The sequence below is a fragment of the Varanus komodoensis genome, unplaced genomic scaffold (assembly GCF_004798865.1).
Source record: "Varanus komodoensis strain SLA01 unplaced genomic scaffold, ASM479886v1 scaffold63, whole genome shotgun sequence".
Classification (NCBI taxonomy): Eukaryota; Metazoa; Chordata; class Lepidosauria; order Squamata; family Varanidae; genus Varanus; species Varanus komodoensis.
Window position 1 is genome coordinate 2,192,165 of NW_025336259.1, and position 71,358 is coordinate 2,263,522.

The 71,358-nt window shown below is 49.4% G+C and overlaps 1 protein-coding gene across 1 annotated transcript; it reads right to left on the bottom strand.

Moving 5' to 3' along the window:
- Positions 1-12,643: 12,643 nt before the first annotated feature.
- On the bottom strand, positions 12,644-49,517 carry LOC123033537 (retinal guanylyl cyclase 2-like). Its single transcript, XM_044450179.1, has 18 exons — positions 49,475-49,517; positions 47,631-48,317; positions 47,050-47,351; positions 46,574-46,931; positions 44,815-44,899; positions 40,803-40,899; positions 39,577-39,708; positions 32,373-32,453; positions 30,431-30,607; positions 29,397-29,553; positions 28,099-28,248; positions 26,486-26,634; positions 24,874-25,037; positions 22,400-22,592; positions 20,688-20,862; positions 14,731-14,829; positions 13,765-13,859; positions 12,644-12,733 (listed from the first exon to the last, which is right to left on the bottom strand). The coding sequence occupies exons 1-18, from the start codon at positions 49,515-49,517 to the stop codon at positions 12,644-12,646; spliced, it is 3,234 nt and encodes a 1,077-aa protein (XP_044306114.1).
- Between the last annotated feature and the right edge of the window lie 21,841 nt (positions 49,518-71,358).

Genomic DNA, 71,358 nt, shown 5'->3' on the forward strand with positions numbered 1-71,358 from the left:
CTTCTGGGATTTCCACTGCAAAGATTGTTCCATTCGGGGTTCATGTGGACTTTTTGCTTTCCATACAATTGTGCGTGTGTACTTTTCTGTACATTTTTGAATGGTTCTATGTGCTGATGAACAGATAAGTTGCACATAGCAACAGAAAGGAAGGCAAATTTATTCTTTGTAATCATTGCTATTAACATATAAGGACAAGTAATCCATCACAATGCGCAAAGCAGTGCTTAGACTCTGCCATGTGGCCGAGCTTGGGGTTAGGTTTCTCTTTCCTTTTGGGGGCAGGATCTGCCGCCAGAGGCCGGTGTCCATCTTCTGACCCTTCGTTCTGTCTGGGGCTAACGCTCTGACTCCCGCCCTTGAGCATTTCCCAGAGCGTGTCCCTTGCTTTACCTCCGGTGTTGGTCCCTGTCTCATCCTCCCCAGTGAACTTGGTTATGGCCTGACTCCAAGCCTCCAATTCCTGGCAGACTTCGAAATGTAACACCTTCCTGTCCAAACCCTGTATAAGGCAGGCAACAAACGAGCATTCCCATCCCTCGTTCCAGATGTTTCCTGCTGCGGTGTCTGTTGGTCATTGCTATCTCAGAAGCTGTGATATCCCAAGTCCGTGTTGGCTTTCCCATTTACTTCCACGGAAGAAGGTTTTTACCCCGTGTGTCTGTGCACATGTGGAAGAAGGCTGATATCCCCTATTTGCTAGGAATCTCCTGGGCCCAATGCACCAGCTTTCCACATCTTGGTCTTCCCCTATAGTCCCATCATCCCCAACCACCCTGGACATGATGACGCTCATTTTCCAACCCGGTTCAGGAAGCTTAGGAGATTGTGGGAGGCTGGAAAGCAGTGCGTGGATTTAGCTTTGGCCACAGCATGGTTCTTTTGGACTTGGGGCGTCCCAGAACAAGGTCAGCTTTCCCTGCCTGCCTGCCTGCCTGCCGGCCCTGGGAGCAGCACAGGTGAGTCCCACGAGTGCCAGCCGGGGTGGGGCAGTGCTCTTTATCTTGAAAGTAGCCCATCCCACGGCCAAAGGGGATTAATTGCAGCCCTGTTAAATGGCCATCGCATGGATCCTGCTCTTATCTAGGGCAGGCGGCAAAGGTAGGCCAGGGAGAGCTGGTGTGGTCTAACAGCTTCACCGGCTCCCCATCGAAGTCCGGGCTCAATTCAAGGTGCTGGTTATCACCTACAAAGCCCTTAACGACTTGGGACCTGGATACCTAAAGGAGCGTTTACATCCATACGTGCCCTCCCGCCCCTTGAGGTCGGTGGCAGAGGCCCTTCTCCGGGAGCCCTCCGTGAAGGAAATTAGGAGGGTAAGTACTCGGAGGAGGGCCTTCTCTGCAGTGGTGCCCCATCTGTGGAATGCGCTCCCCAGAGAGGTCCGCCTGGCGCCGTCGTTATTTGTTTTTCGGCACCAGGCCAAGACCTTTTTATTCAAGCAATATTTTAATAATTGTTAATGTTATTTATTGGTTTTAATTTTTATAGCCAGGGTGAATCCAGATTTTATATTTTATATGTAAGATGGTTTATTTATTATGTTGGAAGCCATCCCGAGGCTTATGCGACTGGGACGGCATATAAACATTCCAAATAAATAAATAAGTGCTTAAGAGTGCAGGACTGGGACTCAGGTGACCCAGGTTCGAGTCCCTGCTCAGCCATGGAGCTCACTGGGTGACTTTGGGCCAGTCACTGACTGTCACCCCAGGTCCTTGTTCTGAGAATAAGATGGAGAGGATAAGAAGAATCATGTGAGCCGCTTTGAGAAAGAGTTAATCAATCAATCAATCAATCAATTAGATGATTGGGCACTTGCCAGGGACTGAAGGTACCCAGTAGTAAGAACCCCTTGAATCTGCTGCTTCTCTTGGTCATTGCAATCTGTTTCTTCACCCGCCTCCCACTGAGACCCAGACAATGTAGGTGCTGAAGCAAAGGGGCAACAGAGGCCCCGGCCGGCTCGCACCCAGGACCTCGGCCCGTCCATCAAGCACGTGGCAGAGGAGAAGTTGGTGCTGACTGTGAGCAATGATGCGACATTCAAAATGAAAGCACGCCCCTTATCCAATTGATGCCGCAGTCATTCCTGGAAATGTGTGTCCAGCTGTTGTCACTGCAATGTTGCCATGACATTGTACGGCAGGAAAATGCACAGACGAGGACGAGAAAGCGGTCGAGGAGCGGCGGCGGCAAGAGCAGTTACAGCACCTGGGACGCTCAGCTCGGAAAAACAGCAAGAAGGGGAGCCCTGTGAGAGGTGTCCCAGTTCTGCCCGACGCGGTGACTGTCAGTGCCTCTCCCCGTCTGGTAAAAGTCGAACTGGTATGGCCCTGCCAGGAAGCTGATTCAAGTCGAACGGAATGGAACCTAAAGCAGTGCTTGTGTCCACATCTGCCCTCCCGCCCCCTGAGATCCGCGGCAGAGGCCCTTCTCCGGGAGCCCTCCGTGAAGGATATTAGGAGGGTGAGCACCCGGAGCAGGGCCTTCTCTGCAGTGGCGCCTCACTTGTGGAATGCGCTCCCCAGAGAGGACCTCCTGGCGCCGTTGTTATTTGCTTTTCGGCGCCAGGCCAAGACCTTTTTATTCAAACATTATTTTAATTGTTAATGTTATTTATTGATCTTAAATTGCCTGGATGTCTCCACTATTTTATGTATTTATATATTGGTGTTATTTATGATTAGAAGCCGCCCCGAGGCTCCTGAGAAGGGGGTGGCATATAAGTCGTTTAAATAAATAAATAAATAAATAAAATAAGGAAGTCATTCTTCTCCTAGCAGACATTAAAATTTGGAATTCCCTTCCACACGTTCTGGAGATGGTCTCCTATTTGGATGGTTTTCAGAGAAGGTTGGGAGGAGAAGACCAAGCATGGCTGCCAGTCCTGACGGCCACGTGCTCCGTCCAGTATCAGAGGCCGGCCGGTTGGCCCAGAAAGGTAAGTCACCATGGGCCCATCCCCTGATCCAGCAGGGCCCCTCGGAGGCTCATTTGCAAGAGGATGCAATGTGACAGCAGCCGGTGACCAAGGGGAGAGAAGGAGGTCTCCTCGAAGGCAGGGACCATTGAGGGCGTCCTGCAAAACCTGGCGGTTTATTTATTTATTTAATGAAAACATGTTTATGCCCCACTCTGAACCACTGGTGGGTGAATTTCCCCCTCCCCCCTTTATCTCTTCTGAGCTGAGGCTTGCGGTGTGTATCAAAAACCCAGTAATACGGAAGGGTTGCATCCAGGGATGCCCTCAACACAGATTTTTAGGCGGAAATGCTCGATTGTAAGCACTCTGAAGAATGGGCTAGATCCAGCAGCCGTGGCGTGCACGGGAAGTTTCTCTTCTCCAGCCTGCCCCACGCCGCTCTGGAGCTGCCCCTCGCCGCTGGGAAGCGGGCAGCGGCAAACTGAGAGCCCCACGGTGGAGGGACAAGCGCTTGTGCTGACAAACGGAAGGATACTGTCAGATATGACCCACCAAATAGAAACAGAACCTCCTTCCATGTAGCCTGAAGTGCCTGATCCTGCCTGATCTTGGAAGCTAAGCAGGGTCAGGCCTGGGCAGAAATGGGATGGGTGACTTGAGTGTATGATTCTATGATTATTGCTGTCAACTGCCTAGAGAGCTTTGGCTATGGGCAGTATAAAAATGTAATAATAATAATAATAATAATAATAATAATTTCTGTCTAAACAGGCATGGAATTGTGCCCTTCATCTCTTCATACTGAGCATTCTTCCAAGAAAAAATGGAGGAGTCGAAAAGAAAGCACGGAGCAATTAAACAGTTAAAACCAGCAGCATCGGGCAAAGGAATCAGCCCAAACAGAGGGAAGATGGGCCTGTAGTAGCTTCAGCCCAGCTGGGTGGTTCTGTGTTGCCTCGAGCAAATCGACTATGTCACTTGGAAAAGAAACGGTGGCCTGGACCTCGAGGATTACCGTGTGGCAGAAAGCTGTCTCGCCTCTCCGACTTCGTATGGCATTCTCCTTCTCGGGTACCAGATGTTTTACAGCTTGGAAGGGACTTTCTCATCCCTGAGAAATGTCAAGAATCCCTAAATACGATTTTGTAAAGGCTTCAGCCGTTGTTACTCGGCATGCAGAGTTAGAGAAAGGCTGGGAGACGGGATGAGAAAATTGATGCGGAAGGTGGGGGGGTGGCGGGAGGTGGGGGGGGGACTCTAAAAAGGAAAATGCTTGGCAGCTGTGCGGTTTCCACCCATTGGGAAATTGCAGATGTGCGCCTGGCGGTGCCTGGGAGAAGGCACATTCACCCGGGGGAATGTGGCTCCTGCCGGCACATCTTGCTGCCCCCTGGCGACAAGGGAAGTGCGAGGGAGCGTAAAGAGGAGCGTAAAGAGAGTCCATTCCTTGTACAAACACATATCCAGCTGCCCTTGTGCCTTTTCTTTCAATCCGCCAGCTTTAGGGTGGCCACATACTGAAAAGGAAGGCAAAGGAGGACCTGGAACTGTGCATGCATGAGTAAACTTGCAAATTTTAAAATACGTAATGCAAATATAAATAGGAATGGAATCCATGTGAAGCTGGGAAATCTGGTATGACTGAGTTCAGCAGACGTCTTCCCCACTTCTGGTCTGATGTCAGTCCCTGGAAATCCCTGACTTAGCTCACTTCTGATCTGCTTACCATCAGCTTTCCACGGTTTTCCATCTCTAGCACAGGCTACGGTTTGTGTAGTTTTAACAACCAAGGACATTTGTGCAAATTATTATTGCATCATATATTTATGCAAATCGCATGATATATTTATACAAATTGGTGCATAAATTAGAAATCAGAAATGGCACCATTCTGAACTGATGCCTACATAGAACTGCATAGTCTTTGGATTTCAGTTTGCACAAATATTGTGATTGGTGCAGATTCCCCCAGTGGGTTTTTTTTCATGTGCAAAGCATGGCCCATCTTAGAAAGGGATATTCATGAGCTGACTGGGCTCACACAACTGTGGGCCAGTACCAGAGTGGAGCTAAAGAAGCTGGATGGGGGGCATATGGTGAAAATCTGCTGGATTTCCACCTATTTCTTGGATTCCTCCCACACCCCTGATCTGCGTCGCCATAGTGAGGAAGACCATGACCAAGTGCTTAACCCACATGCTTAACCCGCCTGGGGAAGTCCAGATGCCGGCCGCGGGCTCATGGCTTCCAGAGCCTTCCTGGCTTTCCTTTCAAATAGCTCTTTCTCTTTAAAGCTAGGCTTTTCCACCCTCTATATTCCATAGATCACCCTCTGCAATTCTGCACGCATCACATTCTACATGATGTGAAAGCTCCTTGGGGCAGGGACCGCTTCTCTTCATTTGTTGTCATCTATATGGGACAACTGGCAGATCCATTCCATCAAGGAGGCCCGGCCCTTGGCTTTGCAAGGGCTGAGGACGGGACGTTCTGGAGGATGCTCATTCCTAGGTTTGCCATAATTCAGAGGTGACTTCGCAGCACATAACAACAGCAAACAGTGTCTGTACCACATGAGTGATTTAGTGCATCATGCGCTGGCTTCTACGTTTGAAGGAGACAAGAGTACCTAAGGGTACCGGATACCTAAAGGAATGCCTGCGGCCATATTTGCCCTCCCGCCCCTTGAGATCGACGGCAGAGGCCCTTCTCCAGGAGCCCTCCAGGAGAGACATTTATTTTTATTTATTTATTTAAACATTTTTATGCCGCCCCATTCACTGAAGCCTCAGGGCGGCTCACAACAATAAATTAAGACAATAACAATTAAAATATATACATTAGAATAAAATAAGCCATCCTGGCCAGATAAAGTTCAATAGTATTAACATTTAAAATGCTGATTAAATCAGGAGGCAAAGTACCTGGAGCAGGGCCTTCTCTGCAGTGGCACCTCACTTGTGGAATGCGCTCCCCAGAGAGGTCCGCCTGGTGCCGTCGTTATTTGTTTTTCGGCGCCAGGCCAAGACCTTTTTATTCAAACAGTATTTTAATAATGGTTAATATTTATTGGTTTTAATTGTGCAGCCAGTGTGTTTCCAGGTTTTAATTGTAATTGTTATTGTTTTATTTATTTATTGTTTAATTTATTTATTTCTGTGAGCCGTCCCGAGGCTATGTAGCAAGGGGACTGCATAGAAAAACTTTAAATAAATAAATAAAGGGTGCAAGAATTCTCCTCTCCCAGCTGGAGAAATACAATTGTGTGGCAGCTGTCCAGTCTGGAACGCTCTCCACGAGTTAACTCAGGGGACGCACAGGTCATGTGCGGTTCTCGTAGCAAGCTTGGCATCTGGGTGACTGGAAAAATTCAGTAGAGACGCAGAGGTGTGTGTGTTTAAAATATGTATTATTTGCATTTATATACCACCCTAAAAGGAATAAAAGGCAGAAGACAGATGTCAGTGGCACAGCTAGGTCATTCCAGACCCTGGACTCAGGGACTGAGGGTGCAGCACAAGCCAGACGCCCCAACTCTCTCTAATCATAGAGAATTATGGATTTTTTGTGATCCTGGAGCTGCAACCCACACAGTTCTTTCTGGACTGTCAGAGAAGACAGCCCTGGTTCGTAGTCCCAGCTCCAACCTTGGAGCAAGTTTCTGAAGCTCCAAAAAATCCCAAGGATGTCCAGACACCATTCAAGGGTCGTGCAGTCCCAGGTTTTTCTTCAGGTGAGGATTTTGTAGGAGCATGTGAAGCGGCCACCCGACACGTTCACTAACCCTTGTTTTACAAATGCTCCCAATCTGTTCAAGCAAAAGCAATAATCCCACCAAAGGGGGAAGCAAGCAAGCTGCCAACTCCAATGAAAAAAGAAGTGTTCTTAGTACGTGTGGATTTTGTGTTGTGTGCTCACAAAAATCATAGCATGGCCAGTAAAATAGAATGGACATTGTTTCTGCTCTGCTGATGCTAAGTGTATTTGACTGGGAATAAGCAGCTTTTTTTAAAGAAAAAGGATAGATGGGTTTGTTTGTTTGTGATATCTCTGTAGCACAAATCTGAAAAAATCCCTAAGGTATCCATATAGAATCATAGAATAGTAGAGTTGGAAGGGGCCATGGAGGCCATCTAGTCCACCCCCTGCTGTTGCAGGACACCAATTCATGCCATCCCACTCAGGTGGCTGCCCAGTTTCACCTTGAATGCCCCCAGTGTGGGAGAGCCCCCCACCTCTCCAGGCAGCTGGTCCCACTGCCGTCTTGCTCTGACAGTGAGGAAGCTCTTCCTGATGCCCAGCCTGGATCTGGGTTGCCACAACTTGAATTGATTATTCCGTGTCCTGCACTCTGGCATCAGCACGAAGAGATTTTGACCTTCCTCTTTGTGACAGCCTTTGAGGTACTTATGGAGGGATCTCATGTCCCCCTCAGTCTTCTCTTCTCAAGGCTGAACATGCCCAGTTCCCCCAGTCTCTCCTCTTGGGCAGCGTTTCCAACCCCTGGATCATTTTTGTTGCCCTCCTCTGGACCTTTCTCATTTTTCTGCATCTTTCTTAAATCTTGGTGCCCAGAACTGGACATGATATTCCAATTTATATTAACATATACATATTAAACTTTCATTTAAAATATAAAGTATTAAAACATAGTATTAGAATAATAATGCAAAGCAAGAGGCAACATGACAATCCTATGCATGTTTGGACAGAAAGTTGTACAATTCCCAGCATCCCCAGCCAGATAGGCTGGAGCATTTGAAGCATGCCACATTTTCTGCCCCCTGAACTGCGTGGGGGAGGATTTTCCCAAGGGTGGGCATGACCACCGAGAAGGTCAGCCATGGAGGAATTAGGCAGTGACGTGCCGTAGTGGCGCTTCCTCTGGCGATCTCGGAGGTTGGCCAGGGTTGCATAAGGGAAGGGGACACAGAAGAAGAGCCAGTGTGGTGTTGGGGCTCGGGGGATCTGGGTTCTATTTCCCCCTCAGCCATGGAGCTCCCTGGGTGACTTTGGGCCAGTCCCAGAGTCTTAGCCCAACCTACCTCACAGGGTTGTTGTTGCTGTGGGGATAAGTAAGCTGCCTTGAGTTCCTTGACAGGAAAAAGGGTGGCATAAACTATAATAAATAAATGCAATAAATGCACAGATCATGTGCATAAAATGAGCATCTCTAACTATGTACATGCTTGGCCAACTGTTCCCTGCCTCAGGAGGAAGAGGAAGTGGAAGAGAAGCGTTCTCCATCCTGGTGGGCCATAGTCTGCCCACTCAGATACCACCAGGCCTCTTCTCCCGCTCTTCACCCCCTGCTACTCTCAGGGCAACTGGGAACCCAGCCTTGAACTCTGGCCCCAGTGTGCAGGCCTTGCTGAGCAGATGGGCTTCCACAGAGCAGAAGAGCACTTAGAGAGGGGAGTTCTAAGGCTCGATTCGGCCTTGCATTTGTCTGGAGGAACATTCGGTGTGTGAGCCTCCATCCTCCGTCGCGTGTGATACAGCCAGCCACAGGTGTTAACACCTGAGGGAAACCAAGGCACGAAAGTCGTCAGGAGAGTGGCCCATACTTCCAGGGAGCAAGGGAGCTACTCATTTGGTTCACACCCGTGCAATTTTCAAAGCAAGAAATGCGTACAAAAATGTGTACGCTACGGAAAACTGATAGAAAAGTACTCTTAGGAAAACTGCTTGCAAAAAATGGTGTTTATTAGGTATAATTGCCTACAAAACTGTGAATCATCACGCGGCCATGGAAAACAAGTTGCACAAAGAAGTGGAAACAAGAGAAAGTGAACATAAGGTTGGAAAAAACGAGCAACTGAGCAAAGCCACAATGTTCGATTCATCCATGTCACTCTGCCATGCCCTGTATAATATTTCTCCCACCCGGGAAACCTAACGCCTTCCCCAGAAGAGAGAATTCCCTGCATTTCTTTCCGTTGTAGTTCTGTAAAATTATTTCCCAGTAGTTGGGGATCCTGAAGGCATCTGAAATGACTTTGAATTTCTGCAAATTTGACCTGTGGATTCCACAGCAGACCAACTCCTTATTCGTTGTGTGGATTCCACGAGCTTGGAGACCTTTTCTTAACCTTCCAGATAGGCACACAAATTTAGCCATGAGAAAATATGAATGCTACTGGAAAATACCCTAATATATACAGCAATGCGCACACACCCTGTTGTGTAAAAGTTTGGTCTTTCCTCAGCTGTAAAGAACATCTACTGTGCAATTGCATGTATTGATTGTACTCAGAGCTAAGTAAAATACAGATCCCTGTCAAAGGCCAGTGAAGTTGCATAAATCTTACAGCGACAGGGAATCCGATTCTGTGGATGAACAGACAACAGAAAGACAGACTCCGGAGGACAGATTTTAAAAACCTGCGCATGCAGTAGCTACGTGGAACCAAACATAAAAGTGATGCATGCTGTGTGATGGACCAGATCTCAGTATAAAACAGAACAGAACGATGCACTTTTAAATCTGATGATCCACCGTTCCAGTTTTAAAGCAACATCCGTTCATTGCATGGTGGATCCTTTCCTTTTGTGCTTGTCCCTTTGCCAGTTTAGTGATCTTTGCTGCGCCTACCAGTGAGTTTTCCCTTAGAGTGCCTCAAAGCAGCTTTGATTTCTTGAGCAACGATGTCTTGCCAAGGCTGCCTGCAAACAGGGAAGAGCAATGGGACAGCATTAGTTGCTTTCAAACCTTTGCTTACTGTCACACATCAAACCAGGTTCCAGGGTGGTCAACTATCTAAGAAAAAATACTTCATCGAAAGTTTTTGGGAAAACAAGCGGAAACAGAATATCCATCGGAACTGTGGCTGGGCAACCAAAGGAAAGGAGCCAGCTTGAATAAAGATGGTTTGTGGAGCACCAGAAGAACATCATGCTGCAGGCTGCATGGACAGCACAGTCAAGAAGTGCCAGAAAAGGGAGCAGGAGGTTTTTCTCCAGGTTGACTGGACCTAGTTCCAGACTGAATCACTAGAAACTTGCTCTCCAATGGCCCCAGTTACTGGGTGGGTTGATGGGATGGAAGCGGCTCTCTCAAACATCAGTAAGAAGGTTTAGATGAGACTTCGCAGGGGTGCAGTTTCACACGAGGGGGTCATCTCTACCCTCCGGATTCCTTGCTCTCTCCCCCGGTTCCACCCCTTTCCCCCCAACCAGCAATTGTCTGGCCATGTCCCAGCTTTTGTGGCATTTTCCCCACTCCATTCTAAAAGGTTGAATTGGTTCTCCTAAGAGTTAGTGATGGCAACATGAGCTTTCCACTAAAATGAGCTGGCATCTTTGCCCCTGTCCACCACTGAGACAAGAGCCACAAGAACTGTTTCGAAATGTTCAACATCCCTTGAACTCTGAGGATTCCCTAGAATGGAAGACCATGTCCCCATGTCCAAATGCTCTGGACACTGTCCTCTTCTGGGGAAAAGTTCCAGGGGAAAGTTTGTGAGCGCCCCCTGGAGGTCATCTTTTGTTTGTGGTGGCTGCCATTTTCACCCAGAATGCCCCAGAAGGACAAAATGGGCTAAGCATTCTGGGTAAACAAAATGGCAGCCTTCAGGAACAAACATAGAACTGAATCTTGCTGCTACAACCACCACCAGAGGCAAGAGGGGAAAATCTTGAAGGACAACGGTGGAGGCCAGTATGGAAAACTAGAAAAGTCTGTGAAATTAAATGGAAAAGAGGGGAGAAATGGGTTAACCTTTTAGGAAATGAACGTTTCCCATCGCATTACCCATTGCTGTAGTCTAAACATCTTTTATTCTCCCTTCTCTGCAGGGATTACATTGCTCAAATGGACCCCCCCCCCCCCCACACCAGTCTTCCACAAAAAATAGCCTGAGAAAGAGGGTCCTTCTTGACTTCTTCAGAGACCTGGACTCCCTCAGTGTCAAGCTCAATGCTAAAGCCATAAATAAACCTTTTGAGGTCCGCGAGATCTGTAATTCCTCTCGCTGCAGACATGGGAGGTCAAATGCTGCCAATACTTTTAAGAGTCTTTCCAGATCCTGGGAGCTTCCCTGGAGCTTTTGCAAATCTGCTTTTGGGCCAGTGGATTCACAGCCTGCAAGCTCCCCAGACCCGAGACTCACCTTTTCACCTAGGCTGCAGCCTCCGACCCACATTGAATGTATCTGCTCTTTATGCTCCACTCCTTAACTCCCCTCTTCTCCCTCTCTTTCTCTCATTTTCCATCTTTCTGCTTCATTCCCAGGGCTTTTCCGCAAGGGATCGGACTCATGGCTGCCCAGAAGTGTGTCAGAATATCCACACATGAGATCAAATGCCCTTTTGTTCTTTGTAAGCCATCCAGAGACTTTTAGTGATGGGGTGGCATATAAAAACTTTAAATGAATAAATAAACAAACAGAAAAACACGCACACCCCGGATCTAAAAATCCAGCAAGTCAGGGAGAAACCTAGGATAGGACCCTTCTTTGTGGCATGCTGGGTTGCAGAGTGTGAAGGTTTTAATTTTATTTTATTTGTCTCAAATAACATTCTGTTGCCCACCTGTTGCCTCAAGAATTGTAGAATTTGTAAAAATGTAAATAATAATAATAGTAGTAGTATTAATAAAGTAGGGCCAGTCCTATAAATTAGGGTTAGGTATGTAAGCTATGGCAAGTCTAGACAGCATACTAAAAAGCAGAGACATCACCCTGCCAGAAAAAGTGCGGATAGTCCAGGCGATGGTTTTCCCAGTTGCAATGTATGGCTGTGAAAGCTGGACCAGAAGGAAGGCTGAGCGTCTAAGAATTGAGGCCATTGGATTGTGGTGCTGGAGGAGACTCTGCGAGTCCCTTGGACCGCAAGGCGATCAAACCGATCAGTCCTAGAGGAGATCAACCCTGACTGCTCTTTAGAAGGCCAGATCCTGAAGATGAAACTCAAATACTTTGGCCACCTCATGAGAAGGAAGGACTCCCTGGAGAAGAGCCTAATGCTGGGAAGGATTGAGGGCAAAAGAAGGAGGGGACAGCAGAGGATGAGGTGGCTGGATGGGGTCACTGGGGTGGTGGGTGTGGGCTTGGGTGGATTCCAAGGGGTGGGTCGGGCACAACTTTGCAACTAAACAACAACCAATGTTGAAGTTCAGTCTTGTGAACTAAACCAGGCCCTCTGGTCCTAGGGGACCATCCCCATTCCTCCAGCCTCATTTCCTTTTTCCTGGCTGCCAATGCTTTTAGAGTTTTTCCCCATTTTACGATGCTGAAATGTCTCTGCTAAGGTTTGGTTAATGGCCATGAGGGCTTTAAGATGGATTCTGCTGGTGCTTCTGTAATGTTCTGACCCTGCCCCTTTTTCGCCTCTCCCACCACTGGGATACCTGTCCCAAAAGCATCTCCAAAATCGGATTCAACTCTTGCGTTGGAAGCAGTTCAACACTCCTGGGCTGACGTGTCATAGTCCAGACGTGGGCGTAGTGAGAAATGCACTTCTCTCTTCTTGGAGGGGAGGCCGTAACTGACCTGATCTGACCAGTGCCATCCCAAACATTTCAGCGAACTCCTGGCCTCCTCTAAAGGAAACTCAAGAGTAACCTTGTCGGGCTCGCAAGGACCTCCCAGTCCAAGCAGAGAGAATTACCGTGCAAATGTGTAATCTGCAGGGAGATTTTACTTTCGCATACTTTTCGATCCACCTTGTCATTCCAGGAATTGCATCCATGTAGCCCCTTGAAGCTCTCAGCCCTACTCACCCCGGTTTCACTTCAGGCGTGCACGGCAGTGGCTTCATGAAGCCCTTCTTTCCTACTAGCCAGTATGTATCTTCCAAGCCTTTGCCCTACCGACACAGAAACGGAAGCTTGTCAAGCGCCTGAAATGCTCCAAAACGCGGATGCAATTTTGCAAAATCTGTCCAGTGCAGTCATCCCTCCGCAGGGGTCTCGTGGCAAAGAGGTGTTTGCTGGGCCTTTGGCTCCCATCATGCTTGGGAGCCTTCCTCAGTGAGACCAGCAGCTCATACAGCAGCCGTTACGTCCCATCTGAAAATGCTCCCCAAGTCAAGGTGACTTCTGGGACGAGCGATGGGGGGCGCCATGCTGGCGGAAGCCATCCAACCCTATTACAAGGTCGCAGGGCCTCAGGCCTGCAGACCAAATCCACCCATGCCCCCTTCCCTGCCCCCAGCCCCATTCCCCAAGCTCCAACCATTGGTTGGCGCCCCAGCTTTTCTGCCATTGTGACTCCCTTTCTAAATGGCTGGAACACCTCGGCTGAGGTTTAGTGACTGGCACTAGGACCCATAAGGTGCAATCCTCAGACAGTTTGGCCCGGCCCCTTTGTCTTTGGCTCCACCCACCACTGGAATGTGGCCCCAGAGAGCATCTCCCCAGTGGAATCCGGCCCTCAGTTGAAAGAGGTTCTGCATCTCTGCCCTACAACACAGGGAGCAACCGGGTTCACACCAACTCACTAAGCCATCGTGGCTAACGGTGGGTTAGCCTATCATCTGAACCCTCCGTGGTTTTGCCGGAATGGCTTACATTGGGCTTGTAAGCTTCCCAAACAAGCCATGGCTTATTCTAGGGGTTCTTCTACCCACAATGTGTCATGGTGTCCCCTGAACCCAGACATGACTTATTCTGAGTCATCCTCAGGAGACCAGCTGCATTCCGACTTATGCCTATTTGGAAGTAACCTTCCGGAGCGATTATTATGATTATAGCATTATCTACGCTGCCTTTTTTCCTCTTTCAAGGAACTCCCAGGCAGCTTACAAAGATCTCCTCCACCCCATTTTTACTGTCACAACAGCCCTGTGAGGTAGGTTCGGCTGAGAGTGACTGGTCCAAAGCCACCCAGGGAACTTACCTTTAGTTCAGTCTTCCCCCTGAAATCCATTTTATACCCTTCATTTAGATTCCGGAGTGTTTTCATTGTGCTTTGGCTGATGTGAATTCGAAATGCTGAGATTTAAAAAGAAGGTATCCATGGATCTCTCCAACACATGAGCTCTTTGTAAATAATTTTTTGGGTATATCTTTGAAAAACATCCCGGCTGGGTTTGGATGATGCGATCATCCAGGCTCAAATGCAAAATTTAACAAAAAAGGAGGAAAGTATCCTCATCTGTGAATTTTCCAAAAATTCTTTTGGGGAAAAAATGGGGGTGGCACTTCCCACATTTTTTCTCATTCCTCACTCCCAGCTCCCTTTTTTTCCGGGTTTTTCCTGGGCCGTCTCACATCTCTAGGAATGCCACACACCTCGCCCCACCCCCCCAGCCCCAGTCACTGGAAGCAAGTGCATCTGTTTTCATTATCTAATGGTGAAAAGGCCAAGTCACAGAGGAAAGGGACCCATGTGGGGCTGGTCTGACTTGTTCTATTTATTCATATTTTATTTAATGCATTTCTGTCCTGCTGAACATATTTGTAAGTATCACTAAATCATAGCATATATCCAAAGATACAATTACAATGCATGAAAAGGTAACCCCTTTATTTTAAAAAAATAACAAAAACATCAACACCAGTTTAAACCATTCTAAACCATAATTAAAAACAAACAGACCGGGCGGGGGGGGGTGCAGAATTTGACAGATGCCTAAAAAAAATTAGGGTTCTGCAGGGGGCGGGGTTAACTCTGCATTCATTGCTACTTCATTGCACAACATTACATGCTTTTGTATCTGTGTGACATTGTCAGCACCTTGAGCAACAGCTGGTGGAAGAAACAGGGCCACAAAGGGGAACAAACGAACAAGCAGCCCACTTTCCCCATTTTTTGCAAGAAAGCTCCCCAAAACGACTGCCCAAAATTCCATGGAATACTTACGTAAGCCCGTGGATTCTATCCGGGAAGCTGTATTCACTGTGTCCCCAAAGAGGCAGTACCGGGGCATGATGAGCCCCACCACCCCTGCAGCACACGGGCCTGGGGAAAAGGGGGAAGCGAAAAGAAGAGATATTCTGTCAACAGGCTGCTCACAAAAGCCAAGGCAGATATTTGCAAAGAGGCAGGAGTGTGGTGCCTTCAGATTTCGGGGCTCACACGTTGGAAGTGAAGATTTGTTCCAGAAATGTGTGCGTCAGGGTGCAGTGTGATGTGGATGCCTGTAACCCTCCAAACTACACAGGCCGGAAAAGTGTGACAGGGAAGGTGGGGGCTGCACTGCTTCCCCCTCGCAAAGCAGCGAGATGGGTGGCTTCAGCCATGTAAGAGGGGCACTTCGGATGTGGAGAGAAGGGGCTGAGGCAGCGGCAGGATACCCCATACCTCGGCAGTGCCAGTTGGCATTGCCCCCTCCTCCAAGCTTGCTTTCCCGGCGTCAGAGAAACACGCAGGAGGGTCTTTCATGCCAGCAGAGCTTGCGTGTGCTGGTGCTTGCTGAGCACAGAGTTCCGGCCCTGATAGCAGAGCGGTTTCCCACCATTGGACGTGGCACCCTGAAAAGTCCTCCGGACACCCAGATGCCAGTGGGTTTGCAAGACACAGCAAGCCATGGTGCTTTCTCACTCAGGATGGTCCATCGTGTGATCCAAACCCTGTTGGAGCAGTTTAGCATTATACGTTTGGATTTAGAAGCAATGAGCAGAAACAGTGGTCTGCACCGTGGTTTCCACCATGGTTTTTATGGTCATCTGAACTCAGCGACGTGGATTCCGTGGTCCTAGCATGCAGCCACCACAGAGTTCCCTGGAAAGAGTGGCAGAGGCAGCAGGGGCCACTCTAGCCATCCAGTGTAGCGTTGACGCACAGGCATGCTGGCTGATGGGATGCATGCCACCCGTAGGAGGAGTGAGTGGGGAGAATGGAAGCCACACCAGCATGGAAGCAACAGGACTGTCAGGACGAGACAGGGAAGAAACCCACACAGGGTGTGGAAGCCAGGCAGGGCTGCTTGCTGTGGCATGTGAACTCAGCCACGGTCTGTGGCATGGGACCTCAAGCTCAGGCCCGGGGCCAGATCCAGCCCACCATGCCATTTGGGCCCGCCGTGCCCGCGCCCGTCTCGCCCCGTGCGCAGGGAGGCAGCAGTTTGCTTGCTTGGCAAAAACCATCTCCAAGTGAGCAAGCTGCTGCCTCACGCGCCTGCCTCCCCTCCCCTCACCACGCGTGCCTGCCCACCCACCCAGTCCTCGCCACGCACCCTGCCCCCGCCTCAGCGCACGGGCCGCACACACCGCCCCCACCCCCTCAATGGCTGTGTGCACCGCCAGCCCACCTTTCTGGCCTGCACCTGGCACCAGCACCTTTCAACTGGCCCCCTGCTGAAAAAGTTTGAGGATCCCTGGTCTATGGGTTACAGGATTGTTCTCTGTAACTTAGAATTCTTGTCTCCTCCTCCTCCATCCTCCTCCTCCTCATCATCATCATCAACGTCCCACCACCATGTTTGCACTTCTCCCAGCCACAAAAATAGCTTTGAAGCATTTTTCAAGCACATAGAGACACACACAGAGGGATCCAAAAGTATTAGCATGGAAAAACCCAAATCAATATGAACCATAACCAGAACAATAATACAAATAAAAATAAACACTATAAGGAAAGAAACTACTTTTCATATAGTAGGACAAGTGCTGTTCTGCAGTATGCAAAATCTCATCCCACAATGCCATCCCAGACTAGACGAATCGCACAAAAGCAGCCCGGAACACAGGTTGAAATTCCTAGGAAATCTGTCATTGATGGGAACCCAAAAAATGGCCCTCTTAGCTACAGGTAAGCTTTTTGGGATGAGTGTTCCTTTTCGCAGGCCCACGCAGGCTGTTGTGGGATTGTCCTTGCCATCAGACATTTCTCCTGGTGTTCAGCTGACACTTCCGTTCCTGCAACATAATCCCGTTAGATGCAGTGCCAAGTTGCCCTCTTTCCTTATTGACTTTTCTCAATACTCTCCTGCTGTTATTCAGATTTCTTGCCCTCTTTCCTTATTGACTTTTCTCAATGCTCTCCTGCTGTTATTCAGATTTCTTGCCCTCTTTCCTTATTGACTTTTCTCAATGCTCCCCTGCTGTTATTCAGATTTCTTGCCCTCTTTCCCTATTGACTTTTCTCATTGCTTTCCTGCTATTATTCAGATTTCCTCCATCCCACCTTTCCACCTAGCACCAAAGGTGGTTAAAAAATCACAAACCATCACATTAAAGCAAATCACATAAAATGTCAGATGTTCTGAGCTGTCAAAGAGTGGACACGGTTCCATGTTGGCGACTTGACAATAACAGCACAATCCTACACCCCCAGCTCTTGGTGCATAGAAACCTCTGGCACATGCACGCATCCTTCACCTGAAAGAAGGTGCAGTCACGAAAAACGCCAGCACACCCCACACCTGGCCTTTGGTACAGAAGGCTCTTTCCAGCCACCTAGATAAAATGGGGTGCAGTGTGCAGGAGGCTGGGGAGCTGGCAGAAATCAGCGGAAGTTCTCAGGAGAACCGCCCCGCTCTGCTCCCCACACCCAGTCTCCCCTTCCCCTCCGTCTTCCCCTTCCCAGGCCCAGTCATGACCTGGGTGGGGAAAGCAGGCTCAGTTCTTCCCTTGGGGGACTCGCAGCTCCAAGGTCAAAGAATTTCAGAACCGCCGTGCCAAGAATCGTGGGGCCTCCCAGGCAAGGCTAGGAGACCCTGGGACTGAACGTGGAGTCCCCCCAATCCGGTTTTGTAGCAGCTGCTGGAAACTGTCAAATACTTTTGCATGTCAGCAAAATTATTGCCTTCTTGGGGGGGGGGATTGCTATCCCTTGCCCCCCAGGCTGAGGCCGCCATGACACCCTGCCAAACATGTCAACCGCTAAACATCCTTGGCTGTTCATGCCACTGAACATCAGCCAGCCATTAAATACTGCTAAATACTCGGCAGTATTGGATTCCGACTCGTACCCCGTGTCAAATTATCCATTTACAAATATCAGATCCTGATGGCAGATTTCGTGGGATGTCAAAGGCAGACAGCAACTATTCACTGAACCGGTGACGAACTGTCAGGCAGAAACATGTGTTCCAGTTGATGGCAGAAAGTCAGTTAAATGCCTTGCAGTTCCTGGCAAAGATACAGACCACCCAACCTCCAGTTCTTTGGTCTGGAAATCCAATTTTAAAAATCATCAAGATGACCTATGTTTACTTGGCTGCAGCTTCATCCCTGTGTAAGGTTCCATTCCTTTCCAAAGGAGCAAAAAATCCCACACCTGAGCTCTACTATAAACTTTTCTTTTAAACGTAAAAAATTGGAGACATTAATCCAGTATTCGATTTAATGAGGACGTACATCATTTTGCATTTTCAAAGCACTATCAGAGACAGTGTGGTCTGGTGGTTAGATCGGCCTGCCTCTCTCAGCCAACAGGATTCCCAGCAAAAAGAAAGATTTTGCAAGCCACCTTTCAGCTCAGCTTTCTCCTCCATGAACCCAGACCTTGCCTCGTCCGCCTGAAACTTTCCTTTACCAGTGGCAGCTTGCCAGGAGGGCTGGGTAGGTGAACGAGGCTAATCTTCTGAAACACGCACCCAGGATTCCTGGGAGAGAGACAAACTTGGAACTGTGCTGGGTGGCACACTGCCAAAAATGCAGGGTCTCGACAAACAAACCCACCCAGGCCCTTTCGCATGGAGGAAATCTACCTCTCCCCCAGTTCTGCATGGCCGTCCGAGTCCAGCTGCTTGTCTTGGCAAGATAAAGATTGGCTGCGGAAGGGATTGTGGGGTGAGGAGCCAAGGCGCCTGCGCTCTTCTCCACCCACCCAGCCAGATAGCCGAATTCGGACTTCTCCGTTAACAAGCCCATAGCTCAGTGGTGCGAAGGGCCCTTTTCCCACCTGGGGAACCCATCCTCCAAGCACGGACCCTTGTGCCCGGTTCCATCCACAAGAGGGCGGCATCAGCAAGGTCTGGGACAACCCCGAAGAGGACAGAAGCACCAAAACAGAAAGAAAAATCAAGGAACAGCTTAAGGGGAAGGAGAGAACGGAAACGCCACAGTGGAGACTGACATATTCTGTAGGCGTGGGATGCGGGGCGGGGGGGGGGGTGTCCTTCGCCTTCAGAGCATCACTGAAGAAGGCGTGATGGGGTGGAACCCTGCGCAAAAGCACTCTGCGCAGCAACATTTGGTAGGGTGCAAACATGTTGTGCGTTGTACAAACATTACCAAAACATTTTGATAGGGTGCATATAGGAACCGTTTTCAGCTTTATCAGCGCTTGAACCTGAACATGCATGCGGGGCGGGATGAGGGCATTATTCCAATTTATTTATCTAAAATATTTCTCGGCTACCTTTCAGAGTAGGAGCCTTCTCAAGGCAGTGCACAGCATGAAAATATAGAATCATAAAATGGTAGAGTCTGAAGAGGCAGAAGGCCATCCGGTCCACCCCCGGCAGCTGCAGGACACTAATTTACACCATCCCACTCAGAGGGCTGTCCAGATGCTTTTCGAATGTCTCCAGCGAGGGAGAGCCCACAGCTTCCCAGGTAACAGGTCCGGTTGTTGTACTGCACCGACAGTGAGGAAATCCTTCCTGGTGACTAGTCTGAATCTGGGTTCTTTTAAGTCCATTATTGCGTTTCCTGCACTCTGGAGTGGATGAGAAGAGATCTCGTCCTTCCTCTTTGTGGCAGCCTTTCAGGTGCTTGCAGAGGGCTGTCCCACTGCCCCGCAGTCTTCTCTTCCTGAGGCTGAGCAGGCCCAGTTCTCCCAATCTCGCCTCACTGGGCTTTGCCTCCAGTCCCTGCATCAGCCTGGTTGCCCCCCTCTACCCTTTCTAGCTCTTCCGCATCTTTTTCAAACCCAGGTGCCCAGAACTGGATCCAGGGCTCCAGGGGAGGTCAGACTAGTGCCGAGTACAGTGGTATTAGCACTTCCTGTGTTTTGGAAGGGATGCTTCTGCTAGTGCAGCCCAAAATCGCCTTTGCCCTTTTTGCAGCTGCGTCACATGGTTTGCTCACACTGAGCTCTGCAACAACCCCAAGGTCCTTCACCTTTGCAGCCTCGTTGAGCCAAGTGCGCCCCAACTCAGAGCAGCGCATTTGGTCTCTTGCTTCTAAGTGGAGGACTTGGCATTTGTCCCTGTTGAATTGCATTCTGTCGTTCTCTGCCTGGCGTTCTAACCTACTGAGATCGCCCTGCGTCTTATCTCGCTCTTCCAGGAAGCATGCAATAAGGAGTGATGCAAAATCAAAACCAGTACAAGAAATCCCAATGGCACTGCTAAAGAACAGCAAACGCCAGTATAGATAGCATAAAATTTACAACAGAGCCCTGCAGCCTCACAAGGCATCACCAGAGGAAGGCCGGCGTGACGCACGATGGGCTCAGGGCCCTCTTAAAAGCCTGCGCTGACGTGGCCTTGCAAACCTCCAACGGCGATGTATTCGGGAGCTGCGGGCCACCACTTAAAAGGCCCTTTCCTGTGTCATCGCCCACCCAGCTGCTCTCACAGGTGCGCAAGGAGAAGGCCTCCCTTGCTGATTTGAAAGTGCGGCAGCTGACGGAAACACTGGAACCCACGCGATGCGCGCTGGCATTTCTGCGATGCTGTTCCAGCCACCGCGACCCTCCTCCGATCCAGGCGTGTAATGGATGCAGAAGATCTCAGCTCCCCAGCTGCTCAATAGGCTATGAAAGGAGTCGAGTACCAGTGGCTTTTGGAAGTCCGGGGACTACAGCTCCTACCCTCGATGACCACTGGCCATGCTGGCTGGGGCTGATGGGAGTTTGTACCCAGCGAGGCCACGCGTCCCTCACCCAGGCAGCTGCACATGCCCCTGCCTCGTCGCCAAGGTTACCTGAGTGCAGCCCAATCCGTATCCGGATGGGCACGCCGGGGAGGTGCCTCACTTGGAAGGAGCCCACGGAGCTGAGGATGTCGAGGGCCATGTTGGCAGTCTCGGCGGCGTGTCTGTGCCCGTTGCGCTTGGGCAGCCCCGAGGCTACCATGTAGGCATCGCCAATGGTCTCCACCTGGAAATCAGGGGAGACAGATTCCCCCAGAGGGCAATTACAAATGGTTGGACTCAATGAACCACTTACCATGGAATTGTGGAACCATGGAACCATGGAATTGTGGAATCATGGAACCATGGAATTGTGGAATCGTGGAACCGTGGAACTGTGGAATCATGGAATCATGGAATTGTGGAATCATGGAATTGTGGAATCATGGAATCATGGAACCATGGAACCATGGAATCATGGAACTGTGGAATCGTGGAATTATGGAATTGTGGAATCATGGAATTGTGGAATTGTGGAATCGTGGAATTGTGGAATCATGGAACCGTGGAATTGTGGAATTGTGAAATCATGAAACCATGGAATTGTAGGGTTAGAGGGACCATGAAGGCCAGCAGGTCCAGTCCCCTGCTGCAGCTGACCCAGATAGCTGCACTGGCTGGGAGCTATGGGCATTGGAGTCCAATTCTCAGGGGGCAGCAAGTGGGGCAAGACCAGTCTAGCCATGGAGCCCCTCAACAGCATCCATCCCATAGCGCTCCGTGCCTCTTTCCTGGCTGTCCATCTATTTATATGTATTTATTTGATTGTTATCCCACCGCATTACTATAAGTCTCCCCAGGTAGGTGACAAAAATAAAAATAGACCTCAACATACAAGTAAAAATAACAATTACTATAGCAATGAAATGACAGGTGCCCCTGATTTTAATTGCTGTTTGATAGTGTAGATTTTATTTTTCTGGGCTCAGATTTGATTTTCCTGGGCTCCAAGATCACCACAGACGGGGACTGCAGCCAAGAAATTAAAAGACGCGTGCTCCTGGGGAGGAAAGCTATGGCCAATCTAGACAGCATACTAAAAAGCAGAGACATCACCCTGCCAACAAAAGTGCGTATAGTCCAGGCGATGGTTTTCCCAGTTGCAATGTATGGCTGTGAAAGCTGGACCAGAAGGAAGGCTGAGCACTGAAGGATTGAGGCCTTTGGATTGTGGTGCTGGAGAAGACTCTGCGAGTCCCTTGGACCGCAAGGCAATCAAAGTGGTCAGTCCTAGAGGAGATCAACCCTGACTGCTCTTTGGAAGGCCAGATGCTGAAGATGGAAGTCAAATACTTTGGCCCCCTAATGAGAAGGAAGGACTCACTGGAGAAGAGCCTGATGCTGGGAACAATAGATGGCAAAAGACGGCAGAGGATGAGGTGGCTGGATGGGGTCACTGGGGCGGTGGGTGTGAGCTTGGGTGGACTCCAGGGATGGTGGAGGACAGGAAGGCCTGGAGGAGTGTTGTCCGTGGGGTCGTGATGGGTTGGACGCGACTTCACAACTAACAACAACACGTGCAGGTTGCTTTGCTAGCATTTTATTGTCCCTCAGTCTGAGAGCTGTGTATGAATGAACAGGATGTAAAAGCCTAACAAACTACAGGTGCTGGATGCTCGCTCCCCAGAGCACGCCCAGCGGACGCCCCGGTGGGGCCAGGCGGGGAGAGGGGGGAGGGCCCATGGGCGCTGCTCCGCCTCAGGGCCCGTGGAGCGGGGCCTCACCTTGTAAACATCGTGGTGCCCGATGATGGCGTCGAAGAGCGTGTACAGGTCGTTCAGCAGGTCCACGATCTCAATCGGCTCGCTGAGGGCAGAGATGGTGGTGAAGCCGATGATGTCACTGAAGTAGATGCTGACTTCTTCGAAATACTCCGGCTCCACCGTAGCGCCGCTTTTCAGGGCTTCCGCCACGGACCTGAAAGGGCCCATGCGGGTCAGTCCAGGCCTCCTCCAATGAGGGCTGCAGCGGGAGCGTTTAGGGGTACCGTGGGGTGGTCGGGTCCGATTCTCTCCGGGTTATTGTGCAGTGGGGAGAACCATGTACACCTTGGACTAAAAGATGCAGTCAGAATGGCATATCCCTGTGTTGTTTTGTATTACGCTTTATTGTTTTATCATTATGTAATCTCCTCAGGGGATTTTTCATATGTAACAGATAAAAAGTAAAATATCCCATTAGAAACATTCCTATACCAGAAAGTATTTCTGGAGCTGAAGGGTGAGATCAGATCTTTTTCTCGGCAAAAAACCGTTATCCTCAGACAAGAGGGAGATATTAGTAGATACTAGAAAGTCCAAGGATTGGAAAAAGGACAGGTAGATCTCTCTTTTGAAGTTCTGTAGGAACTTCCTTGTAGTTAAAAATCTTCTCTGAATAACCTTCATGTCCCCCCATTAAGAGAGGTTAACTCGGTGGAAACCAGGTCCCCTTGGAATATGGGGTATTCATATTTTGATCCTGCAATCTTATGTAAACTTACCTATTGAATCTAGTAAGGTTTACTTCTGAGCAAACATGCAAAAGGCTACACTGCGTATTCCTTCATGCTATTCATTTTAAGACTCTCTCTTGCTCTCCGTTTCTGCTGTTGGAGGTGTTTTGGAAACTTTACCTTGCTTTTAAAGTTTCCGAATATATTTGAAAGGTTGAATGGGGCAGGGTTAAAATGGAGGCAGGTTTTAACTGTACGTCACCTGGGCAGCCCTATTTGAGCTAAAAGGCAACTCATAAATGTATAAATGAATGAATCTGTGAAAAGCGTAAAAGTGGAGGAGAAAGAAAAACCAGCTACTGGGTGAGGACGTTGCATTTTCAACAGCTGCAAAATGCTGACCCACATCCCTGAGGAGAAAGAATGGAAATGGTAGCAAAAGCGGAATGGAACGGGGTGTCACACACAAGGCCGTGGATGGTGGGAACTGGAAGAGAAGCACTTCATACTGTAACATTTTGTTGGAGATCCCTGGGGGGGGGGTCCAGACCGTGGCCACCTAGCACCCGTAATGGCCTTGTGAAGCCCCCCTGTCTTTTCTCTTTGCTCAGTGAGACAAAGGATGGAAGACATGCAGGGCCTTTTCTGCTGTGGCACCCCAGCAGTGGAATGAACTTCCAGGGAGCTCGCCAGGTTCCTACCTTGCGTTCCTTCTGGCTCCAGGTGAAGACCTTCTTATTTCCCAAGGGGTTTCTAAGGAAGTTTAGTCTTTCCAGCTCTGTGCTTTTAAATCCTTTATGCTACGTTCTCATGGCCTCTCGGATTCAAGGGGAAGCACTGCATTCTTTGGAGTCCCGGCATGGAGGTCCTCCAGCCTCGTTGCTCGGACTCAGCCCGGGTGGGCAGAATCGCAAAGGCTGCTTCTCCAAAAGTAACATCTCAGCCATTGCTCATGTCACTCCAGCCACGAGATGAACAACAGACCCTTCCTGTTTTGCTTTGGCTTTCCCTTCTATTTTATACTGTAGTTTCAAGCTTTCACTTTTATACTCGTATTTCATGATGAAGTCTATGGTTTTAATTGCTGTGGACCACCTAGACAGATTTACCTCTTGGGTGGCACAGAAATGTAATGAATAAAATAAAGAAGAAACCATGCAAAGCCATAGGAAGGGAGGTGACCTTGTCTGGACATTTCCATACATCCACACCCCATAATATTCTGTAAAAAACAAAGGAATGATACAAGTCTCACCTGGAAGCATGCTCCTTCCCTGCACACCAGTGATTCCCAGCACACACAGACATGCAAGATTATGTGCGACTAGAAATGTATAAGCATTTCATTTTTGCGCACAAAGTACATGAGCGAAGGCTCTGAGCACGAGTGTGAGGGTGTTGCTGCCGAAAAGTTCTGCAAACTGGTGGACACTGGCTTGCACTCATCTCCTTCCGGATTCCCAGTTTGACTCTTGCAGAGAAAGCTCCCATCCGAGGACTGCTCTCTTTGCGCAAGTTTCCCGCTTGCAAGAAGCGAGCAGAGATTGCGAACACACATAGGAATCGGGCACAAGATGAGCGCCAAGGCAATGTTCAGACAACCCAGATGCTCTCTAAGAGTGAATGATCGCGAGGCAGCACCGATCCGTGTTTTCCACTGGCTCCCACAAGCTGCGGAAGGCTTGTGAGCTTGCTGATGCCCTGGAAAGCCAGTGGAGCAGAGTGTCTGTCCGGCTGGAACGTGCTTTCAGTGCTGCTCCTTACCGAGGAAGCATCTGGGTGAGCAGCTTTTCCGTCTTCTGCTTTTCTGTCTCCAGCTCCTCGGTCCGCTCCCTTATTAATTCCTCCAGGTTGCTGGAATACTGCTCCAACATCTTCAGCATGGAGTCGATGATATTCGTCCTCTTGCCCCTGTTGATGGTTTTGAACTGGGCAGCCGAGGGCAGCGGGGAGAATTAAAAATGGATGCTTAGGTGCTAAAGTGTACAGAGGAGTATGGAAAAATTGAAGTGCAATCCTATGCAAGTTTAGACGGAAAAAACGTACAAATCCCAGCATGGCCCAGTCACCCAAAAACAGGTTCCTGCAAAGGGATGGCCCTTCATGGGAGAGAGGCATAGAGGTTTCCTGGTTTAACCCTCTGTCCCTAATTCCAGTTTTGTTGGAAATTTAAGATCCAAGCTCCACATGAAGTTATTTGTCTTTCCTGACTTTCCATGCCTTTTGTTACAGATCCTCTAGGTGGCGCTGTGACAAAATGGAATAACACAACTGCACCAGTGGAAACTTGCACTTTGCTTTGGAATTGTCAAATAACGCTTGATTTTCCCAGTTCCAAAAGACCTCTTTAAGTGCTCTTTCGAAACGGAAGCAAAACTGAAGAGTCAGGACACTGTCTTAGGGCACAGACCTTATGCATATTTGCAGCGAAAAATGACCTGGCGTAGGACTGAGAGTTGTAGGGCTTTTCTCTGTCCAAAGTTGCATAGCATGTACCCTAGATATGAAACAGGCCAGCCTTCCCCAACCTGGTGTCTCCCAAATACGTGGGAAAGCCAGTACGGTGCCGTGGTTAGGAGCACAGGACAGGGATTCTAGTCCCCGCTCGGCCACGGAGCCAGCCAGCCGGGTGCCTTTGGGCCAGTCACAGACTCTCCGCCCAGCCTACCTCACAGGGTTGTTGTTGTGAGGGTAAGACTGAGAGGAGCAGGAGGAGGATGACATACACTGACTTGGAAGGAAAAATAGTGGGATATGTCTCGAAATAGCGGATAAATAACTCTCATCACCCAGCCAGCCAAGTCTAAACTAGACATGTTGGGAATTGCATGAATTCTTCACCTGAACGCAAAGAATTCTAGTTGAAGGTGTGCTTTTAAGAATGGGGGAAAGAAGCCATGGGATCGGGGGGGGGGGGGTGCATGGGCCACTGTGAGCCTGCACAAGGTAGGTAAGGGGGTTCAGCCTTCTATGGCCCCCGAGAAAGTTGCTCCCTCGCCATCTTTGAAGTTTGTTTATTAATTTATTTATTTATTAAAAGCTTTTCTATCCCATCCCCTACAGAACATCTCGGAACGGCTTACAATAAATAAGTGGAATAAAACAAACCCCTCAGCATCTGGCCATTAATACACGCTAACCATTGATGGACAACATGAAGGTCCCTTCCTGTCTTCCCTTCTTAGGGTTCTCCAGAGGGTATCCAGATAAAGTTAGGTGCACGTAGTTCCCATTCCCGTCTTTCAGGCAGAGCACACCTTCAAGTAGAGGACCCACGGGCACCCCATCCCACCTCCCCATGGAGTGGATGAAGCACTGTAGCCCCCCCCCCCCCCCCCAGGGAACGGACTGTGCACCATCACAGGTAGGTACTGACCCGCTCCAAGATCTCATCAAAGGTCGGTCTTCGGTCTGGTACTTCACTCCAGCACTGCTTCATGAGCTGGATACATTCCAAGGGGGTGTTTTCCGGGGCAACGTTTGGACGGCACAAGGGTGGAGGTTTCTTCAACTTGCAAATAATTTCTGGGGCAAAGAGAAGAGATCATTCTATGCCACTAACGTGCTGATTAGGAGACAATTTTTGCAGTAAGGAACAGCTAAAATTATTATTTATGTTACATTTCTATACTGCCCATAGCTGAAGCTCTCTGGGCGGTTCATATCATTCTAAGTCACCCATCCAGATCCCAACCAGGCCTGATGCTGCTTAGCTTCCAAGATTACACAGGATCACACACTTCAGGCTATGTGGGGAGAACCCACCAATTCAAATGAATTTCAGTTTCTGTGAACCTGACCTGCAAATTCCGCAGTGGCCTGTGGACCATTTTGCAAAGTTTGCTGGAATTTCTGCATCTTTTCAGTGCTAACTCGCTCTTGCACTAACATGCATGATGTGGAATGAAATTCTGATGCACCTAAAACATTTCAGATTCCATGGAGATGGGATGGAAGATGTCTGATTATATGCAAAGCAGGCAGAATGGGTTTAATAAAATCCATGTGCCTCTTTTAGGACTGGGGTGGGGGTGTCCACAGCCTTACCCCCACATCGCCTGGGGTTCATTGGCAGCCCTTCCTTTTGCACATACGAACGCCTCAGACACATTTAGAAGCCCAGGATGACTAGGGCCATGTGCTGAAGGACCAGAAAGCGCTGAAAAAACAGGCAACTTCAAAAAGGAAACCGGAAGTTCAACAGTGTTCTACATTTCTCAGCATTAAGCTGTCCTGAGATATTTATATAAAGGATGGCATACAAAAGCTTTTAATAAATAATAATAAATAATAAATTACTCAGAATGGCTACGACAGCACACACCTTTACGCTCCCGGAAGAAAGCTTAGGAAGGCATCGTTCAGATGGTACTAGAATTCAGCCCATCTCCCAGCCAGTACAGCCGGTTGCTATTTATTTATGTATTTTTTATGTATTAGATGTTTTTCCTGCCCCATAGTCAAAATGGCTCTCTGGGTGGGTTACAAATACAATAATTTAACAAAGCATAATAAACTAACCAGTAAAATCACACGCTGGACACAAAAGGCCTGCACAATAGCCTTCGTTCGCAAACCACAGAATCTATTAAAAAGCGCAGTAGCAAAGAATATACATATTGCAAAATCTTGAAACGTTATCTTAGCCATTCCAATATTGGGTGAATACCTCTCAAGGGCTCCATTTTGGGACCAAACCGTGATGTTTCTCTGCTGGACGTGCACATGGTGGGCATGCTATGAGTGGAGCTGGCAGGAGCCGGGGGTCAGACTAGATGCCCCAAGAACCCCCTTCTGACTCACTCTGTTTCAATATTGCTGTGTTTCTACAGTGGAAGAAATGCTGCTGTCGTGTCATTTTGCCCAGTGACGGCCCATCGCATGGGAGTGGAAGAACCACGGAGGAGCTGGCAGGTGACTTGGAAGCACATGCAATCCGGTCGCACGTGCATCTATTGAAAAAAAATGTTCGGTAACAGGTCTACTCACCTTCCGCAGGTGTTTCAGAATTGCAGAAGGGAGGTCCTCGGAGAATCACCTCTTGCAGGATAATTCCAAAGCTATACACGTCTCCTTTAAAGGTGCCCTTGGGGTACATTGCTGGATCCCTCAGTAACTCTGGAGCTGTCCAGAGTAATTCTGCAAAATAGAGGAAGGGGGGGAAAGACCACCTTATTCTGTAACATGGGGGACAACCGCTTGCAGCGTCGTTGACAAGGGCACTGGCATCCGTGACCCCCTCTGCGGAGGGACCCAGGATGCCCCCTGTCCAGCCATCGGTCCGTCTGGCCTATTTGCCTTGGCACTGACGGGCAGCGGGTTTCTTCCTTAACCCTACCTGAAAATGCTGGGGAGCCAGCTGGGGACCTCCTGTATGTCAAGCAGGGGCTCTGCCATGTGCTACAGACCTTCCCAAAGGTTTGCACAAGCTCTTCCCAGACTTCCAAATGCACAGAACAGGAAGCCTAGTCTATCCAAGTCAGAGAACACCACCTTCCCACCTTGATTCACACGCTTCTGGCTTCCTCTGGCAGACCAAGAGTCTGAAGAAGGCTCTTTCTGCCAAGGCACCTAGTACCTGTCTGGTGAACCTAATAAATGTGGAATATTCTGTTTTTGTCTTTGGTCCCTGGAAGAAAAGATGTGTGCATTGCAACTCAACCATCTTGCACTTTATATACTTTGTTCTTTAATTTGGTTTCCCTTCTTCCTCTTATTATATTCCTTTAATCAATGGCTTTGCTTAATTTGGACTGGAGGTTTGGACTATGGATTTGTGACCAAATCTAAGAAGGAGGCACCTGTCTAACCACTTGGTTTAATACCAGGATTCGCAGAGTCCCACTTAAGCGGGAGGAAGCCAGTGGACTGCCTACGGTCCAGAGGTGGGCCAAGCACATGACTGGCCCTCAGTTCTTGGCACCCCTTACCTAAGATCAGAGCAAAAATCAGTGGCAGGAAGCCCTCCATTTCTTCTGCCTTTTTAGCCGCTTCCGGATGGACTGCAGCTAAGAATGGTAACCCAAAGCCACTGCAGGGTGTTTCTGCAGCAAAGAATAAGGAAAGGCGACCTCTCCTTGCCTCCGTGAAAGGAGACTGGCATCCAAAGAAGTCAACAGAGCTAGCACCTTGATGAAATAAAAGCTAATAGGGGTGCCCCTCCAAGGGAAGGGGCTGAGCTTTGAGACGGTGCCCTGCCCCCCAAGGGATGTCCTGGGGTGCACTCAGCCCCCAGGACCAAGAGAGCTCTCCTCCCCGGCTCACTTCTGGATGTGGCAGCTTCTCACCTTCTGCCGGTGGCTGAATACGAAAGGCTTGCTGAGCCGCTAGCAGTTCCCCATAGCCGTAGTCGGTGATCTTCAGCACGAACCGCCCGTCCACCAAGCAGTTGCGGGACTTGAGGCGCCCGTGGCAAACTTCCTGATGGTGCAGGTATTTCATTCCCTGCAAAGCAAAGAGGCAGGGGGCTTTAGCCGTTGCCGCACAACGGCCCCCTGACATCAGACTGACGCTCCGCCAGGTCCAGCCTTCTGGGCCAGCTAAAAGGTGATGAACAATCATTGCTATTTGTACCTATTTTAGCCCTTTGGGGCACATGTCTATGAGCAGAAAACAGAAAACGGACAGGAAATACTCCTACAACTCCCAGCATTCCCCTGCCACCCAAGTTGGCTGGGGAATGCTGGGTGTTGTAGGTTCTTTTTAAAACATGCACAGGATTGTACCTTTACTGATTTGAAACCTGTCCTCCATGCTATTGATCAGCTTTTCCCAACCTGGTGGCTTCTGCATGACTGGACTACAAACCCCATCATACCTGACCATTTGCCAGGCAAACAAGTACAAAACATTTGGAGGGTGTTGGATTGAAAATTGCTGCTGTAAGAAACCCCTGCCAACCTCAGGATTTGTGCTGAACACAAGACCCAGTCTCAGGGTTGAGAGCAACCTCTATTCTGGCTGTGTTTGTTTATTTGTTTATTAGATTTATATCCCGCTTTTTGCTTACAAAGAGCCCAAGGCAGCTTACATCATTCTCCTCCTCCATCTTATCCCCACAACAACAACCCTGTGAGGTAGGTTGGGCTGAGAGCCTGTGACTGGCCCAAAGCCACCCAGTTGTCTCCACAACTGAGCTGGGACTCGAACCCAGATCACCTGAGTCCCTGCCCCAAGCTCTTAACCACTGCAGCATACTGGCTCCCAGGGTATATTGGGGGTCATGGATGATCCCCTTTTGTGGGGCACACTGTCAAAGAGCACTTTGACGGACAAGCACTTAAGTCCTCCTGTCCCACCCCACTATAACAAAAGGCCTTACTTTAATTGCATCCATCAGAAGAGATGACTTGAACAGCCAGTCCAGCTTAATATCTGTGTTTTGCAGCAAATCCTCCAAGCTCCCCCTGGAGCAGTACTCCATCACCATGGCAGAGTGGCCCCCATCCGACAGCAGGCCCAAGAACTGGGTCACATTTTCATGGCGTATGTCCTTCATCTGGGGACACAAAGCCCAAGAGAACGAGGGCCTTTCCTTTTGTGGCAATTGGGGTTCAGGAGGGATACTTGGGGTTCAGGGCCCAAATGCAAAATATTTATTTATTTATTTATTTATTTATTTATTAAAACATTTTTATGCCGCCCCATTCGCCGAAGCCTCGGGGCGGCTCACATCATTAAGTTAAAATAATTATAATATAAATTAAAATATAAATATAAAATTAAAATACAACAGTACAGTATAAAATAAGCCGCCCTGGCCAGATAAAACCAATAATGTTAACGGTTAAAATGCTGCTTGAATAAAAAGGTCTTCGCCTGGCGCCGAAAAACAAATAACAACGGCGCCAGGCGGACCTCTCTGGGGAGCGCGTTCCATAATTTAGAATAGAATCACAGAATCATGCAATCATACAGTGGTAGAGTTGGAGGTGCCCAGAAGGTCATTCAGTCCAAGCCCCTCCCATTGCCAGACTCCAGGTTAAACCATCCCTCTGAGATGGCTGTTCAGCTGCCTCTTGAAGGCCGCCAGTGTGGGGGAGCCCATGACCTCCTGAGCTCATGGGTGCCAGTGTCATACTGCTCTAGCAGTCCAGAAGGTCTTCCTGATGTTACATCCGAAATCTGGCTTGTACCTCCAGATCAGATAGGAAGGGTGCACGGATGTTAGTAAAGGCTTTGGTGCACCTGCCATGAGCTGAGACCTCTGCAAAGGTCCACTCACTGAGAACCCCTGGGCTGGCGGCTTCTCTTCCCCAGTGCCACCCGCCTCTCGCTCCGGCCCGGACAACCGCGGTGGTGAGACGAATGAGCAGGAGATGCCCCGGTCTCCCTGCTCCCTGGTCCTCGTGCCCGGCAAGCATGCGGTAGCCGTGATGAGGAAGAGTGTGAGAGTGATGCCAGTTGGTGTCCTAGCCGCTGAGAAGGCTGCTCCCTCACAGAGCTGGCTCACTGAGTGTCTTCCAAATCCTGACTCTGCCCACAGGCTTTCTTCAACCTTCTAACTTGCCTTAGCTACTGATGCTGTGTAAATTTGGTTTTTAACTTCTGTCATGAACTTTTTTTCCCGTTGTTTTGCCATTTGTGTTTTCTATGGCATTTTATTGAACTTTATGAGCTGTCGCAAAGAGGTTTGGTGATTGGACGGTATAGAAATTTAATTAATAAATACATACTTAATGCCTTTTATGGTAACAAGACTGAGGATGTGTGAAATTTACTCTGTTTATTTATTCACTCAGATTGACTTCCAGTTTCCATGTTGGCATGCACATTCCAGATGGCTAAAAAATTGCCAATGCATAAAGTAATTACGCTCCATCTAGCAATATTAAGATATGGTGATTGAATAAAAATGGAAGGCTAGTATCTGATGGCAACTGATAGTGTTGAGTGGTCAGAGCTCAGATTAATTAATTTATTTATTTCCAACAAGTATATGTTGCTCCTGACTAGATTCCTGAGTGCTGAATATGTCATCTTTGTGGTATTTGGTTAAGACATCCCCCTCTTTCCTGAAATTTAATGGCATATGATGGGACATGCCAGGTATTTGAATAGGTCCAATTTTCATTGAAATTGTTTTGGTCTTTTAAACCAAATTTTGAATTTTGTTTTGAATTTTGTATGAGAATTTCATGCTGTAGTTTATCACATTTGCTTTCCGTTATCTATTCTGTTATTGCAACTGTTATGGATACATGCACAAAACAACACATCTGTGCAGATGTGGGGGTCACTAGTTCTTCAGTGCTCATCTTTACCTTTCTTAGCAAGCTGGTAGTATGCTGTCTCAGTTCATTCATTGCTCCGGACTCCAACTTCTTCAACCATACCCAGTCTCCCTAGGCAGAAATAGCAAAGGTGAATGAAAAGGCCCAGGTGAATTGCAGGACTAAAAGAGAACTCACTGCAATGCACCATTTAACACATTTTCAGATTCAGATTCATACTCCTTCAATGCTGAAGATTTCCAAATTTCACTTTGGGAAATTGGAGAGGGGGACTTAAAAGAGGTGAGTGCGGGTTGTGGGAAAATGCACCACAATCAGTTTCATTCAGATTTCAGGGAACATCGTGACATGGGTCTTGATTTGGTCATTCTATGGTCCTAGATTGGCTGGAATCACCCATGTGACCTGAATATGAAGCACCATCTTTAGGCTGGCGACCCCAATGTCAGTGGAGCAGTGTATCCACTTTGGAAGGTCTGGATTTATAAGGAGCTCTCCATGATACTAAAACTAGTCTGGTCTCAGATTCAGCACCATAGATGTTGGAGACACCACCCTCCCTTGGTTAAGAGACAGCCGGGTACCTGCCCCTTTAAAGGAGGCGGTAGTCTGACCCGTCCTGAAGAAGGCGTCCCTGGATCCAGCAATGGCCACCAATTATAGACCAGTGGCCAACATCCCGTTTCTGGACAAGGTGTTAGAGCAGGTGGTGGCGGGACAACTCCAGGCACTCTTGGATGAAACTGATTATCTGGATCCTTTTCAGTCCGGCTTCAGACCCGGGTACAGTACTGAATCTGCCTTGGTCACCCTGTATGATGACCTGTGCAGGGAGAGAGACAGGGGGAGTGCGTCCCTGTTGGTCCTCCTGGACCTCTCAGCGGCTTTCGATACCATCGACCATGGTATCCTTCTGGATAGGCTAGTGGGACTGGGGGTCGGAGGCACTGCTTTGCAGTGGTTCCGCTCCTACTTCAATGGCCGATTCCAGAAGGTGGTGCTGGGGGACTATGGCTCTGCGCCATGGCAGCTATGCCACGGAGTTCCGCAGGGGTCCATTTTGTCCCCCTTGCTATTCAACATCTACATGAAACCGCTGGGAGAGGTCATCTGGAGGTGTGGGCTGCGGAATCATCAGTACACTAATGATACCCAGCTCTACCTCTCGTTCTCCACCAATCCAGGTGAGGCAGTGGCCGTGCTGAACCGGTGCCTGGCCGAGGTAATGGGCTGGATGAGGGCCAATAAACTGAAGCTCAATCCAGACAAGATGGAGGTCCTGTTGGTAGGTGGGTCAGGCTTCAGGATTGGGGACCTGGGCCTTGTTCTGAATGGGGTTGCACTCCCTCTAAAGGACAGGGCCCACAGCTTGGGAGTGCTCCTCGACCCTGAGCTGTCTTTAGAAGCTCAGGTGATGGCGGTGGCGAGGAGCGCTTTCCTTCAGCTTCGGCTGATCCATCAGCTGCGTCCCTTCCTGGAGAACCACTGGCTGGCGACAGTGACACACACGTTGGTAACTTCCCAATTAGATTTCTGTAACGTACTCTATCTGGGGTTGCCCTTGAAGACAGTCTGGATACTTCAATTGGTGCAGAATAGAGCTGCCAGGCTGCTGACAGGACTGGGTGTTGTTCTCATATAACCCCAGTTCTCTGTCAGCTCCACTGGCTCCTGATTGAAGTCCGGGCCCAATTCAAGGTGTTGGTTATGACCTATAAAGCCCTCAACGGCTTGGGTCCTGGGTATCTAAAGGAACGCTTGCGCCCATATATGCCCTCCCGCCCCTTGAGATCAGCAATGGATGCCCTTCTCCGGGAACCCTCCGTGAAGGATATTAGGAGGGTGAGTACCCAGAGGAGGGCTTTCTCTGTGGTGGCGCCCAATCTATGGAATGTGCTCCCCAGAGAGGTCCGCCTGGCGCCGTCTTTATTTGTTTTTTGGTGCCAGTCTAAGACCTTTTTATTTAAAACTTATTTTAGAAACATAGAAACTGAGCAAGTCAGAAGGGGTCTCCCGGGCCATCTAGTCTGACCTCTGGCACCAGCCGGCTCTGCTCACGACATGCCCGCCATGTGCATGTCCAGCCTATCCTTGAACACCCTCACCGATGGGACCTCAAGGACCTCTCGTAGAAGCCCATTCCACACCCTTGGGGTCCTGACTGTCAGGAAGTGCTTCCTGGCATCCAAATGGAGCCTTGGCTCCCTGAGCTTGGCTCTATTGGAGCATGTCCTGCCTTCCTCTGCAGGGGAGAACAGGTCTCTACCCACCTCCGTGTGACACCCCCTCACATACCTGTATGTCGCCAACAGATCCCCTCTGAGTCTCCACTTCTCCAGGCTGAAGAGACCCAGCTCCCTCAGTCTCGCCTCATACGGCATCCCCTGCAAACCAGCCACCAACCTTGTGGCCCTACGCTACACTGACTCCAACCTGGCTATCTCCTTTCTGTAATGAGGGGCCCAAAACTGAACACAATACTCCAACTGGGGGCACACCAAAGTCGTGTAGAGTGGTAGTAATACCTCTCTTGATCTAGAAGCCACACTTCTGGCTATGCAAACAAGGGTGGCATTTGCCCTCTTGACCACCGCATCACACTGCTAATTCATGTTTAGCCTGCAGTCGCCCAGCACCCCGAGGTCCCTTTCACAAGTGCTGCTCTCCAGCCACTTGTCCCCTAACCTGTACTTATGACAGCTATTCCTATGCCCCAAGTGCAAGGCCTTGCCCTTATCCACATTGAACACCATCCTGTTGTCTCCTGCCCACTTCCACAGTCTGTCCAGATCCTTCTGGATCTGGAGTACCTGCTCCTCAGTTGTGGCCACTGCTCTAGTTTTAGTGTCATCTGCGAATTTGATCAGCAGACTGTTCACCCCTTCTTCCATGTCATTGATGAAAAGATTAAACAGGATTGGCCCAGGGACAGAGCCCTGGGGGACCCCACTTGTCACTGGCTGCCATCCCGATGATTCCCCGCTAATGGTTACCTCCTGCTTTCGGTCAGTCAACCATGCCCTAATCCACCGGACAGTGCTTTGGTGTATCCCAAAACTCCTCAGTTTCTCCACCAGGATATCATGGGGCACTTTGTCAAAGGCCTTGCTGAAATCCAGGTATACCACATCCACTGCATCCCCTCCATCTAGCCATCTCGAAACCTTGTCATAGAATCCCACAAGGTTTGTCTGGCAGGACCTGTTTTTGCGGAAGCCTCCCTTCCCTATCTAGCATCACTAGATCTCTCACTATTATGAGCCTTTCCATTGTTTTTCCTGCAATGGACGTAAGGCTAACCGGCCTATAATTCCCCATGTCCTTTCTACTACCCTTTTTGAAAATTGGGAGCACCGATGCCACCCTCCAGTCCTCTGGAACTTCACCCGTTCTCCACAAGGTCTCAAACATGGAGGCCAGCGGGCGTGAGAGAACCCCTGCCAACTCTCTAAGTCCTCTCGGGTGTAACCCGTCAGGGCCTGGTGCCTTTGTAATGTCCAATGCCCTGAGGAGCCCCTCGACTTCAAGGGGGGTGACTCTAATCTGTGCCCCTAAGTCCCCAGCCTCATCTAATCTCCTATGCGGATCTCCCCCGTCCTGCTTTGGGGAGAACACAGAGGCAAAATAGTCATTTAGCATCTGTGCCTGTTCCCTCATATCAGTCACTGGATCTCCTTCCTCCTTATTTAGTGGTCCCACCACTTATCTCCCCTTCCTCTTCCTATTTACATGCTGAAAGAAGCCCTTTTTGTTGCTCTTGATATTCTTGGCAAGTCTCAGCTCATAATCAGCCTTAGCCTTGCGAAGAATCCTTCTGCAATGGGCCTCCTCCTCCCGGTATACCCTTTTGTCTATTTCCCCCAGTACCCATTTCCTATGGAGGTTCCTCTTTCGTCTAATCCCTCTAACCACCTCCTTTCGCATCCATGGTGGCGCTCTCCTCCGCCTCCCCACCTTACTGACTAGAGGTATCGTCAAGGCTTGCGCCTCCCAAACCTCCCTTTTGAATGTCAGCCACCCCTCCTCAACTCGCCTGCCTTCCCGTAACCTATCCCAGGAGACTTTCCCCAATCTGGCCTTCAGTTGGCCAAGGTTGGCCCTCTTGAAGTCCCAGCTTCTAGAGTTTGACCTGCTGCACGTCCCCAGTCCCCTGATCACTCGCATCTAGAGCTCCCCTAATCTGTACTCATCTATCAGCTCCTCCCTATTGGTCAAGACCAAGTCAAGGATGTTCCCCCCCTCGTCGCCTCTCGGACCCTCTGTGTGAAAAACCCTCCCTCTATAGCTTCTAGGAAGCGATGTGACCTGGCTGTCACCACCGAGTGAGTCTCCCAAGTAATATCCGGGAGACTGAAATCTCCCATAATTACTGTGTCTCTCCCCTGAGATATCCTTAGAATCTGGTCTGTCAGGACATCATCCAGGGTCTCAAGTTGACCTGGAGGGTGATAACATACCCCCACTGTCAGGTCCCTTTCCCTGTCAAAACCCCTAAGTTTCACCCAGACTGCCTCTACCAAATCCCCATCTGTGCTGCATTCTGTCTCACTGCATCCTATCCCTTCCCTGATGTATAAAGCCACCCCCCACCCCTCTTTCCCTTCCTGTCCTTTCTAAAAAGGTGATACCCTTCTATGTTCACATTCCAGACTTGCCTTTCATTCCACCAAGTTTCTGTGATTCCCACCAGGTCATACCCTCCTATTCTCAGGAGAACTTCAAGCTCTTCCTGCTTGTTACCCATGCTCCTGGCATTGGTGTACATGCACCTCAACTCCTTCCCACCGCTTCCTTTCCTTGGAGTTCCCAGCCTCCTCCTTCCTCCCATCCTCCCTGATGCCTGGCCCCTCTCTGTAGGAGCCCTGTCATTCCCTGCAGTATCTCTAAAACCCTGCCCCCAGAGCCCTGATCCTCCCCCCACACTTGTCCAGTGCAGACACGTTATTGGGGGGCCTGAACCCCCCCGGCTCAGTTTAAAGTCTTCCGGACGAAGCTCACTAGAGCATCTCCAAAGGACCGTTTCCCCATCCTCGTGAGGTGCAACCCGTCCCTTGCCAGAAGTCCATTGGCAAGAAACCGAGTGCCGTGGTCGAGGAACCCGAAGCGTTCCTTCTGGCCCCACACCCTAAGCCAGTCGCTCACCTCGGAGGCCCTCCTGTCCCTGCCTGGCCCAAATCCCCGGCCAGGTAAGATCGACGAGAAGGCCACTTGGGCCTTCAGCTCCCTGAGTGTCTTCCCCAAGGCCTCGAAGTCCCTGGTGGTCCCGACCACACCCTGCCTGGCCACGTCGTTTGTGCCCACGTGGATCACCAGGAGCGGCTGGTGACCCCCGGAGTGAACAAGATGCTTACTCTGTCCTTCACATGCCGGATGCGTGCGCCCGGCAGGCAGCAAACCTCCCTTGTCTCCAGGTTGGGGCGGCACACCGCCGGCTCAGTGCCCCTCAGCAGGGAGTCCCCAACAACAATCACCCGCCACCGTACCTTCCCGGTGCTGGTGGGCGGCCGTGCCCTGGCCCTCGCCTCTCCCGCAGCGGCCCCCTTGCCGCCTGACGTCCCAGGCTGGGGGTCCTGCTGGTCCCCCGAGGCCTCATCAGCCCCAGCCTCCCCAAGTGGAGAGAACCTGTTTCCCAGCTCCAGATTGGTGCCAGGAGGAGGAGGAGGCCGTGCTGGCCTCCTCCTCCTGTGGGTGACATACCTCCATGTCTCCGTGGCTGCTCCTCCCATGGCCTCTCCCTCAACCCTCTGTCCAGAGGGGGGCTGCTCCGGGGGGGCCTGGAGAGCTCTCTCGGCCCTCAGGCCCCTCACCTTCTCTTCTAGGAGGCTCACCATCTTGCACCGAGGACAAGTGTATCCCTGCCTCTCCTGGTGGAGAAGGGCGAACATGTTGCAGTTGTCACAGCGGACAGCAATGCCTGTGACTCCCGCCAAGGCCATCTCCTGGTCTGCCATTGGGATCCCTTCCAAGACCTTACCTTGGTCCCCTGCCTGGTTTCTCCTGCAGTTCCCCTCACTCGCCCAGTTCTCCCAGACAAAAACCCACTTGCACACACACACACAAGGATAAAATAAACTTAAATTGGAAGACAAACAAAGCAAAGCAAAGCAAAGCACAGCACAAACAAAAACAAACAAACAAACAAACAAACAAACCTCTGTGTCTCAGGGAAGGGAGTCTCCGGACAGCCCGGGCCGCAGCCAAGGGGCGATGCCCTTCCTCTCTGCTGCTCCCGGCCCTCTGCTCCCCTGCCCAGCCCCTGCCTTGCCTTTGCCCGTCCCCTGGCCACTCAGCCTCTCCCCCAGCCTGTGCCTCTGCTGCTCCGCTGCTCTGCCAAGAGGCCAGAGCCAAAAGGCCAGAGCCATTTTAATTGTTAATTTATTGGTATTTATAGGATTTTAAATCTTTTAAGCCGAGATGCACCGGGTTTTAATATTTTTATTGTATCATTTGTTATATTTGTATATTTTGTTCTTGTTGTGAGCCGCCCCGAGGCTTTGTTGCGATGGGGGTGGCATAAAAATGTTTTAAATAAATAAATAAGCCTGCTTCATCTGTCCTCATCGAGGACAGCAGTTAGCTAAATCTTAATGGTTACGATTCAGTGCCTTTGTACATGGTTCCTGGTCGGTTGCTATTACCCGATGACACAGGGGGAAATGCCTGCAGGGGCTGTGAGGAACACCTGCCGTCACACGAGAACTAGGAGCTGGCAGGTTTGGCTGAAAAACGAGACTTTCAAACTTGGCCCTAAAACGAGACTTTGAGAAATAGCTAGGAAGGTCAAAGGTTAAGCCCCACTGATATGATTTTATCAATCTCAAGAAAGATCAGTTTAGCACTTTGAAGGACACCTGTTCTCTCTCCTTCCTCCTTGAGGCAGTAGGGAATCCTTGACCTCTCTCTCCTTCAGCCACTTTTTCATTACTGCTTACCTTCCGAGGGATGTTCTTGGGAAAAGTACTTACAAGCCTGGCCTTTGGGTGGCGCCTGAAACATGAAGCAATGGCCAATGATCCACCACAGATCAAGCACCTCAGGCAGTGCATGCGAAACATCGCATGTTACAGCCGTGCTTTTCCAAGGGAGTCAGTTCATGGGAGCCATCACTGCTCTACAGGAGTAACTCTTCCCCCAGTCCCTCCACCCATTTCATCCCAGTGCTTGCTCTTCGTCTGTGACAGGGAAGGATCTCCAGGGGCCCCCAGTGACCACAGCTAACCAGGCTTCCTGCTACCTCATACAGAGCCACACTGGAGGTCTCGTAGGTCACGGGTGCGCTTTTCACAGACAGGGAAGGGGCTGCGGATCTCACACTCCGGCCTTCTGAGTTGCTCTTGGAATCACTGAAGTTGTCCAGAGTTGACCGCTGGGAAAGTAGAATCAAATGCAGCCCAAGGTTAACCGATGACTTTCTCCTGCTCACCACAGTTGGCTACTGTGCAGTGTGGCGATACGGTGCTGGGTCGGGATGGTCCCTTTCCTAGGATGATCTGTGACTTGGCTGATCGCAACAGAGCTCTTTCATCCTCTGCAGCTCCTTAGAAAGGAAGAAGGGTCATTGTACCCCTCCTCTCCTCCAAGGGACACAAGTCCTCCTCACCATTCATCCTCACAACAACCCTGTAAGGTAGGCTAGGCTGGGAACCAGCGACTGGCCCAAAGTCCTCCAGTGAGTATTGTGGCCAAATGAGGACGGGAACCTGCATCTCCTGCGTCCTAGTGTGACGGTCTAACCACTGTGAAACACTACCTTTCAAATCTCTGCATGATAACTACTAATGTAACATGGGAAAGGGCCTGTGAGAGTGTATCAGAGCCAATGGGGGAAAGATACACCTTTCCTTTCTGATCACTAGACTTGCCCAACAAGGAAACTTGAGTAGAACCAATGCCTCTTTTTTCTTGTGGAGGACAGATCCTGAATCCAACTCTAGGCCTGGAGCAATGCTGAGGCAAAAGGGGGTGCTGACATTTTTAAAAACTTTTTCCAGAATCAAAATGTAGGGTGGGCTTTCGTCATTCTGGGAAGGCTGAAAAGCTCTTTGATTCTGAGAAGAATCCCTGATTGGTTGGGATCACCTCCATAACCAGTTCAGGAACACTCTGCCCTCCCTCTACTGGCCCTTGGTTGTTGTTAGTGATGTCACACTATCGTTCATTCGGATTGCCTGCGTGGCCTTGCGGCATCCTCACTTGCAGTACGTGGTCCCTGACTGGCTGGGATCATGTGAGAAAAGACAGGAAGAGGACTGCCCCGGAGGAAGAATTCCTTCTGGGCAAAAATCAGCCCTGGAGAACATTTGGGTCAGCCCTTGTCTGGAGGGGCATTTCTAGGCCACCCTGGCAGAAACCCTTGGCAAATCCACAGGTGTCTCTTGGACTTGAAAAACAGCCATCTACTCATGCTTCAGACAGAGTTTCAGCAAAATGTCCATGCTAATGGGAGCAAGGGACACCCACCATCCTGCTGAGTTTGGTGTGGACAAACGTCAGGTCATCCAGAGTCAGCAGCAACTTCTTGGAGCCTTTGACAACTTGCTGATAGAGGTTGTTGTGCCTGCAAAGGGATTGGAATAAACATACAATGATCTTTTTGTGTTCCAATATTCTAGTCCTCATGATTAAGCTTTAACCTTTCAGCCTGACTTTCATTTTCTTTGTGTTGGCATGGTTACTAGTCCTTGGTGGCAGTGGCGGTTTGTTTATTCATTCATTCATTTTACTTAAAGTTTTTCTATGCCATCCATTACTAAAAAAAAAAGTCTCTGGATGGCTTACAAAGAACAAAAAACCTAAGAACCAAAAAAACATAACAACAACAACACACAGCACACTGCATCTAAAAATAGTGATGAAAGCAAGGATAAAACCAATTATTTGTGGAAATACTGGGAAAATAAAAAGTCTTTCCCTGACGCCAAAAGGAATATAGCAATGGTGCCAGGCAAACCTCCCTGGGGAGCATATACCACAGTCACAGTGCCACCACTGAAAAGGCCCTTCTCCGAGTTACTACCCTCCTTTTTTATAATAAGTTTTATTCAAAATAATAACCCTAAAACAAAGAAAAACTAAAAACAACATCAATCATCAGAAACATCGGACCTGCTGGGTCAGCTCCCACATTTTTTCCAATTATGATAACTTAAAAACAGATTGAAATCTATACTAAGTCACGTTTCTCTAGTCAATAATAAAAAGAGTCCCAAGTTTGATAGAAATCAGCATCTTCTTTCTCCTTCAATGACAAAGTCAATCTATCCATTTCTGCACCGTCCAAGATCTTTTTTAGGATCAGTTCGTCGGTGGATGGTTCTTCACTTTCCCAGTGTTGAGCAAATGCAATCCTCGCCGCAGTGATTACATGAAAAATCAAGTACATTTCTTGTTTACTAATATCAACCCCTCCTGAATTCCTTCAAGGAGGGTTCCCAGAAAAGGACCTCTGCGTCTGATCTCAAGGGGTGGACTCAGTCCTGTGAGTTAGGTTAGGCTAAGAGGTAGCTATTGGTAGTCTCCCAGCGGGGCTTCATGGCTGAATGGGGCAAGAACCCAGATCTTCTGAGTCTCCGTCCAGTTCTGTAACCACGCTGGCTTTCACAACAGCCCTGTGATGCAGGTTTAGTTGAAAGTCTGTGACTGGTCCAAAGACAGCCGGGGCGGCGTGGGGAGTAGAACCTGGATTGCTCAAGTCTTGCACTCAAGCCGCTAATGCCGCACTCTGGTTTTACTGAGAAGTTATTTCTATTTTATGTCCTTCTTGTTATTTTTAATGACTGTATTTATCTTATTGCTTTATAATATCTTCATACCACTAAGTATTAAAAATAACCCCTTTATGGCTTACTTATGAATATTAAAATTGCATGTATTATATTACTATTAAAATCACATTTAAATTATGCGTTTAAAAGTACTTCCAGTTGGAACAGTAATAATAAAAATATAGAGTCCTACAAAGCAATAAAACAGAGCTGCATAGTTCAGATTTGTACAGAAGCTAAAGTATTTCTTTCTTATTTACTGAAAACAAAGCCATCAGTAAGAGCATTTAATTCATTAAGTGTCCAATTCTGCAATTCATTAAGTGTGGCTGCCTATGACTTTATGAATGGCTGAGAGATCAGAGAGGGGGTAAGGCTACAAAGACAGAATTTCCACAGAGACTTTGCAAAGTTTTTCTGCAATGGAAATGTGGATTCTGCCTTTCCTATGGCTGACCAAACAGCATCTATCAGTCACAGGATTGTGTACTAAATGAAATAAATAAGCTATCAATATGGGTTAGGTTGCAATAAATAACATCCATTACTTAAATCCACTGTATAGCAGGGAAAATAACTGGTTTAAAATCCACTATGGGGTTTTCTGCACAAGACACTTGTCATTCCCTTCTCGTGGTTGTTTATGGATTCCTATGGCCCCTCCAGTTTTGCTTCTCTGTCTAATCAGCATCTTTCGTATTTTATTTCTTTTTTGAACAGGATAAATGCAATCTTTAATTATAAAAGTGAAAGAAAGTGTGATTTTCTCTTGTGGATTTGTGCTATTCCACAGTGCCACCTAGAGGTTAAATGGTGGAAGTGCAGGAAAGGAAATGCTTAGGGATGGTCGCATTGAGTCTAACCCCCCCGTTCAAGGCATGACTCCAAGTTAAAGCATGAGAAACAGATCCATGCAGCAAAGCTGAAAAGCACGGGTGCATCGAAGGAATTGTAATGGTGGGTTTGGCTTTACCTTTTCCTTCTAACGTTGCTGCTTTCATATTCTGTCTAAATATGGACATTTAGACAGAAAAATTCCTACTACTCCCAGCATGCCTCAGCCAGCACAGCCTTTCTCTGTCCAAACATACAGAACACTTTATCCTTATTTGTCAGGATAATAGTAAACATCGGCTTAAACCCTGCAGTTGTCTTCTGCCTCAATTGCAGTTTGACAAAACATACTCTGCAACAGGTTGTAAATTGTTTACAATTATTTTAGGCCACCTGTCACATTATAGTAAACCATTCAAAACACAGAACAGCACCAGTGTGTCTGAATATATGATTTGCCCAGTCTGAAAAGTCTTGTCAGCGACAAAACTTAAATCAAACAGCCGTGCAAGCAGCAGGTACTGTCAACTGAACACCGTGTTCATTGGAAGCTGTCCTGAGACACGAGTGGTGGACGCCTTAGAAAAGCTTTTATTAAATAAAATAAATAAATATGGGAAACCATGTTCCTTTCTTCCATGCCCAGCCATCTCAGCTCTTGGCAGCTCTCCTCCCAGCGAATTGGCTCCAACTCCTGGATCCTTTGACTCGGCCCTTTTCTGAGCTTTTTCCAACCCTACAATTTCCTTTTTAAGTGCAATGACCAGAACTGCATTCGAAGGGCGGTGGCACCCGAGGTGTGTACAAGGGCAGCCAAGGGCAGCCCGGATGGCCTTGAATTAGAGGTGAATCGAACCCACTGCCTTTTCGGTCTTTGATCACATTACTGCTCATAATTCAGCACTGTGGTTCATTTAAGTGCAAAGCGGGAGACCTGAACACTCCCTGCTCAGCTGGAATTCTCACCGGATTCGGAGCACCTGGCCTGCGATGTTTGCAGCAGGTAACACTGAGTTAGCACAATTTATTTCCTGAGGTTAACGCTCATTAACCAGTTCGACCTCCCCATCACTCTCCCTCTGTGAGTAGAGGCTGCTGTAATGCTCAGCCCGGGTGGTGAGAAAACGTGGCACGGACTCGTGGCGAGGACTGGGTTGCTGTGAGGAAACGATGCAGCCTGCACCAAGGCTGGGCGAACGCATCCAGCGCTGGGGCGAAACTCACCCGAGTCTGTCCCTCCAGCGTTTTGCAGACTTTCTTTTGTGCTCACTCAGCCTAGTGCAAAGTTTTTTTGCAAAGTAAGCAGAGCTGAGCGAAAGTCTGCAAATGTTTGTGGTGCTCTGGAAGGACAACCGGCAGGCTTCTTCCACACCAGGTGGCGCGAGGTGAGAGGAACAGAGACCAGGGGGCCACACCCAGGGAATCGAGTAGATTCCTGGCTCCAGAACGGATTCCTCCACACCGCTTTATCAGCACAACATTTGCACCAGACTCTGCATGCAAACCAGTGGAAAGCTGAGCATGGGCTTCTTGTTTATTTCTTTAAAACTTTTCTATACCATCCCATCACAGATGTCTCGGGACAGTTTACAACAAATCAATACAAAAAAATAAAAAATAAAAATGCATCTCAGGGTGGTTTACAACAAATTAATACAATAAAATGAACATAAAAATAAGGGTAACCATTGCGCAGCGTCAGGCGTTAAAATGAAGCCACTGAGTAAAACAGGTTAACAATTAAAATACTGAGAGAATTAAAAGGGCACATGCTTCTTGAGGGAGGAGACTTCCCCACCACCACCAGGGGCCACTGATCCAGGGGACAAACCAGAGGCCTTCGGATGCAGCACGAGGGTTTCAGAAGTTCTGACCTGATGGCATACGCAACGCACGTGCCAAAGAGCAGCAGGGAGAGCGGAGGCAGCAGGACCATGATCAGAATGGGTGGCGCTGGGCCTAGGCAGGAGGGAGAGACAAAAATGAAGGCTAAGCCCTGCATGGAATGAAGGCTAAGTCCTGCCCTGGAATTGACACTGGGGCAGATGAGGGACAGGGGAAGAAACAGCCCCACCGAACGTTGACAGTAGGAGTGCTGGACCACTTCCAGGCCAAGGGCCATTTTAGAGGAACTCCCTGGGGTCCTTCCAGTGGCGGATGGGACCAAAGGCAAAGGAGTGGAGAGAAGATGCCAGGCTACTTCAACTCAAAGCTCTTGATCAAGAACCCACCCCTAGGAGAAGCATTGCTACCTTCTCAAGAAGGTCCGGAGACCTGATGGTCAAGGAGGAACGTTGAGGACATGCAGACGGGCTGTGGCCACCTCAGAAATCTGGAAGGCCAGATTTGGATTCCTGGGCTGCTCAGGTTGGCTCCCACACCTGAGGTCCTGTGCCCCTGCTTTCCAGACACATCTTACGGCCCCTCTCAGGAACGTTAAAGTGGTTGAACAAGACTTGGGGAGCTTCTAGCCCCTGGGCCAAATATGGACCTCCAGTGGAGGCCACTGCCTTCTGCAGCAGCAGGGTGCACTTTCAGGAGTGATCCATAGTGCTGACCACTGGTCCCAAAGTAGGCCGGGCACCATAGACAGCCCCCCAAACTCAGGCTGGAACCTGGAGTAGATACATCAACCCACTGTCCTAAGTGACAGCCACCACTGGTCTGGGACGCCTCTGCAGTCACAGCTGCCCTCTCTGCCCTTCAAATCCACACCAAGAGGAAAGGAACTTGGGGTTGGGGAAAGAGATGCCAAGGTGCACCTGTCTCCCCACCTCCCAACTCACACATCATGAACAAAGTAACAGTCACACCTGTAACTCTGCCTACTTTGACTCTGGTCCTGCCTCCTGCTGGAAGGCAGATCCCGACCGGATGGAATCAAGCCCATGCGGACCTTGGCATGAATATATCCGCACCTGCAAGTCAAGACACTGGTCTAGCTTGCTCGGCAGCTGCCTACTCCAGTTCCTAGCCGCTTTCCGGGGTTTCCAAAAGAGGCCTCCCCTTGATGTTATTTTATTTAGCACCCCAAAGGGCTGATGATAGAATGTTCTGGATATAAATCATGTGCTACAGCACAGAGAAGGTAACTCCCTCCCTGCAGCCTTCCAGTGTGAATAAGATGTTTGCTTCTGCCCCAAAGTTACCTGCACACCTATCTGCCTCAAAGTCATTAATTCCCCTGGAGAACTCGGCAAATCATCAAGGAGATATGTGGCACCCTGCAGACAGACTGTTCTGGGCTGCCCCTTTAGTCCGTCCCGGCAAGTCAAATTATATTAAGTGATTTCTCTCTAGCTCTCGCGCTCTCTCCTTCACTCCTTCTTCTTGCTGAGCTAAGCTCTGTGTATCCCCCCAGGGGCCTTTCTAATTGGCAGAAAGCAGGATGGTTACAATGCTGCATTGAGCAGAGAGACCTGTGGTTTTCACCTTTCCGATGTGGCTGAGTTACACCAATTTCTTTCACTGTAAACAGAAAACAGAATGGAAGAAAAGAAGGCCGTCGTGATTTCGACACTCCTTCCTTTTTTACTGGGCTGTTTTGAGACGAACTAGAAAATAATGGTCAACCAAGAGCTTTCCGCTCAAGGCAACAGCTGTGCAGAGATGCGCGATGTGAGTATACATTACCTGGAATGCAGAGAACATCTGGATCAAACCAACAGCTGGAATCAGCCGCGGGTGGCCCTCTTCTCGGAAAGTGCACAGCTTTTCCCAGGGACTGAATCAGGCCAGAAGAGGCGACCAGCAAATGGGTGGGAAAGAGCTGGCTCCCCTCCCCTTCTGTGTCCAGAATGACGTACTTGGCCAGCGGTTGTCCTTCGCTGTTGGTCTGGATCCTGCGGCTGAATCCCGCAAAATTGAGGTTCTTGACATGCTGGGTCAAGGTGGTCCCAGAGAGCGAGGACACCCCATGCTGACCGACCTTGGCAAAAGCTTTTGCGACAAGGTAAACTGCATCATAAATGGTGCCGAAGAGCGGAGTGACCTGGAAGAATAAGGCGTTCCACAACTCACCAAAACCCAGCCAAGCATCCAGACTCAAGATTTCCTGCCCCAAAGTGGATTTCTCCACATCCCTACCCGCTACTGTCAGCCACACTGACCTGCTCCGGTTCCAAATTCATCATTATTTCACCCCTCTGTTTTGCTGCCTCAAAAGCCTCATAAAAGCTTCTCTCCCCAGACTGCAGGGTGACTGTCAACACGGCATCATAAGCCGCTCGGAACATGCGATCGTTTTCGAGAATGAAGTATGAATGGTTATGGTAGGGAAGACTGTAGAGCAGAGAGTCATACGGTACAAAGACGTATCGCCCATCCGCCAGCCCCAGTTCCTGAGCTTTTGTCAGCAGGGTGCCCTGGTCCTCTCCTCCGAGGAGAGCAGAATGCATGCACAGAATGACAACTGAAAAGAGAAAGCAGCGTTAATTTCTTTCAAAACTGTTCCTCTGTGGAAGTGAAGAAGAAGAGTGGCATGTCATCATTCACACGGGATATACTGGCTGAGGCCAAAGAGGAAAACGTCCCCCTTGCTTATCTTTCATTTCTCTAAGGCACCCGAAACTGAAATGGTCAGGGGGATGCAGGACTTCCACCCAGGGGGATCACAATCCCAGGCATCTGGTGGCAATGACAAGCCCCTCACTCTCTCCACCAGGCCCAGCTTCCTCCTCACCCAACGTACCTTTGATGTTCCCCGCAGCTTGGATCTTGGCCCAAGCCCTTTCCGCGCTCTCGTCGCCTTTCCCTGTTGACGTCACGACACCGACAGGGAGGCCCCGGCTTCTCAGAGCCGTCGCTAGTTTGTTGGCCGTGTCTACCCAGAGGTCCTCTTGGGAGCAGATGATGCCAACATGGGCCCAGCTGAAGTGTCTCAGCACAGCCAGAAGAACGCTGGCTGGGGAGGGCAACGTTCTGGCAAAGGTGGGGTGGTATCTTGGGTTGTCCAGGTCATCGCTGATGCATGCCCAGGAGAAGACGGCTTTCCCCCAGCTCTTGCCCAGCAAGGAGGCCGTGTCGCAGTAGCCGGGGTTCAGTGGTCCTATGAAAGCCGACAGTCGTTTCTCGTAGCCGATGAAGCGCTCAATGGCTTGGCAGGTCTGGCAGCCTTCCTCACACAATGTGTACTTCAGTTCGTGGGCTTGATTCACGGTGGGGTCCTTCTTGATGCGCCCCAGGGCCAACTTCAGGGCAACTTGTGGAAATGCCTTGGACAGGAATGGGTCGCAAGACCAGGGTCCCACCAGGCCTACATTAAATTCAGTGCAGGCTGGTGGGAGGAGTCCCAGGGGGATCCACCAGAGTCTTGCGAACATGTTAAATGGTGAAGCGGGATCAGCCTTGCGCCCTGGCAGGTGCTGGGAGAAAGCAGCTAAAACACAGCAGGAAGACGGCCATTATTCCGTGGCTGCCAAGGACGGAGCGCGAGATGTGGAGGCTGCATCACCTGTCGGAAGGGAAGTTGGATTGCAGGTGGCATGGGGGGGTGCAAAGCAAAGGGCAGATTCATTTGGGTGGGGGGGCTCTTGGGGGCTTCCTGTGGAGGGTGGAACCGAAGGGAAAGTGGATGGGGCTGGAGACTGAAGGCATTGACTAGGAAAACACGAACACCAATGCAGGGTAGCTTAAAGCTCCTACTGATAATAGCTAAGCCTGAACTTCTTTTTTTTGGGTGGGGGGGGGAGGGACAGGGTGAATGGCACAAAATCTGGGAAAGCACCAAATGGCATGTGGCTGGAGAAAAGCCACAGGCTGGATTGGGGCCCCAGCAGAGTCGTGTGGACTGCAACTCGGGAGATCTGGGTTTTTGTCTTCATTTGGCCCTGATGGTTACAGGACTTTGGACCAGTCCTTGACTCTCAGTCTAATCTACTTTGCAGGGTTGTTGTTGAAGGTTAAATGGGAGGCCAACCACATAAGCTGCTTTGGGCTCTTTGGAGAAGGAAAAAGGCAGAATATGGATGTAATACGATAAATTTAAAATTTGCTCCCAGGCCTGAGGTTTTCCATGCCTGGTATAGATCAATTATGGGAAACTTTAGGATGTCTCAACCTGGCAACGTCAATAAATTGTAAATGATGCAATATCACATATGTTGGTCCAGAAGCTGAGCATCAGAATGTACAGTGAATGGGCAGAAATAATTTTTAGTAACAGTTCATTATTTTCCAAGAGATGTTTGCTTAGCTGTGTGGACAGAAAGATGGTTGTCAAATGGAAAGATGAGGGATTGTGGATTTTACTGCAAAACAGCCATGCCATTATTATTTCAAAACACTTTTCTAGCACAGCCTCAAGACAACAAACACAGTTTTCCAGCTGTACAAAGGGAAAAGCAAGACATTTTGTCTAGTCGGATTAAGAGTGTCCCGTATAGCTTGATAAAATAAGCCCTAACAGAACCTCATGCTCATGTTTGAAGACCGGAACTGTGACGACCGGCGCGGTCTTTAGTCACTTCCACCTGATCTGCTTTCTCAACCTCAGTTTCGTTTGTCTACATAGAAAAGTACATGAAACGCACTTACCGGGTCCTTGGTAGAAACCAACGGCAATGTAACGCTCCGACATTGTGAAGGGTCGCAAGATAAGCAGCATGACGTTTTGGGACAATTCTTCGCAGGCCGCTCCATCTGCCCCTCTGGGTTTTTTTCCCTTTCCCTGCAACGTGAAGAAACTCGCTTCTTGCTGTTACGCAAGGTAAGCGATTGTCCCGAACCTAATTGCCGATGACAGCCATGCGTGTTCAGCACCAAGGACAGATCCCTCTGGGACACTAATTAACCATCCTTGGGACTGCGGGCTAATTGCTCCTCGGTGTGTTACTGAACACGGGCGGTTTGTCATTTGATATTCCGTCTCTGCCGTGCCTTCACGCAATGGGGTCTCCTTTCGATGGCTCCCGCCCAAGCTGCCCCATGTCTTCCACACCTTGGCTGTCAACTCTGCCCATGAGCAGCACGGGGACTCGTGGGCACCCTCTTTCTTCAGTAAAAGTGTGTCCCAGTTTGGCACTCCAGAAGGCCGGGCACACTGTGATTGTCGTGGCAGAACACTAACGCTCCGGGCTTGGATTAAGAGGGTTTAATTGGGACAATCAAGGATTTGTTTCACCAGACTGTGGGGCCTCGTGAATTCAGAAGAATATCCAGGCTGAGATGCTGGCAAACTGAATTAATTTTGACTTTAGTGGGGTATGTGTGACTTTTCAAAACATTCCGTAATGTCATGATGAATGTGCTAGATCAGGCTAGAAGTCCTTCAAATCTAGCAGTGGCAGGCCAGAGATTCAGGAAAGACTGCAAGGAAGACTTCAGACAGGGGCATCGCCTCTCTGTGTCGTTCAGCATTCTATCATCCACAGTCAAAGGCAGGAGAGGAAGCAGTGGTTAATAAACATTCTGCAGCCCCGCAAGTGCAGCCCTGCTCCTGGATTCTTTGCACGTGCTCACCCCAAAGCCAGTCCCATGGTCTCAAGTGGCCACAGCCCCAGAAAAAGCCACGCAGATCTGCAGTCTTATTGGACAATGCCAAGTTCATCGTTTTGAAATTGATGCAGTGCGACTTTAATCCGGTTTTCTCCAGACTAAGTCCGGTTGTCCCTCATTTGCATTTTGGACTCAATTCCGTTCAGGACAGACTCTGGGCCGGGCCAAAGGTGAAGCCAAAATTACAAAAACCATCAGATACGATTATCAATATTACTATTACTGCTGCTGCTATAACTATTATTATTATGTCTATTTCCAATTTTGAGATTCCAGGTGCCTTGCAGCATTAAAAACCTAGGCAATCAATCATTCATAGAAAATGTTCATACTACAGGTATGAAGCTGTAGAAAAGACATTTCTCGAAGGGGAAAACTTCATAAAAGTCAGAAATCCACAAAATGGGAGCCAGCATGATAAGAGGGTGAATGTTGTTGTTGTATCGCATTTAGATCCTGCTTTTTTTTCTCTTCTGGGAAACCCACAGGGACTTACATAGGCCCATTCTGACTTCACAACAACAACCCTGTGAGGTACATTGGACTGAGTCTCTGACTGGTCCAAAGTTCCCTGGCTTTCCAAGATTTCCCAGGCAAGCGCTCTCGGCACCACTGAGCGATGAAAGGGCCTCGAATCACAGAATCATAAAATCATGGAATAATAGAGCTGGAAGGGACCAAGAAAGTCATGGGGTCTGTAGGGGAAATTCAGATAAATCCTGGGAGAAAAATCCTGGGAGAGCCAGGGTGGCGTAGTGGTGAAGAGCGTGGGACTGGGACTCAGGCGATCTGGGTTCGAGTCCCCGCTCAGCCATGGAGCCAACTGGGTGACTTTGGGCCAGTCACAGGCTCTCAGCCCAACCTACCCCACAGGGTTGTTGTTGTGCGGATAAGATGGAGGAGGAGAATGATGTAAGCTGCCTTGAGCCCTTTGTAGGAAAAAGGCAGGATATCAATCGCAATATTAAAAAAAAAGTTGCTTATAAGTGCCTTTGTGTTATAAAAATGCCTGCACCCCTTTCTCAGAAAGCACCCCAATTCCAAGCCAGGTCACTGTTTAGCGTCGCTGTTCCTTTCAGAAGATGGAATTCTTAGCTGGACTGAGAAGCTGCTGGAGGTTAATACTGTGAGTGGGGAAATACCTGTGTGCTGCAAAGAGCAGAGACAAAGATGTCCAGGTGTTTCTGAATGGACCCATTTAATCATCTAGTTCCACAGACGCAAGCACTTGTGCAGTGTAGTTGTCAAACCAGTTTTCCTGAATGGTTCCTCCGTCAGACACATTTGCATGCTTAAGCAGACACAGGGCTGACCTGAACTGTCAAGAATTTACTAGACTGATGTATCAATAAAGCAATCAGTAATGTTTTCCATACTATTGTTACCAGTACTTCTGATCAGTTTAGAACATTATGTCATGTCTAAAGACATCAAGAGAAGACTGAGGGGGGGCATGAGATCCCTCTAGAACAGGGGTGGGCAATTAATTTTCCTGTGGGGCCACATGAGAAACTTTGACAGCTGTTAAGAGCCGGACCAATACACTGACAGCTCTGCTCAATATATATCTCTGTAAAAACAGTAAATGAAACACTACAATGATACAACGAAAATGTGGAACACAGAACAACACTATTTAATGAATATTCACAAAACATTAACATTACACGAAAAGCAATAAATTCAATTCAATGTTACTTATATAGCGCAATATATTACGACGATATATATTTGCATTGACTTTTAATTTGTCAGTGACCTCATGCGGGCCAGTCTGGGTCAGCCATTGGACTGGACGTGCCTGTACAATGCCCAGGTCTGCTCTAGAAGGACCTCACAGGCTGCCACAAAGGGGAAAGTCAAGCTCACTTCCCGCTGATCCCAGAGTGTAGGACACGAATAATCAGTTCAAGGTGTGACAACCCAGATTTATTTATTTATTTTATTTATTTTCCGATTTATATCCTGCCTTTTTCCTACAAAGGGCTCAAGGCAGCTTACATCATTCTCCTCCTCCATCTTCTCCCCACAACAACAACCCTGTGAGGTAGGCTGGGCTGAGAGTCTGTGACTGGCCCAAGGTCACCCAGTGGGCTCCATGGCCAAGTGGGGACTCGAACCCGGATCCGCTGAGTCACAGTCCCATGCTCTTAACCACTACACCGCACAGGCTGGACATCAGTCAGAGCAATATAGCAGTGGGACCAGCTGCCTGGAGAGGTGGGGGGCTCTCCCATGCTGGAGACACTCAAGAAGAACCTGGGCAGCCCTCTGAGTGGGATGGTGTGACTTGGTGTCCTGCAACCGCAGGGGGTGGACTAGATGGCCTTCAAGGCCCCTTCCAACTCCACTATTCTATGATTCTATGATGCTATTGTACTAACATTATCTGGAAACGCAACACTCTGTGTTGGTGTATATGACTAGCAGGCTACAATAGTGTCTGTACATGGTTTTGTAGCTGAGTTTGCCTCTACACAGGAGTGGACGGCCATTAGTGACTGCAGGAACTGGGGCACTGATCCAATGAAGCCGCAGAAGTCTAGGAGTGTAGACCTTCCTCTGAGTGTTCATTCCTTCAAACTGAAATTCAAGAGTCTGCCAGGTGCAGCCCCCTCCTGTGGCAGGGCACCAATTTACCCCATCGCACTCGATGCCTTGTCGGCCACAGCCCTTCTTGGAAGCTTCTGTTTCGCTGAGGAAAAACGGGAGCTGAAACTGTGGCCGGAATGCATGAAATACGTAATTATTTCCAAGCACCAAAGCAGGCTTTGGACACGTGTTTCTGGAGAGCAGCCCAGCCCAGCTGAAATGGAAAGGAACCCTCTGTTTCTAGTCAACCATTTTGCAGCTCTTGGTGCAACGCCGATTAATGGTTGCAGACTGCCTTCAAGGGCTGCCCCAGGCATCAGGTTTCTGAGCCGTCCAACCTTTCCAGGCCTTTCCAGGGCAGCATTGCTGAAACCCGGTGAGAAATTGTGACTAACCAGCTCCTCGACTGTAGAGGTAGCCATCCCAAAAGTACTCTTCACCTGCCTCCGCCGTATCCATGCAAGATTATATTTTCTTGTGAATTTGTCAAGGCATTTCTTAGAAGTTGCAAAAATACTCATGACCAGTCTTTGCACAGACCATGCAAGGCAGATGAGAACTAAAGTCACGGTTTAAGGATGATGCCCATTTTTATTTTACAAAAAAAAGCCCTTAAGTGCTCCATGAGCTGAGAAAAGCCACTCCAGATTTTTCTGCCGGTTCAGTGCTTTGCTGATGTGCAAACAAACCCCACACCATTTTTTGAATTATTTTTTAAATGCTTCTTTAGGTCTCCAGGTTCTGCATTGTAAGGTTCTGACATCAGCACTTTTTCCTGGAGTTGGAGCACAGATATAGCTTGAGTACGAACAGGTCCTGTCGTCTGGAGTGATAGGCATGTTCTGGTCTGTCATTCACCCTTGCAGAAGTGCAGTCTTGTAAATAACACTGGGAGTGGCAGGAGGCAGAAGCAGCCGGCCGTCCTAAACTTCGGGGGAAGAAATGGAAAAGCTGCCTTTAAATCCGAAGCCGCTACGTATTTCCAAAGTACGGGCTGGGAATGGCTCCACTTAGCCAAAGCAGAAAAACTCGCTCAGACAGTGCAGGATTCTGTAGGCTTGGAGGGATGTAAAGATGGGTAGGACTCGGGGTGGGGGGGGGGGAGGAATGCTTTAGGAGAAGGGGTTTTCTAGCCCAGTTCTCCATGCCTGGCACCTGGAATGCCGGCACACAAGAGCCCTGGTGGATGCATGCAAGGGCCCAGCTGGTCCTGCCCACAAGGGACTGTCAGAGTCTCCTTACCAATGGCGAGAATGAACCACCAGGAGTTGCGGGGAAGATTGAGTCGCCTTGAACCCCGGCATTTTAATGGCTGGGCTCGCCCAGGCCCCTGCAGTTAGAAACATGGAAACAGAGCGAGTCAGAAGGGGCCTCCCGGGCCATCTAGTCTGACCCCGGCTCCAGCCGGCTCCGCTCACAACATGCCCACCATGTGCACGTCCAGCCTGTCCTTGAACAAAAGCAACACCCTTTCCTTTCCTTCAGGAGAGAGCAATATTCCAAGCAGCAGGGAGTTCCTCTGGGAACTTTGCTGCAGTAAAGGGAGTCGGAGAGCGTCCTTCCCCTTGGCAGCCCACCCCGCACACGCTCGCCTCCCATTCGAGGCCCTGCCTGGCCGCTCCTCCCTCCTCTTCACCACCTTTCCACCCACCTGTTCTGTGCAGCTCCAGTGCCTGTTCTCCCCTCCCACGTGAATTATAATGAGCTTATTTCCTATGCGGGGGGGGTGTTAATAGTCATGAGGTCGTTGAGCACGGGTCCTGCTCTCTCGTCTAGTGACAATCCCCCCCTGCTCTCTGAGCCCGGCCCCCCCCCTCCTTTTGGCCAAGGAATTTTCTTCGGTACGTTTTCACTATTCCTGTTTCCTTGCTTCAAATCATTCTCTCATCCCCATCAATGCTACCAGGGAGCGGTCTCCACCACCAACTACAAGCTTTTAGAACATGCACAGAGTGTTTTATGGTTCTGAGTCACCTGGGCCCAGCAACTGGGCCACTGATGGCGAAATAAGGGGAACACAGTCAGAAGAAGGGGAGGGGTCTGCAGAGGGGGCTCAGTGCAATGGGATTTGATTGCAGGAGATATAACCAACAAAAGTGCGTATAGTCAAGGCTGTGGTTTCCCCAGTTGCAATGTATGGCTGTGAAAGCTGGACCAGAAGGAAGGCTGAGCGTCGAAGGATTGAGGCCTTTGAATTGTGGTGCTGGAGGAGACTCCTGCGAGTCCCTTGGACCGCAAGGCGATCAAACCGGTCAGTCCTAGAGGAGATCAGCCCTGACTGCTCTTCGGAAGGCCAGATGCTGAAGATGGAAGTCAAATACTTTGGCCACCTGGTGGGAAGGAAGGACTCCCTGGAGAAGAGCCTGATGCTGGGAAGAATAGATGGCAAAAGAAGGAGGGGACGGCAGAGGGTGAGGTGGCTGGATGGGGTCACTGGGGCGGTGGGTGTGAGCTTGGGTGGACTCTGGGGATGGTGGAGGATAGGAAGGCCTGGAGGAATGCTGTTCATGGGGTTGCGATGGGTCGGACATGACTTTGCAACTAGCAACTACAAGCAACAACATAACAATCGGATCACTGAGACACAGGGATTACTGTGAGTCTTGGCATGCAAATGAGGGTGATTGCAATGCTGTTACCTGGCAACCTTATCAGCTCTTGCTGATTTTGGGAAACCTCGATGGCAGCCGCAACACAGGATAGCTGGGTTCAGTCAGGAAAGACCCCTTTCGCCTTGACCCTCAGCAGCTTCCTTGAAAGATCACCCAGGACCCCTGCAGTGACTTAAGACACCATGCTAGCGGGAAGCGCTCTCCGCCGCCAACTACAAAATCACAGCCCATGTACAGCCACTTTTATAACCTGCTAGTCACGTACACCAGTGCAGAGTGCTAAGTTTCCAGATAATCTCAGTCCAATAGCATCCTGATGTCTTTAGGCGTGACATGATGTTCTAAAACCATCAGAAATACTTGTAACGAGAGTATAGAATTTAGTAGATTTCTTTGCAGTTTGGATCCTGCTTAAACATGCGAATGTGTCTGATGGAGGAACCATTCAGGAAATCCAGTTTGACAACTACGCTCAGCAGTGGCTTGCCTCTATGGGACTAGATGCTTAGGTGGCTCCGTTCAGAAACAAACGGACACCATTGTTCCATTGTTTCGGTTTTTCTGCAGCTGATGAGAACACAGGTATTTCCTCACTGATAATATTAGCCTCCAACAGCTTCTCATTCCAGCTAAGAATTCCACCATCTTAAAGTAACAGCAGCACTAAACAGTGACTTGACTTGGAATTCTGCTGCTTTCTGAGAAAGGGGTGCAGGCATTTTTATAACACAAAGCCACACATAAGCAACGTTTTTCTGCCAGGATTGATCTGCATTTTCCCAACAAGAGCCAGGAATACAACAGCACCTTTCCACCCTTCCACCCATGTTCTCCAGCAAGGGGAGCATATAGGCACACTGTCTCTGTTCTGGGAGGTTTTGATCATTCTTAAAATCCTTCCTGAAGGGCAGCTAATCTTCTGGGGGAAAATTTTTCCCTACTGATGCTCAGACGTATCTTACATCTGCAAAACAGGTGGGGTTGATTCTGCTTTGGGGGAAATTGCAAACACGGGCTTTGTGGCATGAATCTTGAAGAAGAGTCTGTTCTTGTCTGAATGCTAGGAAAGCCCCCTTTAAAAGAGAAGGTTATGGGGCTTGGGAAGAGATGGACTATCAGTCACCAGGCCCCACCCCCTCATCAGTGAGAAATATTGCCCCCATACACCCCTCTTTGGGTTTGAGAGTTCTCTTGCACAAGATAAACACACCCCTAAAAAAAAAGATTTTGGAACATGCTGAATGCAGCTTTGTATGACCATTCTTCTGTCGAAGAGAAATAGATGACCCCACAAAGACAAGCTGCGCAGCTCTTCCCTTTCTGTGTTGAAAAGGGTTCATACCAGCAGTTCACCAGCTCGATGGTCCCAATCCCACCGCTCTGAGCTTCATAAATTCGGGTTCTGTGGGATCCCTGCTTGCAGATCGCCCACGTCAACGGCTGGATCCAGGAACGGCCTTCTCCCCTCTGGAATCCGTTTGCTCTGCGCTGCACCAGAAGGCACCCCATCCAGCAGGGTTCCCGGGCACTTCTTGTAGCATTTCAAGAAGTGACGAACACTGTGGGGCCGGGGCAGGGAAGCCCCCTCCATCGACCCGTTCGGACCCATCCTAAAAGCTGCAGTGATAAAACTGAGGCTGTCTTCTTTGGGCACGTCAGGCGAAGGTGGGACTCCCCATAGAGGACGATCAGGCTAGCAAGAGTTTGTTTGTTTATTTATTTATTTTTCGATTTATATCCTGCCTTTTTCCTGCAAAGGGCTCAAGGCAGCTTACATCATCTCTCCTCCTCCATCTTATCCCCACAACAACAACCCTGTGAGGTAGTCTGGGCTGAGAGTCTGTGACTGGCCCAAAGTCACCCAGTGGGCTCCATGGCTGAGCGGGGACTCGAACCCAGATCCTCTGAGTCCCAGTCCCATGCTCTTAACCACCACACCACCCAGGCTCTCCAGTTGCAAGCAGAAGAGGAGGAGGAAGGCCGAATAAGAGACGAGTTGACTCCATCAAGGAAGCCACAGCCTTGAATTTAGAACCGCTAAGCAAGGATGCCATGGATAGAGCATGGGGGGGGGGTCATTCATAGGGTCACCATAGTCGGGGGCGACACAGAACAAGAGCAGTGGGGTCCCAGTTGGTACCAAGCTAAAGTGTTTCTCCCCTAAGCTTAATTGGTTGCAAGTCTTTGCAGCACGTGGAGCTAAGGGTTAACCCTTTTTTCTCCAGATTAAATCCCCCATCCCTGGGAAATTGGCCCCTGCATGGCAATTAAGCTGAGGATAAAAATGTGCTTTGGCACCAGGCCACACTCCATATTCTGGGAAAGAGAGCCAGGGCCCTGGAAAACTTATACGTGGGATGTTGATTATTTATTTAACTCCTATACCAACCAACCAAAGCTCTCTGGATACTTTACAACAGTTCCTTAAAACACAATGGAAATGTTTGGCAGAATGTTTAGTGGAAATGTTTACAGTCTGACATAGATTGCAATGCAGTCATCGATGGCAGAGAATTAGGTTGCAATTCCACAGAAGAAAGGTTCTGAAACCTATAAGCCTTTGTTGACATGAGATTCTGGTTGAGCAATGAAAAGGAGATTAAGTTTATGCATTGTGATGGAGAATTAGGAGGATAATATGAAACGGGGTACTCAGGATGCCTCCCTCTGTAAACAAAGGGCTTTTCTTAGAAGATACTCGATATCTCTGGTTATTTTCTAGTGTTAAAAAGAAGTAAACATGAAAATGCTCTGAAAATCCCGTGTGTTTCTGGCATTTAAATCCCAAACGTATTCAAGAACATAGTCTTTCCTCCACACATCGAAACCTCTTTGCTCCCACTGAAACCCCAAATGACACACTGCTGTTTTATAGTTCTAATTTGCAATGTTTTAAGTGGATTACTTACAAGTAACCTTTCTCTAGGATGGTCAGCTTGGGGATGGAGAGTGTCTTTACAGCAGCTGTGGAAATATACTGCAGAGTCCCTGGCATGCAAACAGACTCACCAGAAATGCACAACCACCGTCTGATGCGAATGCTGCGTTAGAAGAGCCGAACTGGATCAGAACAAAGGCCTATGTACAAGCATGGACCATTGGTCCTTTGTATTCCCTCCCATATGCAGGTCTTTTTCATTCTCAAATTCTTTCTAGTTATAAAGACTTTCATGAATTTTGGGAAATTCTTATGGAAAAAAATCTGGAGTCTCACCCATCTGCACTTCAAGCCCATCACGAGAAGGCAAGACTCGTCAGAGAAGGCAGAATCATAGAAGAGTAGAGCTGGAAGGGGCCATGGAGGCCATCGAGTGCAACGCCTGCTGTTGCAGGACACCAAGTCACACCATCCCACTCAGTCATACTAGGAAGTTGAGGCAGAAGAAGCGGGGGAAGAGCCCAAAATGAGATGGACGGACTCCATAAAGGACATTCAGAAAGAAACTGGGCAGCCACCTGAGTGGGATGGTGTGACTTGGTGTCCTGCAACAGCAGGGGGTTGGGTCCAAAGGTCTTCCTGGCCCCTTCCAATTCTACTCTTCTGTGATTCTATGATTCTGTGAAGAATTTGGATATTGGAGGTAGAAAATTCTAGTAAGTCAAAGGCATGACATAGAAACAGAGAGAGTCAGAAGGGGTCTCCCAGGCCATCTAGTCTGACCCCCGGCTCCAGCCGGCTCCATTCATGACATGCCCACCATGTGCACGTCCAGCCTCCTTGAACACCCACACCGATGGGGCCTCAACCACTTCCTGTGGAAGCCCATTCCACGCCCTCAGGGTCCTGACTGTCAGGATGTGCTTCCTGGCATCTAAATTGAACCTGGGTTCCCTGAGCTTTGCTCTGTTGGAGCGCGTCCTGCCTTCCTCTGCAGGGGAGAACAGGCCTCTACCCACCTCTGTGTGACGTGACAATTGCGTTAAAATTTAGCATGCATGAAAATTTGCTGCAGTGACCATTTGGTGTGGACAGTAACAGCAGGATTCTGGCCTCCATATGGTCACTCACTGCAGGGGCTGGATAAAAACCCATCCTCTTGATTCAGGCCAAAGGTGAAGGCAATGACCTTCTCAATCCATGGTAATGCAGGGGTTACCTCTGGGGTCTCCCTTTGAAGTTCCCTCATGCAAGGCCCCTTTAAGGTCAGTAGCCCAGTGTCCAGGGAGGCTGACGTGGCTTCTGAATTTGCCCCCGATGCCAGCCACTGGATCCGGATCCGACCGCAGAGCGGAAGAGCAGCGCATATGGGCCGCCGCTCCTCTCAGCCACCAGAGGGCGCCCCGTCTCCACTTTGGCGGGCGTCGATTCAGCCGCGCTCCTGGCTGAGTTTCTCTTGCTAAATAGCCAATTTGCGGAAAGAATTTTGCGGGGGCGTCTGCATCTTAAAGCCAGGAGCTGGAGGACTGGAGCGGGAAGCAGGGGGTCTCGCAGCCCTGCTTCACACACGGAGCGCATGCCAGCAGCCCTGCTTTCCTCTGACTTTTCCTGCTTCGAAACGTTTTAACTGCCAGGTACAATCATCTCTTTAAAGATCAACACCAGGAGAAGTGTGTTGCGTGGATGTTTGTGTGCATGCGCACCATGTATGTCGTGCATGTGAGAAGTTTTCCAGGGTGGGGATCCTAGAGAAGAGGCAGGACAGCTGCTTTGCAAGCCAAAGGCTGGATCCCAGCATCTCTGGGAACGGTTTCGGCAGAGCCCTGCCTGAAACCCCCAAAAGCCGTTGCTGCCAGTCAGTGCTGACAATACTAGTCTGGCTGGACCAAAAGACTGACTGACTATTAAACAATTTCCGATGTTCTCAAGTTTTTCCAAAGGCGAGCATCGCATGGAGAACGTGGGCAGGGAGAGATTTCCCTCCCTCTTTCAAAATACTGTGATTTGGGATCATCCTATGAAGCTGATTGGTAGGAGATTCAGAACAGACAAAAGAAAGGACTTCTTCACACAGCTCAGAGTTAAACTATGGCATTCATGGCTTTAGAGCTTCCCCCCCCCCCCCCCCCCCCCACCCCCCCCCCCCCCCCATGAGTGAAAGCAGAATGCCTCCTGTGTCTTTGAAATAAAACTCAATAAATATCTAATCTCTCCTCCTTGATTGTTGTGCCCGTCAATCAGTAGCCAGAACGGGTGCAATCAGGAAGGGAAAAGGTTATCAACTGATTTGGAAGGATCCAATGATGCTCTTCAAGAGGACAATCCCACAAATGCCCTTTTATCTGTGGTATCTGTGCAGAGGATGATTCTCCACTGCCTTAGGGAGGCTTCCATGAACGTGGACGGCCCACCCTTAGCAGCAGCTAACGCCACGACCATCTAGAAGCACAAAACTGGTGTGTCTACCTTAATTCACGGCTTTTCTAGGTGAGGCTTATATTGTGCACTCATGCTAGTCTGCAGGTGCTTCAAGGGGCGTTATCCTCCTTCAGGGCCTCCCCTGCACTTTGCAAACCCCCCCCCCCGCCATGGCTTTTTTTTAAATACTGAGCAAAACCTGGTATTATCTGTAAATGGCTGCATGAAACCTCCGTCGGTTGCTGCAGTTCTGTTTTACCACAGCGCCACCTAGTGGTTGTGCAACAGAACACAAAGAAAGGCCAGGAAAGAAAATATTGAGGTGGAGGTGCGGGGTGGATAACATGTGTAAAGGAGCCCATCGTAAGCCTGCAAAGATCTGGAAGCAGAAGCCGTGGGTTGCCTCGTGCAGAAAAAGCTTCAGAGTCCACAGATGCTGTGGAACCAGCCATCTCACAGGGAAGTAGCCAGGACTGACTGGATCAAGGCCCCAGGATGTTTTGATAAGCACGGACACCACTAAAGTCATCTGCCCCCTAACACACACACACACACACACACACACACACACACAGAATTCCTTCTTCGCCCGGAGCTTCGCTTCGCAGAACCCGGCTGGCTGAATTCTCCCAGTCATAATACAATGTCATGTGCTATATATAAGGCAGAGCGAGGCAGAGATGGATCGGCACAATGGCCAGCATGTTTGGACTCTCTCTGGGGGCACAAATACGGGATCTTGCAGGATTGCCTGCACTTGCGAATGTATCTCAGTGTCACCAGAAATAGCTGATGCAGCTGAAGCAATAGGGACAGGGAAATGAGATGGTACGTTGATATTGATGGCACGGCATTAAATCCAGGAAGGAACACTGGAGTTGTGTATGATGTCACACACACACACACACACACACACACACACACGACATGGCTTGCTTCCTCCCATTTCTAGTGGGTGTTGATTTTGTCCCACTAGAAATGGCACCTGTCACCCGGCTTTGCTTGTGACCGATTTGAGTCCACAAGTGCTCCGTCTCACACTCACATACCACTCAGCACGCGGCTTTCTTCTCCCGCAGCAGAATTTCTCTGCGTATCATGTTGGCGACTCCCTCTGGATTGTGCTCTGTCTGCTCACAGCAGGGAGTGAGGTGGACACGCAAAGAAACTTGGCAGCAACACTTGCTCTTTGCTTGCACAGGGTGCATGAATGTGGGTGTTGCTATGGACGGACCCGTCTGCTCGTGGGGTGGAAGAGCTCTTTGTCTGGTACAGCAAAGCCTTCCATCTCTGCATCTCTGGCAGAGTCAGGCACTCCATGCTGCCCCATCAGAGCAAAGAAGGGTCACTGGCACGCCAAAGCATGCTCCTGCCCTCCTATAGCCCCCCCAAGGAAGGGGTCTGTCCACTCCACCCTCCTAGGGGGCTGCCCCCCAGCAAGGAGGACAAAAAGTTAACTCATTGGCTCTTGGTTTGCTCATTTCCCAAGCTTCAACCCATACAGACTGCAGCACTCCAACAGGTCAGTGACGTCTGCCCCTAGAGGTTGAAGGTGGTACCGCAGGCTTCAGTCATGCTTAAATTAATTTATATTTGCGCTTTAAAAAAACCAAGCAATCCTGAGTTGCATAGCCCTGTGATCCCTGCAGCACACTGCCAGGTTTCAAGTGTTTCAGTTTCACAGTCCTGGTGCTCTGCTGCTGACAGACAGACGGACAGAGAGACAGCCCTGCTCCCTTTTTTAATATGCGCACTCACAGTCTTGTAGCAGTTCGGTACATCAGGCACCCCCGCCCCTCGCTACTCGCCCATATGCGAGTCACCGAAGGATTCCCATGTAGGATTTTCCATGCTGTATAGGGAAATGCTCTAAGCAGCCCATGCGCTCAGGAAACGAAGCCTTTGGGATTAACTGAAGCCCCACAAAGCTCTCGCCTCGCTTCCGATTCCCCCTCCCAGTCCCCTGCTTGACTTCAAAGAGAAACAGGGCCCAAAATAGTCATTGCTTCATGTCCCAGGAGCTTTTTTGGAAGAAGGTTGGGCTGATTGATGGTACCCTTTGTTGACCTTTGAGGTCAGGGGTCAAGAATTTGAACCCAGCGTCAGCTCGATTCCAACAATAAGCATGGCCAGCTAGTGCGGGCGGGTGGCTGTCTTTCCGAAATGCCGGCCCTCCAGATCACAGCCAAATCCTTTCTGACACAGGTGCGTGATTAGCCAGACTAACTCTTGGGTGCTTTTTGTAGTACGTATTTTGCAGATCTTCAAAGCAGGTGGGGCTGGTTCTGCTGTGGTGGGAACGGGTGATGTGAGTCACGTGGGCTGCAACTTGAAAAGCAACCCATTCTTATCTGAACCCGAAAAGGTCTCCTTTGAAGCCTTCTTGGACAGCAGGCGTGTTCCTGATCCATGAGAAATAACACCTCCAAACAACCCTTTCAGGCTGAGCTTCCTCCAGGACAGGGTAGTTCTAAAAACACACACAGATTGATTTTTGAAATGCCAAGGGCGACTTTGTGTGATCATTTCTCTGCCCAAAGTAAAAAGACGAGCTGTCGAAGCACGCTGGGAATAAAAAGCTATCCTTGCAGCCGTTTCTGTGTTGAAAAGGGTTCAGGCCCAGCAGCTCCAGCACAATGGTCCCAATCCTTCTGCTTCGGTCTTCATCAGTGTAAGTTGTGTGGGATGCGCTGTTTGCAGGTTGTACACATCAAAGGCTGGGCAGAGGACCTGCCTCCTCTACCCACTCAAAGTGACTCTCCAGCTTTCGGGGATCCCCCCATGCTGCACATGGCTCACCCCATCATCAGAGTCCCCTGGCCCTCCTTAAAGCATTTCCAAAGGTCTGCCGGGATAGTGGCAGGTGGGAAGGGACAGGAAAGCCCAGTTCCACCCACCTATAGGAGCACACCTACCTCTGGATCCAACCCCAAATCTATCCTGACTCTTTTAAAATGGCAGAAGTATAACAACAGTATTGAATTCCCAGGCACAATATATGGATTTGGGGCAAGAACCATACTTACACCTCTGGCTAAAATGTATTCCTCTCCCTTCCCTTTTCCTTTTTCCTTGTGTGCCGTTCCCTTTTAAATTGTAAGACTGTCTTATTTTGTTGATTATAGGTAAGCCACTCTGGATGGGAGCCTTCCCCCTACTCCCGGCTCAGGAGTAGGAAAGAAAGCACTAAAAAAGTAGAGGAAACAAATAGGAGGAAGAAACCGAATGCTATTGTGAGAAATACTAAAAAGCCCTTCCCACAAATTTGGCAAGCGGTTCTTTACAAAATGACACTTCTCCACCAGTCTGCTGACGGCAGGATTAATTGCATCTCTTTGGCCAATGACACAATGTTCTGCTGAACGCATTTATGCATTCGAGACCAGGAGTGCGTCAATATGTTCTTCTGGGCTGTTCCAGCAGCAAGGAGAGATTCTTGGTGGGCGAGCCATCAGATGCGCAAGGGGAAACATTGGAAGGACCCAACCTCTGGGTCTCAGGAAATCAGTTCCTTGTGAGAACCACTAGCCAAACCGGTTTTCCTACAAGACGAGAGCCAGTGCTTGCAGTGTTTGCTGCCACTGCCCTTGTTTGTGGGGAGCAGGAAGGGAAACCCGGAATCCCGGAAACCCGGAATCACAGCACTTTCAAAAGCTGCAACTCAGGGGCCTGCAGACTCCCTGGAGAAGACAATCATGCAAGAGAAAGTCCAAGGTGGAGAAAGAAGAAGACCGAGTATTTATTTATACACATATTTCTAGGCTGCCTATAAATCCCAAGGACTTCCAAAGTGGCTGTGAGAGGGATGGACTCAAGCCAGTCACAGCCTTGGGTTTACAAAAGCTGTCAAGGACAGAAGATTTTTTTGAGGTGGGGTGGGGGGAACACTCATTTATAGGGTCAACGTAAGTCAGAAATGGCTTGGTCGCACATAACCACAACAAGAAGTCAGAAAAGAAGGTAGTGAACAATTTTCAGCCATGGTCAAGAGAGGCTGCATTCAGACAGACAGGTTAAAACCCCTGTCCAATGAAATTGCAGGCCAAAGCGGTGCTTTTTAAACTCGCTTCTTTGTGGAAGGCAGTCCTCTGTTGGAAGGCACCTTTTCCCCCCTCCAAAGGGAGTTTAAAGTTCCCCGGGCAGCACAATTCCTAGTGGGGAGTGGAACCTGCAACTCGGCACCAGCCGGCCTTTATTGGCAGGGATACGCGCATTCTCTGCCCCCCCCCCCCGCCCAGAATTCCTTTTCCCCCCAAACTTAGCTGGAATTCACACAGTGACTAGAGGGAAGGGAAGTTTCCCAGCAAAAAGTTGTTCTCTGTTGTGATTTATTTATTTATCTATTTAGAAATTTCCTAGGCCATCCCTTATCAAGGTCTTGGGATGGTTTCACAATGCAAAATGTAAAATAAAACATTGCATCCTAAAAATTCAACGGACAATAAAACCCCCATTAAAATAATCAGCTCTTAAAACATTGAGAAAATAAAGAGGTTTTGACCTGGCGCCAAAAATAATAAAGTGATGGTGCCAGGCGAACCTCTCTGGGGAGCATGTTCCACAGTCGGGGTGCCACCGCAGAGAAGGCCCTTCTCTGGGTAGTCACCCTCCTAATCTCCTTCAGGGAGGGCTCCTGGAGAAGGGCCTCTGCCCCAGATCTTAAGGGGAGGGCAGGCACATATGGAAGGAGACGCTCCTTCAGGTAACCAGGCCCTGAGCCGTAACGTAGTCTTCGGAGGTGGTTTCTTTTGCCTTACCAAAGACCTGCTTCTGCTGGAGATGAAAACAGCTAGAACTGGTCTGTTGATATGAATCAACAGCCCTGCTTGCGAAGGTGGGCAGTCCTTGGGGTGTGACAACAGAGATGGCCATGATAAGCCCCTACACTTCAGAACTGACCCGACCCATGAGAGGTGCCACATGCTATGAGGTCCAGATACTTCCGCTTAGTCACGTATGGCTTATTCTCTGGTTTGTACAAATTGGATCCCCTTCCCTTTTCCGTGATGCTAAGTGGCTGACAGTGCAAAGAAAGAGTAACGTCCATCCCTGAGGCGTTTGGATGGGAGGGAAAACCTGGCCTCATCCGTGCCCCTGCCATGCTCCATCTGCTCCTGAGCCGGAGGTTTTCCTCGCGGAAGCAGCTGCTTCTGGAAAGCCGCTCACCTGGTTGGTTTTCCCCGCCACGCTCCGGAGGGCTGAGGCAGGGGCTCTGCGGGAATTTAAGGGGGCAGGCAGCATCGAAGGCCCCGTTCAGCCCAGCGGCGGAAGGCCAGGGCAACCTCCCCCGCAAGCAGAAGGCTCGAACTTGCCGCCCGTGGAGACGGGGCCCTGGAGTTGCTCTTTCAAGCAGGAGCCTGTCCAGGCCACACGGGTGCTGAGGGGGAGGCCTGCCCGCTCCTGGGCTCTCTGCCTGCCCAGCAAGCACGAGGGAGGGGATTTGAGGAAGAGAAGCCGCGGAGCTGCGAAGAGAGCCTCACAAAGGGAGCCCACGGAGGACGCCCTGCCCAACGGCCCGCGGGGCCCAGTGCTGCCCCGGCCTTGATCCACCAGCATGCTTTGCTGGACACCATGAGTGGTCCGTGTCCACAGAGATGGCTGCGTAGACACCCGTGTCCACAGGCATCCTCTGCACGTCAGTTGCGGCCTCTAAAGTTGGCTCGTTGGGTGAGCAGCGTGTGCTCTTGAAGTCACTCAAGGCAGACTGAGCCTTCCTCAGCCAGCTGGACTACCATTCCCATTCTGCCCAGCTGTCGTGGCCCGTAGGCAATATGGACAGTGGTGTCTGTAGCCAACCCACCAGGCAGGTGCCGGGCTGGGGTGGCTATCTTAGCAAACAGTGGTACGCAGTGGCATGGTGTCCCTTTCAGCTGCTCCTCATGGGCCCATTGCTGGATCCCAAGAAGAAGCCCCCAGTGCAGGCACAGTGTCTCTGCACCGAGGTTCCGTATTTCAGCTGTAGGTCTTTGCAGAGTCTTAATTCTGCATGCAAGACCGAGTCCCATTAGAGACTTTGCAGTAACACAGGGATCGCTCCCCACGGTCAGATCAAAAATGCCATCGCACTAAGACTGCACGTTGTGCCTCTGCTGATGGTGTGCATCTGTCCTTCAGCCGTGCAGAATCGTCAATAAAACCGTGGTCCTTTCCCCCAGCTGTTGGGCATTTGGCAGGGCTGAACCCCTGGAGGGGGAGAAGAACCCCCGAACATTTCTTGGCAATGAAATGGAATAGCAAATGCAGTGGAGGAAACTTGGCAAGCTGCCGAGGGTTCCCTGTAAAAGGAAAAAGGTGGGATGCAGATGCCATGGAAGAAGCAACAGCAGAGACAAAAAGGTCAGACGAAGAAGAGCAGCTGGGCCTCCCTGTGGAAACAACGGAAAATAAAAGCAGATGTGATTCTAACAAGCAAACAGCCAATACGAATGTAGTTTTAATCACAAAAAGAAGTGGGAGCTGCTCACCAGAATACAAAGATGTTGCACATCTTTGCCCCTGAATCAAGCCAAGAAATTGTGCAGCGCAACTGGGCCATTGGTGCCCCACTTGGAAAGGGACCGAGTGGGACCAGTTTGGAATCCGTGGGATTCCGGCTGAAACAGTTACGCTCTGGGGCTCAGAGCGCACAGCTTCTGTGTTCTGTGGATTACCCAAGACAACTTCCCAAGGGTTTCCTTTCCATCCAACACCCAGTTAAATGTTACCTTGATATCCCAAGCCTTTGATACCTTCTCAAAGGAGTTGGTTTCCCTTAAGGCTTCCTTGTTATTCCAGAAGGGGGCTGGAAGGCCATAGAAAGAAGGGTCCTATGTGGGGTGAGCGGCAGGTTGTTTTTATATCTCTGTGGCAGGAGAGATCTAGGTACACAACTGGACCCCCTGTGGACTTCCCCTTCATCCTCACAAGGATGAAGAGGTGTTGACCTGCCCCCCTCTCCCCCCTTTCCCAGAAGGGTCCATCACCAGCTCCAACTCCCAAACAGAAAAGGAGCCCCAATGTACAGAAAAGTTCCATCTGCTACTGCATATCCATGAATTTGTCTGGTTAAGACAGCCTCCAGTGCCAATACGTTCAAAGACATCCAAGGAAATTGAGTAGTTTGAGGGGATTACACGTCCCAGCTGTTTTACTGGTCTACCTTGTATTAGTATTACTTTTATTATTATTACATGACATTTATATCCCACCTTTTTTCCTCTTGTGAGGAACCCAAGGTACCTTACCTAGCTCCATTTCTCCTCACAACAACCACCCTGTGAGGTAGGCTAGGCTGAGAGTGAGGAACAGGCCCAAAGTCACCCAGTGAGCTTCATGACTGTTGTCTGTTTTAAAATGCTCGTGTTTTGGAAATTTTAATGGTGTTTTATTGTACTGTCTGTTATATGAACTGTTATAAGCTGCACAGAGAGCTTCAATTGTTCATTGAGGCTGGAATACCTGCCTTCCTTTCTTAGGTTCTTTGACATTATGACTGGGTTCAAACAACACGATAACCCACGTTATCGTGGGTCAACTTTGGGTTGAGTATGGGTTGTCACTGAAGCACAGGTCATTGTTGAAACTTGGGTTATCCTGTTGTCTGAACACAGCAGTGCTAACAAACCACAGTGCATTAACCCACAGTTCACAATGCAACTACAAACTATGGTTTCTTTTTGTGGTTTGTTCCTGGTTAACACACCATGTTTTTAGCATGACTGAGTTCAGAAACAGGATAAACCACGTTTCAGCATAACCTGGGATTCCACTATAACCCACGCTTGGTGGTTGTGTGTGGGTTATTGTGCTGTCTGAACCAGGCCAATAGCAGACCGAGACTGAACAACCCATCAAATAGGACCCCTTCAAACAGAAGGCTGCTCTTTGCCACCTCTGCAAATAAGGGACAATAAAGCTGGCAACCATAGTCACCCAATTTGCTTGTGCAGGAGTAGAGAAGCGGTGGCTCTCTAGATCTTTCTTGACTCCATCTCCCATCAGCCACAGCCAGTGGTGAGGAATGACAACACAGGTCCTCCTACACCACTAGAGCACTTCTGCCTGCATAGGAAGATGCTGTCCAACATTTCTTTTTCTCCAGATGCAAAAATAGGGTGACACAGAAGCAGGTCTTAGTATTTATTTCATTTATTATATTTATATTCCATCTTTTTTCTCCAAGGAACTCCAGGCAGCTTACATAATCCTCCTCCTCTCAGACGTACCTGCACAGCAGCCAGGTGAGGAAGGTTAGGCAGGAAGCCAGTGACTGACGAGAGCTTCGTGGCTAGAACCCAGGTCTCGGATTGAACAGCACTGCAAACCTGAGCATGAGCTTGGAGACAGGGCCATGTCTTAGTCTGGCTTGCTTGCTTATTTATTATATTTATATCCCACGTCTTTCCCACTGTGGAACCCAACGCGGCTACGTGTGGTTCCCAGGTGGTCTCTCCTCCAAGCTCAGGCCAGCCCTGGACTTGCTTAGCTTCAGCATGAGCGAGGCCTTCCGAGCTTTCAGCCCACAGTCTGGACCATACTAAACTTAGGGCAGACCTATTGAAATCAATGGCATTCAACTCAATAAGGGCTCACGGCCATCCCCACCAACTTCAACCGTACTATTCTGAGATGCAACAGTGGGACCAGCTGCCTGGAGAGGTGGGGGGCTCTCCCACACTGGGATCATTCAAGGGGAAACTGGGCAGCCCTCTGAGTGGGATGGTGTGGCTTGGTGTCCTGCAACAGCCGGGGGTGGACTAGATGGCCTTCAGGGCCCCTTCCAACTCCACTATTCTCTGATTCTATGAGATGGCAGAGTTGGGATCCAGCCCTGCACATGGTCTTGCACAGAATCATTTTCCTAGTCCTTAAGGCTCCGAAGAGCAACTTGAAATGAGTTTAGCTGTGTCGGGTGACAGCGCAGAGGACCAAATGCTATGTAAATGTATGGAAATGCATGCCAATATACTGCATAAATCTACACAGCTATCCCAGTCCTTTGCTCTTAGACGTTCCCAGGATGTTGGAGATGGCCTCCGCACTCCCCGCGCGATTCCACGGCTGTTGTGCCAGGAAGCAGGAATGGAGAGAGACCAAGGAACGCAGCTCTGACTGAAACCAGATAAAGCGAAAGCAGGCTAATCAGCTTCGGGAGTGGGGGCCCCAGATCCGAAAAGGGACTCGTCCCCAGATGCGGGCGTTTCTGCAAACGACGCGGGCCCTGCTTTTTTCCTGCCTGCTCTGCATTCGGGCTTTTTGTATGTGTGCGTTTCTATTAAAAAACAAAACCACACACCCGTGAGCTGACCTGTTATGTGGCAATCGAAAATAAAACCATAAATACAGTTTTAAAATGTGGGTTTTGCCAGAGCAAAGATGGGCAACTTTGCAGGCAATTTTTTAAAAATTCTAGAATAACTCTCTACGTTCCCTCGCCAGTTCTGGAAGCATCACACACTGGGAGAGAAGCATAAATGCCCCTGCCCATTTTATTTCCTGGAATCCCCCTAACTGGGGGAGGCAATACAAATAATGGAAAAATCCCCATTCAGTGATATTTTCGATTACAGCTCCCATAAGCAGTAGCAACTGGCTACTCTGGCTGGGGCTTATAGAAAGAAGTTGTAGTCAAAAGCATCCGGAAGGTCCAGCCTGGCCCAGAATTTATGGATCTTTGCCATGTGCATCTTCGGGGGTTTGGGGCATGATTCTGCATGTGATCCCTCTGGTATCAGTTGGTCTTACTCTCCGGTAAGCATGTAGGAGCTTCAGCTTATGCTGTAGGCAAACTACCCTTTGTTAGCAGTCCTATTTGCATTGCATGTCTCTGAGGATAATCTTTCAAAAACAGCAACTCTAGAGTAACTGTGCATTTATTTATTTAAAACATTTCTATGCCGCCCCATTCGCCGAAGCCTCGGGGCGGCTCACAACAAGCCTCGGGGCGGCTCACAACATGCATGGCCCTGATCCATAGTTGGACCAGTGTGCACAAGAAGGGGAGGATAGACACTGCCCCCCCCCCACAGTTATTTTCCCAAAACTTCCACCCAGGGGGTGGAGGGGGATATTTTGGGCACGTGTGTACCTGTGGATGTGTCCTGGAGAGGTGGGGGAAAGTTTGCAGTGCATCCAGAAGTCCTGGTGCGAATTGGGGCCACATATACTCGCTCTAGAATAATCAAATACATTTTATTTTTATTCCTAAACACATCCTAAAGTCCCAAGTTTGAGGCTCCTGAAAGATCCTGGCTCACGAGCTGCTATTTGGGAGGAAGGAGGGGCATTTCCAGAAACGCCCGTCAGGCAGTGGAACCTTTCTGCACATGATGCTTTGCTTGAGCAACTTTGGATGCACCCCAAAATCAGGCCAGGGGATGTCAAGGCCTTCCCCAGCCTCTGGGGACCCCACAGCTGAACCTCCTCCAAACCATCCATGTGGGATA

Excerpts from the sequence above, each read along its gene's own strand:
- LOC123033537 (XM_044450179.1), bottom strand. The coding sequence starts at position 49,517 with ATGTCGGAGCGTTACATTGCCGTTGGTTTCTACCAAGGACCCG. Across the intron at positions 44,900-46,573 it reads AGATGTTCTCTGCATTCCAG|GCCCAGCGCCACCCATTCTG; the intron begins GTAATGTATACT and ends CCTCCTGCCTAG. Across the intron at positions 32,454-39,576 it reads CCAGTGTGGCTCTGTATGAG|GGAGACTGGGTATGGTTGAA; the intron begins GTAGCAGGAAGC and ends ATTTCTGCCTAG.